The sequence below is a fragment of the Triticum aestivum genome, chromosome 4B (assembly GCF_018294505.1).
Source record: "Triticum aestivum cultivar Chinese Spring chromosome 4B, IWGSC CS RefSeq v2.1, whole genome shotgun sequence".
Classification (NCBI taxonomy): domain Eukaryota; kingdom Viridiplantae; phylum Streptophyta; class Magnoliopsida; order Poales; family Poaceae; genus Triticum; species Triticum aestivum.
In genome coordinates, this window is record NC_057804.1 from 587176141 (window position 1) to 587246796 (window position 70656).

Below are 70656 nucleotides of genomic sequence, written 5' to 3' on the forward strand. Positions count from 1 at the left end.
TCATCTAGTATTTGTGAATTGATCCTATGCAATCATGGTTCCGACCATATTTTCTCTTTGATCCTATTTCTCGGACAAGTTAATGCACTTGATTTTGCAAGTCAATACCCCAGTCCAACCTTAACTTTGATCTACCGTCGTGTATTACCCCCATGGTATCTCGAGGATATATCTTATGAATTTCTGATGAAGTAGTACCTTCCCTGTCATAGTGACTCCACGGGTTCTGGGTTGTCGTCAACCAAGAACATCCATAAGTGAATCGATTCCGTGCTCCGATACAATAACTCTAAGTAATTTTTGTTGCTTATGAGTTTAATAATCCTTGAAGTCATTCCTAGCCTAATTGGCTATATCATTATCGTAATGATTGTAATTGTGCTACCTGGTCCTTATTCTCGAAGCACAACTCTCGACGCTGAGCTAGGCTTACGTCTATCTTCCTCGTCTTATCGTTCACCTCGAGCATCAAGCTTGATTCTGAGTTGGTGTCGCATCTGTGGATCCAATAATCTTTTGTTGCAGCAGTCCTTTTGTTTGATGCAGTCGTTGTATGATTGCTTCGTCGTTGAGCCTCCCGACAAAATTTGTTGTGATCATCATCAACATTTTGACTCCTCCAGAATATCAATCAAATTTATGATGACAAGTACCATCCTTTCCCCTTGATGATTTGTGTTATCATCGACAACATTATTGCTTTCCCTTCAACACAAACTTGTTCATGTTTTGTGTTGTGCCTTGAGATCCTTGCTATCCAACTTATGATATGTTCTACCATGGAGTATTACCATCTTTTATGTCAAGAAGGTTGTGAGAATTTCACCGCCTCTTAAGAATTCTTCGTATAGTAATACTTCTCGCCATCTCTGTTCATATCTTGGTCCCCGTGTTGTTTCTAACCGGGATACCAGCCATTTAACTATGATGTGTAATTCCAAAACATCTAGCAATCCTATTTCTTGAAGTTAATGGTTGATAGCTTGATTCTTAGACTATTGGTTATCGAATCACCCTTCTAACATTGATCTTGCTACCTAAGCCCATATATCGGGTGCACCTTTCAATCAATGTTTAATTGTGTATGTTTTTTGTGAGCATACATCATCATATCACTGGATATGACAAATGTTATCTCCTTGTTCACATAATTGTGGAAATCCACCTTTTTGTAAATCTCAATGAATTGTCGCTGAGCCCATCAGCCACCTCCTCACCCTTCCCTTGATTTAAGGATGAACTCTTGCTTTGGAACTCGCTTCCATAGTACATTTCCCGAGAATCTTGCAATGTCATTTCGTCGATTTGTGTTGCACCTTTCCTTCTTAGGCATCATGAGTCTGAGGTATCATGACACCAATCGGATCTGAATCTCGGTCAGATATGATGGTTGGGACAACTTTCCAGGAGCTATGATGTTGGTCCTTTGATGACCCGGTAATATGGTGTCATGCCTAGCACCCCCTGGCTGGGGGACCTATCATTATAACTTCTTTAGCAAGGTTAGCCGTTTTTCCATGAGGAAATTGTAAGACTTGTTCTACAAGTTGTTCCTGATGGATCCTTTGTGTATCCAAAGTCCGACCTTGCTTGAAGACCATATAAATGCTATCTCGAAGCATGTCTGTGGTACTCCGATCTTCAATAAGAGCATTTGAAGCACAATGCAAAAATTTCCTTATCAATTATCCAAACACCGTTGTATGGATAATGTCATGAAATCTTCTCTCCCCTCATCTAAAGGGTTTTCTATTTATATCTTGACATGGATATCATGCTCTATTTGACCTTGGAAAGGATATACCCCTGAATTATGTGTTTAAACACCTTTTCCTTTCCATTGTTTTGTTTAATCTTCTTGTGATCTATATGATCTAAGCAGTAATAATTCACTTCTTATGCAAACACCTCATTGTGTCATTTTGTCACTAAGACCCTGTTACTATTGTTAATGACATTTCGGTAACCACCGATAGACGAGAACTTTGCCTATTGGTCCGCCTCGTTCAACGAGCAGGAAGATGGTTCTTTTTGTCCCTCACCCTTGGTACCGGCATTGTTGCCAACATAACCGACAGGCTATCCTCTGTCATGCCTTGCTATCATGACCGTGCAAGATGACAGCGCCCCTTATCTACTTTTGACCCACATGGTGGGCCCATAACCCACAGTCCCACAGGATCGAAACCTGACTCTCATGTACGCCCTTGTTCCAAAGTTATTCCTCATGCTTGGCTTCGTATGCAGATCATGAGCCACCTTCCTAGAGATCATCAATTCTGGTATACAATATGTAATCCATTGCTTTGAACCCCTTTCACGCCCTATTTCAGACATTGAACGATTGCCTCCTGCTCAAAACTTCCCATGATACCTCCATACTTTGCTCTCGATATTTTCTTAAGTTTCAATTCGAGAGTTATTTTCCGCCACCTTCCCGAGTTATGGACCCGATAATCAACCTTGCAGAGGTCCGTTCTTCCGGAATACACACCCTTTATTCTTTTGTAAGTACGATGGAGTTTCCAAAGAAAGGATGCCGACTTGATCAGGATAACCTGAAGTAGAGAAATGAAGACATCAACGTAATGGATTGATCTCTTCGAGAAGAGCAACCAAGACCAAGAACACTCGCTAGAATTTTGTGTCCCGAAGCTTACCCCTTTACTCCGCCTCTTAAATCTCGGGACAAGATTTCTTGAAGTAGAGGAGAATTGTGACGCACGGATAATCAAGCTATAGTAACCCTCTACTAACGATGCCACATCACCTCCATTACGGTTACTAATCTCGCGTTAGTTCGAAACCGATTCAAATCCAAATTCAAAATCAAACAAATAATAAAAGTTTTCCAATCTTAAAACTAAAATATTTGGAGTGAGCCAAATAATGCATAAGTAATATTGGTGAAGAAACCAACCTCTTTGAAAGTGTTTGATTCCTAAAGTAAATAAAATAGTAGCAAAACAATTAATCAAATGCTTTTTACAATTAATAAATTATTAAACTATTCTATCTAATTACCTAAACTTATGTGGCCGTAGTATAATTATTTAGATCAAATTAGGGACTACTTTTATAAGTCATAAATCTAAAATAAAAGTGAAACTAAAAGTAACAGAAAAATAAATAAAAGAATAAAAATAGAAGACAAAACAAATACAAAAAAAGGAGAAACCCCCCCTCCCACTGGGCTTCGGCCCAGCAGGCCACCAGCCCAACTGGGCAAAGGCCCAGCAGGCCACCCCACTCCCCATAACTCCCTGGCGACCGAAACCCTAACCCACTCGCTCCCACTCCCCCCCCCCACGTCGCCACTCCCTCTACCCCTCCTGATCCGATCTGGATCAGGGATGAAACCCCCACTCCCCTCGCTCCCCGCCCCCTCTGCCCGATCTGGATCCGGGCACGACCCCCATCCTCGTCGCCGATCCCTGACGCTCGGAGCGCCTCCACCTCAGCCACCACGCCGGCCCTCTCCCTCGTCCTCGTGCCCCCGTCCCCTCTCACTCGACGGCACCCCAAGCCGCAGCGACCGCGCCCTCGACGCCGCTAGACCACATCGCCCGGAACGCCGCCTTGACCATGCCTCCCCGCCGGACGGCCTCCTCCCCCTCAATGGACTGCCTCCCCGCCTCCGACGCGTCGTCCCCGTCCTCCTCCCCGCGCCCCACTGCCCCATCCCTACGAACACCTCGTGAGCTCCCCTCCTCTTGTCTCCCTCACGCAAGTGCTCACGGCCACGGCCACTTCCAACGCACGCACGCACGTGGCCGCTGCCGGCCGCTCGGCCTCCTTCTGTCGCTGCTGGCCGCACCTCTCCTAGTCACATCCCTTGCCGACCGCCGTTCCCATCACCGCCTCGCTGGCGCTGCTACGGCCTCGCTGGTCCATGCGCCCGCAACCCCTCCCTGCTCACGTGCGACGCCGCTGGGCGACGGTGCTCGTCCCGTGCACGTGTTCCACCATGCAGCCCCGCCTAGCCCTGCCGCGCCACTGCTCCGGTCACGACCAGGGCCGCCGTGCACCCGCCCCATCGCCCACGGGTCGCAGCTCCCCGATGGGCACGCTCCCGTTTGGGCGCCCGCTCCCATTCGGGCGCCCGCGCTCGTCACCGTTAACCCATCACCCGCATGGCCCCTCTGGGCCACTGACATAGGGGCCCCGCCACAGGACGTTTAAAAAATGAAATAAAAGAAATTAGAATAAATAAAAATGCTAATCAATTAATTAATTAATTAATTAAATTAATTGTATTTAATTAACCTAATAATTAATTAAGCTAATTAACTACTGTTAATTAATTAGACAGTCAATGACAGGTGGGTCCCGCACGTCAGTTTGACCTAGTCAACGCCCTGTTGACTGCTGACGTCATATTGACATTAGCATACACTATTCTGGATAATGTTAGAATTAAATAGATAATAATTTAGAAAATGATTTAAAAACTTAAAAATTAATAGAAAATAAACTGTAGCTCGGATGGAAAAACTTTGTACATGAAAGTTGCTCAAAACGACGAGACGAATCCAAATACACAGCCCATTCGTCCGCCACACATCCCTAGCATAGAGAACATGCAACCTTCCCCTCCGATTCATCTGTCCTAAAATGCAAAACACCGGGGATACTTTCCCGGATGTTTCCCCCCTTCGTCGGTATCACCTATCTCTGCGTTAGATCACCCCTGGCACCGCGTATTGCCTTGTTATATTTTGTGATGCTTTGTTTGCTTCATATTTACTATTTCTTCCCCCTCTTCTTCTTCGGTAGACCCCGAGATCGGCGTCGATCACACTGAGTACGACTACATCACCGATGACCCCTTCTTGCCAGAGCAATCAGGCAAGCCCCCCCCCCCCCTTGATCACCAGATATCGCCTATTCTCCTATATACTGCTTGCATTAGAGTAGTGTAGCATGTTACTGTTCGGTTACTCCTATTCTGTTGCATAGCATGTCATTGATGCTACAGTCATTGCTACCTTACCCACAATCCTAAATGCTTAGTATAGGATGCTAGTTTATCATCGTTGGCCCTACATTCTTGTCAGTCTGCCTTGCTATACTATCGGGCCGTGATCACTCGGGAGGTGATCACGGGTATATATTATACATACATATATTATACAAATGGTGACTAAAGTCGGGTCAGCTCGTTGAGTACCCGCAATGATTATTATGTGGGGGCTGGAAGGACATGTGGCTCCATCCTGGTAGAGGTGGGCCTGGGTTCCTGACGGCCCCCCACTGTTACTTTGTGGCGGAGCGATAGAGCTGGTTGAGGCCACCTAGGAGAGAGGTGGGCCTGGCCCTGGTCGGCGTTCGTGGTTGCTTCATAGTAACACACTTAATGAGATCTTGGTATTTGATCCGAGTCTGGCCACTGGCATATACGCACTAACCAACTACGCGGGAAAGATATGGGCACTCGACGTCGTGGTATCAGCCGAAGCCTTCTTGACGTCAGCGACTGAGCGGCGTGCGCCGGATTGAACCGTAAGCCTGCTCTTGTATTAAGGGGGCTAGGTCTGCTTTCGGATGCCCACGCAACATGCAGGTGCGCAATGGGCGATGGGCCCAGACCCCTGCGCGCTTAGGATTTAGACCGGCGTGCTGACCTCTCTATTAGGCCTAGGTGGGGCTGCGACGTGTTGATCTTCCGAGGTCGAGCATGAACCAGGAAAGTGTGTCCGGCCAAATGGGACCGAGCATGTTGGGTTATGTGGTGCACCCCTGCAGGGAAGTTAATCTATTCGAATAGCCGTGATCTTCGGTAACAGGACGACTTGGAGTTGTACCTTGACCTTTTGACAACTAGAACCGTATACTTAATAAAACACACCCAGACAAGTTCCAGAGACAACCCGGTGATCGCTTTCCCACAGGGCGACGAGGGGAGGATCGCCGGGTAGGATTATGCTATGCGATGCTACTTGGAGGACTTCAATCTACTCTCTTCTACATGCTGCAAGATAGAGGCTGCCAGAAGCGTAGTCTTCGGCAAGATTAGCTATCCCCCTCTTATTCTAGCATTCTGCAGTTCAGTCCACCGATATGGCCCTTTACACATATACCCATGCATATGTAGTGTAGCTCCTTGCTTGCGAGTACTTTGGATGAGTACTCGCGGTTGCTTTTCTCCCTCTTTTCCCCCTTTCCCTTCTACCTGGTTGTCGCAACCAGATGCCGGAGCCCAGGAGCCACACGTCACCGTCGATGACAACTTCTACTACACTGGAGATGCCTACTACTATGTGCAGGCCATTGATGACGACCAGGAGTAGTTAGGAGGATCCCATGCTGGAGGCCTGCGCCCCTTTCGATCTGTATCCCAGTTTGTGCTAGCCATCTTATGGCAGCTTGTTTAACTTATGTTTGTACTCAGACATTGTTGCTTCCGCTGACTCGTTTATGATCGAGCACTTGTATTCGAGCCCTCGAGGCCCCTGGCTTTTAATATGATGTTTGTATGGCTTATTTTACTTTTAGAGTTGTGTTGTGATATCTTCTCGTGAGTCCCTGATCTTGATCATACACGTTTGCGTGCATGATTAGTGTACGATTGAATCGGGGGTGTCACAATAGGATAAATTATACATGCCTCTAGAAGATTTAGTATTTCATTTCTTACCACTTCTTTCATCTTAGGATTTAACCTTTATTGATGATCAACAACTGGTTTAGCATCAGGCTCCAAATTAATTTTGTGCAGACATAGAGTGGGACTAATGCCCTTAAGGTCATCAAGAGTATATCCAATAGCGACATAGTGCTTCTTCAGAGTTTTCAATAGTTTCTTTTCTTCATGCTCTAAAAGGTTAGCACTAATAATAACAGGATATATCTTATTTTCATCAAGATAAGCATATTTCAAAGTATCAGGTAACTGTTTAAGCTCAAACACGTGGTCACCCTTGGGTGGAGAAGGATCCCCAAGGATTTCAACAGGCAAATTGTGTTTCAAAATAGGTCCTTGATTAAAGAATATTTCATCTATTTCCCTTCTTTCATTCATAAACATATCATTTTCATGGTCTAGCAAATATTGTTCTAAAGGATCAGTAGGAGGCACAACAATAGAAGCAAGACCAATAATTTCATCCTTACTAGGTAATTCTTTATCATGGGGTTGTCTACAAAATTTAGAGAAATTAAAATCATGAGACATATCCCCTAAACCATCAGTAACAATATCTTTCTCGCAGTCTATCTTAGCATTAATAGTGTTCAAGAAAGATCTACCAAATATAATGCGACAAAAATCATCTTGTGGGGAACCAATAACAAGAAAATCAGTAGGGTATTTAATTTTGCCACACAAGACTTCAACATCTCTAACAATCCCAATTGGTGATATAGTATCTCTATTGGCAAGCTTAATAGTAACATCAATATCTTCTATCTCAGCAGGTGCAATATCATTCATAATTTCTTCATATAGAGTATAAGGGATTGCACTCACACTAGCACCCACATCACATAAGCCATGATAACAATGATCTCCTACTTTAATAGAAACAACAGGCATGCCAACAACAAGTCTATGTTTATCTTCAGTATCGGGTTTAGCAATCCTAGCAGCTTCATCATAGAAATAAATAACATGCCCATCAATATTATCAACCAAGAGATCTTTAACCATAGCAACACTAGGTTCAACTTTAATTTTCTCAGGGGATGTAGGTGTTCTAGTATAACTCTTACGAACCACAGTTGAAGCTTTAGCATGATACTTTATTCTAACAGGAAAAGGTGGTTTCTTAATATAAGCATTAGGAACAATAGGATCAACATTATAAGTAACAGTTTCTTCTTCAACTTTGATAAATATACTACTTTAACTTCAATGGGAGGATGGTATTTAAACCACTTCTCCTTAGGGAGATCAACATGAGTAGCAAATGTTTCACAAAAATAAGCTACTATCTCAGAGTCAAGTCCATATTTAGTGCCAAAATCGCGAAAAGCATCGGTATCCATAAAATATTTAACAAAATCAAACTTAAGGTTTATACCTGACTCCTTACTTCGCCGAGTTCCCATTCTTCAGAGTTGCGTTTAATTCTTTCCAATAAATCCCATTTTAATTCAATTGTATTCATCATATAAGAACCAGTACAGGAAGTATCAAGCATGGAGCAATCATTATGAGAAAGTCGAGCATAAAAATTTTGAATAATAATTTCTCTTGAGAGCTCATGATTGGGGCATGAATATAACATTGACTTAAGCTTTCCCCAAGCTTGAGCAATACTTTCTCCTTCACGAGGCCAAAAATTATTTATTTATTTATTTATATATATATATATATATATAATTCCGATCACGATGAACTAGATGCATAGGATAAAACTTCTGATGAAATTCCAATTTCAATCGGTTGTAGTTCCATGATCCAATATCATCACATAGCCTATACCATGTCAATGCCTTTCCTTTCGAAGATAAAGGGAAGACCTTCTTCTTGACAACATCCTCGGGCATACCTCCAAGCTTAAATAATCCACAACTTCAACCACATAGATTAGGTACATATCGGGATGTAATGTTCCATCTCCTGCGTAAGGATTAGCTAGCAGTTTCTCTATCATACCGAAGGAATTTCATAATAAATATTTTCAGTAGGTGCAGTAGGTTGAGGAGCAACTCTTTGCTCTTCCGATCGATGTGAATATACCCCGAACAAGCCCCTCAAAGGATTATTTTCCATAGTAACAAGTGACAGTAAATTTTAGCACACTATATAAATGTTTCCTTACCAAATTCCACTTACCATAGGCGCTTCACTCCCCGACAATAGTGCCAGAAAAGAGTCTTGATGACCCACAAGTATAGGGGATCTATGGTAGTACTTTCGATGAGTAAGAGTGTCAAACCCAATGAGGAGCAGAAGGAAATGACAAGTGGTTTTCATCAAGGTACTCTCTGCAAGCACTGAAACTATCGGTAACATGTAGTTTTGTGATAAGATAATTCATAAAGGGTAACAAGTAAAAAGAGTAACTAAGGTGCAGCAAGGTGTCCCCATCCCTTTTGTAGCAAAGGACAAGCCTGGACGAACCCTTATGTAAAGCAAAGCGCTCCTGAGGACACATGGGAATTATTGTTAAGTTAGTTTTCATCATACTCATATGATTCAGGTTCGTTACTTTGATAATATGATATGTGGGTGGACCGGTGCTTGGTTGCTACCCTTCCTTGGACAAGCCTCCCACTTATGATTAAACCTTCTCGCAAGCATCCGCAACTACGAAAAAAGAATTAAGGTAAACCTAACCATAGCATGAAACATGTGGATCCAAATCAGCCGCTTACGAAGCAACGCATAAACTAGGGTCTAAGCTTTTGTCACTCTAGCAACCCATCATCGAATTATTACTTCCCAATGCCTTCCCCTAGGCCTAAATCATGGTGAAGTGTCATGTAGTCGATGTTCACATAACACCACTAGAGGAAAGACAACATACATCTCTTCAAAATATTGGACGAATACCAAATTCACATGATTGCTTATAACAAGACTTCTCCCATGTCCTCAGGAAAAAACATAAATACTCATAAAGCATATTCATGTTCATAATCATAGGAGTATTAATTATCATTAAGGATCTGAACACATGATCTTCCACCAAATAAACCAACTAGCATCAACTACAATGAGTAATCAACACTACTAGCAACCCACAGGTACCAATGTGAGGTTTTGAGACAAAGATCGGATACAAGAGATGAAGTAGGGTTTGAGAGGAGATGGTGCTGGTGAAGATGTTGATGGAGATTTACCCCCTCTCGATGAAAGGATCGATGGTGATGATGATGGCAATGATTTCCCCCTCCTAGAGGGATGTTTCCCTGGCAGAATAGCTCCACCGGAGCCCTAGATTGGTTCTGCCCAGGTTCCGCCTCGAGACGGTGGCGCTTTGTCCCGAAAACTTCCTTCTGATTTTTTCCTGGTCAAAACACACCATATAGAAGAAGATGGGTGTCGGGGGCCTGCCAGGGGGCCCACAAGACAGGAGGGTGCACCACGGGGGTAGGGCACGCCCTCCATCCGTGTGGATGGTAGGTGGCCCCCTCTGGTGCTTTCTTCGCCCAATATTTTTTATATTTTCCAAAAATGTTCTACGTGAAGTTTCAGTACTTTTGAAATTGTGCAGAATAGGTCTCTAATATTTTCTCCTTTTCCAATCCATAATTCCAATTGTCGGTGTTCTCCCTCTTCATGTAAACCTCATAAAATAGGGATTTTTACATCTGTGCCCCTGGTTCCTTAGCTCTACTCATTCATCCCCGCGCTCTTAACTTTTGCTTAATTTTCCCCACTTCCTTGCCAAGAACCCTCATAACTGGGCACAACGGGCGTTGACGTCGGGTCAAAGGCTTGACCGTTAACTCTGACTAGTGGGGCCACGCTGGACTGTGTCGTCTGTTCGACCTGACAAGTGGGGCCGCGTTGGGTGGTGTCGATATTCGACCGTTGGGCTGTGGTTTCGTTGGACCGTCCCTTGCATTAAACGTCTATGCGTGCCGCCAGGACAGAAGCCTGATATGCATGCACCTAGCAAAGCCTGCCTGCATGCGTCGATCGAGCCTGCATGCGCCGATGCCATGATCCCACGATGCGCCGACTAAGCCTGCATGCGCCGATGCGTCCACCATGATGCACTAGCCGAATAGCTTTCTTGCACGCCAGCCGCCATGGATGCAACGACGGTCACTGCCGCTGGTTCCTCTCTTCTAGCTAGGTGGCTACATATTTGTGGCTTGTGTAAAAGAGAGCCACTCCCTTGCTTAGCTCTACTCATTCATGCCTACTAACAAAGCTTGCTTGCATGCACTAGGTGGTTACTAACAATGGAACCTACTAACAAGTCGAGCTCTCCAAGAAAACAATCAACAAATATGTAGTCCCAATATGTAGATAGGGCCAACAAGCCCATAGCACGATCACATAGTTCAAACTAGGAAGAACTTAATAATAGAATAGATAGAAAACTTAAGCCAACAAGCCCATAGCAACTCCAACATAGTTCAATTACAACTTAACATAACATAGACTAAAAAATAGAGCGTTTAGAACCCTAGTCGTTGCCTTCTCCACCTCGCTCCTCCTCCAAGCGCCATTTTCACTGATCCTTCGAGGTGTTGTCGATGGGGTACGGGAGAGTGTGCATGAGCGTCACGGTGGGGAATATGTTGGTGTACTCCGTGAACCTGTTGTGGGTGGTGAAAGCGATGAACTCGGAGCCACACCAAAACACCCGGCCAAGGAGGTAGAAGGCGTCGAATGTGTTGGTGAAGTGGGCAAGGAGAGCAACCACCACCCGGTTTTGGATGACCTCCTCAACGCGGAACATCGTTGGAGATCCCCTTGGGAGGCGATGGTAGCCGGACGCGAGGAAGAACTCAGCGAAGTTCCTTGCGGTCCTCAGCCTTGATATGGCCCATACAGGTAGTGTGCGATCAACGTACATGTCGGTAGGGTAGAGCCTCTCCGGCACGGTGGGTGGGAAGCGGTAGGTTGGTTCGGTGTACTGCATGACTAAGGGATGTGCAGAAGAAGGAGAAGGGGTCAAAGAGCAAGAAGGGAAGATGGATGAGGGATGACAGAGGCAGAGGGTGGGAGATCGCAGAGGCAGAGTGTGGCTTAAATAGCCGTAGTGCTACGTGTTATTTGGCCGTGGCAATAATAGGGTCAAATTTGAAGTTAGTAGCCCGTTTGTCAAACCCACTACAGCATCGGGAGTGTACATGCGTGGGAAACGGTGGTTTGAAAAGAAGAAGAAAAACAAGCTAATTGCATGCGTGGGAATCCGTGGTCATATATATAATACATGAACAAAAAGAGACAATTTTTGAAGGGCTTGTGGCCATTTTGAATGATAAAAGTAAATTTAAAATTTTTGTCATTTTGCATGATAAAAAAAAGATAGAGGGCTTGTGGCCATTATACAAATGCAAAATGACCCATTTTTTAATAGTTTGTTGCCATTTTGCATGATAAAAATATATTTAGCCCTTATAAATTTGGTCATTTTGCATTTGTATAGAACAAAAGAACTAAATTTTCTATGCAATGTCAATTGTTGTCTAATTTCAAATGATGCAAAAAAATAGAGCCAACACGTTCACAAAAAACAGAGCCAGCATGTTCACAAAAAAAGACGCAATTCGACGGCCCAACCAGAGCTTGGTTTCCTTTTGGGCCCAATAACAATGTTTTTTTCGAGGAGTCAGTGGTGGGCGAGCAGCCGAGCACAACCAACAGGATTGCCTCTCACGGATCGCCCCACGATCCAACGATGCGGAGCCGTCCTTGTGATCCAACGGCCCGCAGCCTGCACGCAGCCTGCCCACCAAATTCCTTCTAGAAGACCACATCTGAGGGCTGTCGCTTGGCACCAGGGTATGATCGGACGGCTGACGATCGGAGCTAGGGTTAGGCAAAACCCCGCGGGGTTTAGAGGGGTTTTGAGCTGGTCAACGGGGTTACGAAAGCTTTGATTGAGCACAACTAATTTTAAAAAAATCGAAAAAATATGAAACCTCCGCCGTTCGTCGTTTTATAAGACACACTAACGAGGAAAAATAATAAACTTGGTCTATGGCTATTGTCATGAAAAAAACCTAGCTGGCACGATCGAGGTCAAATGAGCACCATTAATTTTAAAAAATCAAAAAATATGAAACCTGCGCACAATGTTGTCTTATGTGACATGTTACTAACCAAAAATCATAAACTTGGTCTATGGTCATTTTCATGTTTCATGAGAAAACCTTCACACATATGAGCTATCACCTACAAGATTTCATAGAGTTCAAGGAGATGAGGTAGGGTTACCTTCTGTTTTTGAAAAATTAAAAAAAATCACCAAAGCTTTATTTCAAAGTGAATAAGAAGGATCTGAACATAGTTTTCCATTTTCATATTTTAAACGTGTTTTTAATAGTTTGACCACGGATTACAAACATTTGGCTCATTTAGAGTAGGTCCAAAAAAAGTGAGACTTCGAATCTACACTATATAGATTGAATAGGTGTTAATAAAAACATTTGGCACATTTAGAGTAGGTCCAAAAAAACTTGATTACAAATGGGAGCTCATTCGGAGCACATTTCTCAAATTCAAATTTTGCAGACATGATCTCCTACACAAACATAGATAGTTTATCAAGGTTTTTTTGCATTTTTCTTGAATTTACACAAACATACATAGATAATTTGCTGGTGGGAAAAGCATGCATTTGATTTGATTAATAAACATGAGATCAATAACATGTGTGATCAATGAAGCAACACTGAAACAACATGTGTGGTTAGTGAAGCAACACTGAAGTGATTAGTGAAGCAACATTGAAACAACATGTTTGATCAGTGAAGCAACACTGAAACAACAGGTTTGATCATTGTAGCACCTAAACTCAGAGTTCACAACATCGAAACAGAACTAACCATACACCATAGGCAAATATAAGGACAGACAAATATAGATAGAATAATACATTACTAGCATCACCATAGATTAAGTTCACACCATAAACAACCACATTAAGTTTACCATAAGTAACCGGACCCTAAGTACACAAAAGATTAAGATTCAGTTCACGCATCACACCATCACATCACTTCACGCCGGAGTTAGGGCCTTCGAGAGCGCAGCATGCTGCCCCCTGATCATGTAGTCCTCCCCGCGGATCGCTACATCCTCTGCATGAGACAGAAGGTGATCGAAGCGGCCATCCTTGGGCTTTGGCTTGGTGGTCCAGTAGGGGCAGTGCCACCTCTTGAACTTGCGGTTGTAGAAGGAACCAACTCCCTTGGCCTTGATCTTCTCCACCTCCTTGGCTATGAAGGATGCGATGTTGGTTGTACACACCATCTCTAGAATCGTACTTCACACATGAATGAATTGCATTACTACATTATAGATTCATATACACCATGTCAAAGGAACTAAATGAACAAGGGATAGGCTTACCTCATATTCAAAATCGTCACTAAACGCCCCCTCATACGGGTCATAGTCGGCCAGCTTCCTCTCCCCCCCCCCCTCCAACCATCATCCTCCTGAATATACAATTACATCCATCACTAGTAGCCAATTGAAAACTTAGATATGCACACATGACACATTGATCATAGGGCTAATATACTCCCAATATTAGAAATGTTTTAGAAGTGGGGTTTTTTTATTTTTGTGCCCCTTAGCTCTATGCATTAAAAGACCACATCCATCACTAGTATATCAATATATTAGATTTGTACACGCATTGATCAAAAATCCCAATATGACATTCAAAGAACACATTGATCATTGGTCATGCACACACATTGAAGTAAACAGAGCTAATATAACTACATATTGTGGACAAATTTATATACTAATGAATCAAATAACTTCTTAATCAATGGATTCCATTTGGGCATTTGACATTCAAAATCCCAATCTGAGTAGCATTCAAAAACAAATCTAATAGGGACCCAATCTCCCAATCTAATAAGCATACATGTCTGTAGCATTAAAAACCCCAATTTATGAGCATTAAAAACAAATCTAATAAGCATACATCTGTGTAGCATTGAAGCACATCTAATAAACAGATATATCTAGCATTTCTGCAACAAATTTATCCAACAAACCCTAGTACAAAAAAACCCATCCCCCCAATACAAAAAACCTTGGACGATCCGTCAAACCAACTACTCTAACCATCTGAACTACGGTATGAATCAACAATCTAAAAAATCCAACTAATTCTACAAGCTAATATCCTAAAGCAAAGCAAGTTACCTCATGCTGCTCGCCAGGCTGCGCATGGGGTTATCGGGATTGACTGTGCCACTCGACGCCGTCACCTCCTGCAGCACTGAGGCAGAGCCCGCCACCTCCTTCTCCACATCCATAGTGAATGCGAGTTTCCCCGCACCGCCGTGGACGCTGCCAACATCCGTGGTCACCACGCCCTGTAGCTCGACCACATCTCAGGCTGCCGCGCCGTCATCGCCACAGGCTTTGGCCATCTCCGGGTGAAGGCAGTGAAGGTGAGGAAGAGGATGCGGTGGGGGAGAGCGAGATGGTGCGGTCGAGGTAGTGGAGGAGAGCGAGATGACGTCGCTGGGGGGAGAGGAAGACGATGCGGTAGGGAGGGGATTTGGGGGGAAATGGTAGGGGGCAATGGAGGTGGTTGCCCCTCTTTATACGATGGGACATTTCAGGCATGTCCCATGGACACGTGCTACCCCACGACCGCGGTCCGTTGCATGCGCCCACGTATATGAATACATGTACGGTCAGCATACAAAACAACCATACGGGTAACGGTCAAAGGTGTACTCGGCCCTACGCGGCCCCACTCATCAGAGTTAACGATCCAAGGCATTGCCCTGACGACAACGTCCGTTGTAACATGTTCTGAGGGTTTTGGGCAAGGGAGTGGGGGAAAGTGAGCAAAAGTTAACATGGTGGGGATGAATGAGTGATGTCTACTATGCAACCTTCTCCTTGTAGACGTTGTTGGGCCTCCAAGTGCAGAGGTTTGTAGGACAGTAGCAAATTTCCCTCAAGTGGATGACCTAAGGTTTATCAATCCATGGGAGGCGTAGGATGAAGATGGTCTCTCTCAAGCAACCCTGCAACCAAATAACAAAGAGTCTCTTGTGTCTCCAACACACCCAATACAATGGTGAATTGTATAGGTGCACTAGTTCGGGAAGAGATGGTGATACAAGTGCAATATGGATGGTAGATATAGGTTTTTGTAATCTGAAAATATAAAAACAGCAAGGTAGCAAGTGGTAAAAGTGAGCGTAAACGGTATTGCAATGCTAGGAAACAAGGCCTAGGGTTCATACTTTCACTAGTGCAAGTTCTCTCAACAATAATAACATAATTGGATCATATAACTATCCCTCAACATGCAACAAAGAGTCACTCCAAAGTCACTAATAGCGGAGAACAAACGAAGAGATTATTGTAGGGTACGAAACCACCTCAAAGTTATTCTATCCGATCAATCTATTCAAGAGTACGTAGTAAAATAACACGAAGCTATTCTTTCCGTTTGATCTATCATAGAGTCCGTACTAGAATAACACCTTAAGACACAAATCAACCAAAACCCTAATGTCACCTAGATACTCCAATGTCACCTCAAGTATCCGTGGGTATGATTATACGATATGCATCACACAATCTCAGATTCATCTATTCAACCAACACAAAGAACTTCAAAGAGTGCCCCAAAGTTTCTACTGGAGAGTCAAGACGAAAACGTGTGCCAACCCCTATGCATAAGTTCACGATGTTACGGAACTCGCAAGTTGATCACCAAAACATACATCAAGTGGATCACGTGAATATCCCATTGTCACCACAGATAAGCACATGCAAGACATACATCAAGTGTTCTCAAATCCTTAAAGACTCAATCCGATAAGATAACTTCAAAGGGAAAATTCAATCCATTACAAGAGAGTAGAGGGGGAGAAACATCATAAGATCCAACTATAATAGCAAAGCTCGCGGTACATCAACATCGTGCCAAATCAAGAACACGAGAGAGAGAGAGAGAGAGAGAGACCAAACACATAGCTACTGGTACATACCCTCAGCCCCGAGGGTGAACTACTTCCTCCTCGTCATGGAGAGCGCCGGGATGATGAATATGGCCACCGGTGATGGATCCCCCCTCCGGCAGTGTGCCGAAACAGGGTCTCGATTGGTTTTTGGTGGCTATAGAGGCTTGCGGCGGCGGAACTCCCGATCTAGGTTTCTTTCTGGGGGTTTCTGTATTTATAGGAATTTTTGGCGTTGGTTTCACATCAGGGGGGTCTCCGAGTCGTCCATGAGATAGGGGAGCATGCCCAGGGGGTAGGGCGCGCCCCCCACCCTCGTGGGCAGCCCGAGACTCTTCTGGCCCAACTCTTTTACTCCGGGGGCTTCTTTTGGTCCATAAAAAATCATCAAAAATTGGCACGTCAATTGGACTCCGTTTCGTATTCCTTTTCTGTAAAAATCAAAAACAAGGAAAAAATAGAAACTAGCATTGGGCTCTGGGTTAATAGGTTAGTCCCAAAAATCATATAAAATAGCATATAAATGCATATAAATGCATATAAAACATCCAAGATGGATAATATAATAGCATGAATACTTCATAAATTATAGATACGTTGGAGACGTATCAGCATCCCCAAGCTTAATTCCTACTCGTCCTCGAGTAGGTAAATGATAAAAGAAATAATTTATGAAGTGTGAATGCTAGCAGGTGCACAGGTTTGATCAATGATAATTTCAATCACCTTTTCTAGCATCATTATATGTCATCACAGTAGCTCATCTCATAAAACTTCTCATGATCAAGTAACAAACTATTCGCATGTTAAAGCATATACCATAAACTTTCTTGAAAACTAACAAACTATGTTCTCAGTCATCAAACAATTGCAATTCATCTTATTTTCAGGAAGGGTCTATGTAAGAGCTTTGATTTAGCAAATCCCACATACTCAACTATCATATAATCTTCCATGATTGCTACCACTCAAAGCATATTTTTAGAACAAATAGCATCCATCGAACACAGAGAAAGATAGGGGCTTAATGTTTCTCCTCTCGACTTATTTATCATATAGATAATTGTCAACAATAATAATTCATGATCAAATATATTTGAATGTCCATACATGCTTAGATCTTTCCCCATCACATGATGCTTGCCAACTAAAAAGTAGGTTGGAATGAGAAGGAAGCAGGAATTTGCAGAGGTGCCAGAGCTCGAAGCTTTAAAACAAAGATGAAAATAATTTTGAGAGGTAGGCTTTCATGATCAACACCAAGAGTTCCCAATATATTCCATACTAGATACATTATAGGGGGTTCCCAAACAGAAAGGTAAAGATTTTACCCCCCTCCACCAACAATCACACTCCACCGCTTGTCCAAAACAACGGGTCTCGTCCAACTATCGACAATCCTGGGGGAGTTTTGTTTAAATTATTTGCGATTTTGTCTTTGATCTTTTGATCATAGGACTGGGCATCCCAGTTACCAGCCATTTTCTCGTGAATGATGAGCGGAGTCCACTCATCGTGAGAATAGCCCACCTAACATGGAAGATACTGACAGCCCCTAGTCGCTACATGAGCGATTCGGGCATACAAAACAGATTATTATTTGAAGGTTTAGAGTTTGGCACATGCAATTTTACTTGGAACGGCAGGTAAATACCGCATATAGGTAGATATGGTGGACACTCATGGAAGAAACTTGCTTCAAGGAATTTGGATGCACAAGTAGTATCCCGCTTAGTACAGATATTTTGGCTAGCAAAGGATTCTAAATAGCAAGCACCACATGTTAGAGGATCCATAACAATATAACTTCTATACAAATATACCCAAGCATAACTCATTATTTTGTCTTCCTTGTCCAACTTCAACTAATTTGCTCAGGTTTGAAAATAGTTAATGGGGCTCATAATCAGAGAAGATGTCCAAGATAGTATATTTGTGAAATCTCTCTTCCTTCAATATTCTTTCATGAATTTCTCAAGTGACCAATACAATGTTTGCTAACCTTCAATAAATTTACCACCTTTACTTCTTATATGTGAAGTCATTACTCCCTATGGGATAAGCATATGAAACATATATAATTTCAGATTTATAATATTCAATTTGTTCAACCATTTACTCATAGGATATAAGTGAAGCATTAGAGATCAATAATTTCTATAAAATAATACCACCACCGTGCTCTAAAAAGATATAAGTGAAGCACTAGAGCAACTGACAAACTACTCCAAAAGATATAAGTGAAGATCAACGAGTAGTTAAACAATTATGTAGCTATGTGAAGACTCTCTCTCATTTAAGAATTTCAGATCTAATGTATTTTATTCAAGCAGCAATCAAAACAAAATAAAACAAAATGACGCTCCAAGCAAAACACATATCATGTGGTGAATAAAAATATAGCTCCAAGTAAAGTTACCGATGAATGAAGACGAAAGAGGGGATGCCTTCCGGGGCATCCCCAAGCCGCTTTTGGTTTTCCTTGAATTTTACCTTGGGGTGCCTTGGGAATCCCCAAGCTTAGGCTCTTGCCACTCCTTATTCCATAGTCCATCGAATCTTTACCCAAAACTTGAAAACTTCACAACACAAAACTTAACGGAAAACTCGTAAGCTCTGTTAGTATAAGAAAATAAATCACCACTTAGGTACTGTTGTGAACTCATTCTTTATTTATATTGGTGTAATATATACTGTATTCCAACTTTTCTATAGTTCATACCCTCCGATACTACTCATAGATTCATCAAAATAAGCAAACAACACACGAAAAATAGAATCTGTCAAAAACAGAACAGTCTGTAGTAATCTGTATCATCCAAATACTTCTGTAACTCCAAAAATTCTAAACTAAATTGGTGGACGTGAGGAATTTTTCTCTTAATCATATGCAAAAATAATCAACCTAAAAGCACTCTCCAGTAAAAAAAATGGCAGCTAATCTCGTGAGGGCGAAAGTTTTTGTTTTTTACACCAAGATCGCATAGACTTCACCCAAGTCTTCCCAAAGGTCCTACTTGGCACAAACACTAAATTAAACATGAAACCACATATAAACATAGGCTAGATGAATTATTTATTACTAAACAGGAGCAAAATCAAAGGACAAAAGTATAATTGGGTTGCCTCCCGACAAGCGCTAACGTTTAACGCCCCTAGCTAGGCATGATGATTTCAATGATGCTCGCATAAAAGATAAAAATTGAAACATAAAGAGAGCATCATGAAGAATATGACTAGCACATTTAAGTATAACCCACTTCCTATGCATAGGGATTTTGTGGGCAAACAACTTATGGGAACAATAATCAACTAGCATAGGAAGGAAAAACAAGCATAACTTTAAAACTTTAAGCACATAGAGAGGGAACTTGATATTATTGCAATTCCTACAAGCATATATTCCTCCCTCATAATAATTTTTAGTATCATCATGAATGAATTCAACAATATAACCATCACATAAAGCATTCTTTTCATGATCTACAAGCATAGAATTTTTATTACTCTCCACATAAGCAAATTTGTTATCACGAATAGTAGTGGGAGCAAACTCAACAAAATAACTATCATGTGAAGCATAATCCAATTGAAAACTAAAATCATGATGACAAGTTTCATGGTTATAATTATTATTTATAGCATACATGTCACCACAATAATCATCATAGATAGCAACTTTATTCTCATAATCAATTGGAACCTCTTCTGACATAGTGGGTTCACCACTAAATGAAGTCATGACCTCTCCAAATCCACTTTAATAATTATCACAATAAGATTCAACACCCTCCAAAATAGTGGGATCATTACTTCCTAAAGTTGACACTCTTCCAAACCCACTTTCATCAATATAATCATTATAAATAGGAGGCATCCTATCATCATAATAAATTTGCTCATCAAAACTTGGGGGACAAAATATATCATCTTCATCAAACATAGCATCCCCAAGCTTGTGGCTTTGCATACCATTAGCATCATGGGTATTCAAAGAATTCATACTAACAACATTGCAATCATGCTCATCATTCACATATTTTATGCCAAGCATTCTATGCAATTCTTCTTCTAGTACTTGAGCACAATTTTCCTTCCCATCATTTTCATGGAAGACATTAAAAAGATGAAGCATATGAGGCAACCTTAATTCCATTTTTTTGTAGTTTTCTTTTATAGACTAAACTAGTGATAAAACAAGAAACTAAAAGATTCGATTGCAAGATCTGAAGATATACCTTCAAGCACTAACCTCCCCGGCAATGGCGCCAGAAATTAGTTTGATGTCTACTACGCAACCTTCTCCTTGTAGACGTTGTTGGGCCTCCAAGTGCAGAGGTTTGTAGGACAGTAGCAAATTTCCCTCAAGTGGATGACCTAAGGTTTATCAATCCGTGGGAGGCGTAGGATGAAGATGGTCTCTCTCAAGCAACCCTGCAACCAAATAACAAAGAGTCTCTTGTGTCCCCAACACAACCAATACAATGGTGAATTGTATAGGTGCACTAGTTTGGCAAAGAGATGGTGATACAAGTGCAATATGGATGGTAGATATAGGTTTTTGTAATCTGAAAATATAAAAACAGCAAGGTAGCAAGTGTTAAAAGTGAGCGTAAATGGTATTGCAATGCTAGGAAACAAGGCCTAGGGTTCATACTTTCACTAGTGCAAGTTCTCTCAACAATAATAACATAATTGGATCATATAACTATCCCTCAACATGCAACAAAGAGTCACTTCAAAGTCACTAATAGCGGAGAACAAACAAAGAGATTATTGTAGGGTACGAAACCACCTCAAAGTTATTCTTTCCGATCAATCTATTCAAGAGTCCGTAGTAAAATAACACGAAGCTATTCTTTTCGTTCGATTTATCATAGAGTTCGTACTAGAATAACACCTTAAGACACAAATCAACCAAAACCCTAATGTCACCTAGATACTCCAATGTCACCTCAAGTATCCGTGGGTATGATTATACGATATGCATCACACAATCTCAGATTCATCTATTCAACCAACACAAAGAACTTCAAAGAGTGCCCCAAAGTTTCTACCAGAGAGTCAAGACGAAAACGTGTGCCAACCCCTATGCATAAGTTCACGAGGTTACGGAACTCGCAAGTTGATCACCAAAACATACATCAAGTGGATCACGTGAATATCCCATTGTCACCACAGATAAGCACATGCAAGACATACATCAAGTGTTCTCAAATCCTTAAAGACTCAATCCGATAAGATAACTTCAAAGGGAAAACTCAATCTGTTACAAGAGAGTAGAGGGGGAGGAACATCATAAGATCCAACTATAATAGCAAAGCTCACGGTACATCAAGATCGTGCCAAATCAAGAACACGAGAGAGAGAGAGATCAAACACATAGCTACTGGTACATACCCTCAGCCCCGAGGGTGAACTACTCCCTCCTCGTCATGGAGAGCATCGGGATGATGAATATGGCCATCGGTGATGGATCCCCCCTCCGGCAGGGTGCCGAAACAGGGTCCTGATTGGTTTTTGGTGGCTACAGAGGCTTGTGGCTGCGGAACTCCCGATCTAGGTTTCTTTCTGGGGGTTTCTGTATTTATAGGAATTTTTAGCATTGGTTTCACGTCAGGGGGGTCTCCGAGTCATCCACGAAATAGGGTGCGTGCCCCCCACCCTCGTGGGCAGCTTGGGACTCTTCTGGCCCAACTCTTTTACTCCGAGGGCTTCTTTTGGTCCATAAAAAATCATCAAAAATTGGTACTTCAATTGGACTCCATTTGGTATTCCTTTTCTGTAGAACTCAAAAACAAGGAAAAAATAGAAATTGGCATTGGGCTCTGGGTTAATAGGTTAGTCCCAAAAAATCATATAAAATAGCATATAAATGCATATAAAGCATCCAAGATGGATAATATAATAGCATGAATACTTCATAAATTATAGATACGTTAGAGACGTATCAATGAGTAGAGCTAAGGAACCAGGAGCACAGAAATAAAAATCCCTATAAAATAAGAGAGAAAAGACATAAGTATTGTGATATAGCGTGTAATAACAGCTCATAATGCAATAAATATCAATATAAAGCATGATGCAAAATGGTTGTATCATCAATCCCTTCACAGTTACTTGCAAAAGTGAGATCTCATAGAGATAGATAAACAAAAAGTAAAAAAATGTGTTTTTTTGGTTTATAGATCTGAAAGTAAAAGATTGCAAAATAGTGGATCGAAAACTTATATGATGGATAATAGACCCGGGGGCCATAGGGTTCACTAGTGGCTTCTCTCAAGATAGCAAATAATATGGTGGGTGAACAAATTACTGTCGAGCAATTGATAGAAAAAGCGTAAAGTTATGACGATATCTAAGGCAATGATTATGAACTATAGGCATGACATTCGTGTCCTACATATACTACTATTACTCCACACATCGACCGGCTCCTGCCTACATCTAGAGTATTAAGTTCATGAAGAATAGAGTAACGCATTAAGTAAGATGACATGATGTAGAGGAATAAACTCAAGCAATATGATGTAAACCCCATCTTTTTATCCTCGATGGCAACAATACAATACGTGCCTTGCTGCCCCTACAGTCACTAGGAAAGGACACCCCAAGATTGAACCCAAAGCTAAGCACTTCTCCCACTGCAAGAAAAACCAATCTAGTTGGCCAAACTAAACCGATAGTTCGAAGAGAATTACAAAGATATCAAATCATGCATATAAGAATTTAGAGAAGATTCAAATAATATTCATAGATAAGCTGATCATAAATCCACAATTCCTCTAATCTCGACAAACACACCGTAGAAGAAGATTACATCGGATAGATCTCCAAGAACATCGAGGAGAACATGGTATTGAGAAGCAAAGAGAGACAAGAAGCCATCTAGCTACTAGCTATGGACCCGTAGGTCTGAGGTAAAATACTCACGCTTCATCAGAAGGGCAATAGAGTGGATGTAGAAGCCCTTCGTGATCGAATCCCCCTCCAGCAGGATGCCGAAAAAGGCCCCTAGATGGGATCTCACGAGTATAGAAGGTTGCAACGGCGGAAAAGTGTTTTCGTGGATGCTTCTAGTGTTTTGGGGATATTTGGGAATATATAGGACGAAGAATTAGGTCAGGGGAGTCACGAGGGGCCCACAAGGCAGGGGGTGTGCCCTACCCCATGGGCGCGCCTCCCCCCTTGTCCCCGCCGCGTGTCTCTTCCACTTGATCTCCAAGTCTCCTGGGTGTCTTATGGTCCAAGAAAAATCATCGCGAAGGTTTCATTCCGGTTGGACTCCGTTTGGTATTCCTTTTCTGCAAAGCTCAAAAACAAGGAAAAAACAGAAACTGGCACTGGGCTCTAGGTTAATAGGTTGGTCCCAAAAATAATATAAAATAGCATATTAATGCATATAAAACATCCAAAACAGATAATATAATAGCATGGAACAATCAAAAATTATAGATATGTTGGAGACATATCACGCAACCATGAATCAATTCATGTAAGCTTAGGGTGGTTGTGTTCGTCACCAAAAAAGGACATAAATACCAAGTTCAAATGGATCTTCACTCACATCAACACAACAGAGGAATAGAAAAGAAAGAAGAACACTGTATAATAGATAAGGAAATTTTGTATATTTGTAGCATAGCAAAAGAGGGCTCAGTTTTGTCTTTGATCTTCAAGCCCAACACTCACATCTCTTGCTGTATAACATACCCATCGCAATGTAGACGAACTACCCTGGTTATCACTCGTTAGAATGACCATCCGAGGTGCAGAACATCCAACATCACCGATGAGTTGAACAGGCTGCCAGAGAGGTAAGGGTGGGCTCTAATTTGGTACCCACATGCTACGGTAGTCTTGATTTCTCAAGACATGCTTATTTATAGCCAGAGTCATCATTATTACCCCTCATTTTTTTACTGAAAAGGAGGTCGTACCCCGGGTATTTGCCCACCCAGCAACATGACACTGATATCCATACGTACATACTACATACATGTGTGCACACATCCATCCATCCATCAGCCTTAGGAGCATACCTGGCCTCGGCCAACCAAACCCGAGGATGCACCAAATAGCATCGTAAATGCATCTTTGTCCTTGTTATCACGGACGAGGGCGGGGAACCAGGAGAGGTCACACCCATCGCGCGTACCCAGACACCTCGTTGGTGCACCCGACACTACGGCGGCTGCCCGAGCCATGGCCTCCATGTCGGTGGCGTCGCGGCGTGGATGGGAGGCCTGGCCCCGCGAGACGGAAAGATCCAAGGGCCTAGACTCCTCATCGCCTCCCTCCCGTGTGCTCCTGAGATCCAAATCGAGAAGATTGGGGGATATGAGGCTGGAGGAGGTGGAGCTTGCGATGGGAGATGAAGAGGGCATGGGCACGGGTGGCATGCAGTGTATTTAGCAGAGAAAGAGGCGGCGGCGGAGCAGCAGGGAAGAGGCGGGGGTTGGAGAGAGAGAGAGAGAGAGAGAGAGAGAGAGAGAGAGAGAGAGAGGTCGCGTGTGTTGGAAACCTTTGTGGGGAAGGAAAGGAGAGATCTTTTCCTCTCCAGGCTCGATCCCAATTGGCCCCCCAAATAGTGCGCATGTGATGAGGTGTTCGTCACCAGTGATCGCCATTTGAATGACAGTTAATGGTTTTGATGTGCTGCTGAATACTGGAAAAATGATATATTCGGGATTACATCTCATCCATGGTATGTTCTGATGAATGCTAACTTATTTGTAGTATTGCTTCTAAAGATGGCATGCTTGCCTTAGAGGGAGGTTCTTGGGTTACATTTATATTCTCACGTTGGGTTATTTTCTAATGTAACTAGATGATGCCCTGCGCATTGTCGTGGTAACTTTGTTAAAAAAATAACTAAATCTAATTAGAAGAAAATGTAAGTTTGAAAATTGATAAAAGAAAGTGTCTAAAACAGAATAAGAACTTTTGATTTACTGTTAAAAATATCATTTCGAACAAAAATGTGAAGGATGAATAACACGCATGTATGTGGCGGTGTTACATTCATACACTACTACAGGATGCTGCTAACGCGACACACGATCAGAGACCCTTCGATGAAACTGTGTGCGATGCAATAAACGCAAACGGTGGTGTAAAAACCGTCAAAAAAGGTGCAAAACATTTGCGATGGAGGATGCATCAAACAGGGTTTAGATTTTAGTTACGTGTGTGATGTAGAGCATATGGTTCAGTTCAATGAACTGTTTGCGATGAGGAAGAAGAACAAAAACGGGCAGCCAGATGAAGGCATGTGCAATATACGGCATACAGTTCAATCGGATTAATTGTTTGTGATGAGGCGGAAAAACAGAAACAGACAGCTAGATAAAGGTGTGTGTGATTGAGGGCATACGCTTCAGAAGGATTAACTGTTTCCGATTAGGCAACAGAACTGAAACGGTCAGCCAGATCAAAGGTGTGTGCGATTGATGGCATACACTTCACACTGCTGGATTGTTTGTGATTAGCCACAACAAACAGAAACAGTTATACAGATCAACATGTGTGCGCTAGACGGGCACACATTCTAATTAAAAGAAGCGTGGGCGATGGTAATAACGTGCGCGCACGATTCTTGGAACAAGACGTGTGCTGACATTGCCTATTGCAGTGCACCCTATGGTGCAAATGCCACATATGCGGCCGAGAAAGCGTGCCCACGCTACGCCATCCTAGAATAGTGCCGACTTATAAATTATAGAACCGTCAATAAATTTTGAGCTTGCGTCCCATCAATTCCAAATTGCAAACCTGTTCATACCGATCAAAAGCTAAACGGTTTCCCACTTAGAAGCATATTAGTACTCGGTTATAAATACTACTACTCCAAGATGACTGCACATTCCTCCTCAATTCCTCATCCATAAAAACAAACAAGTCATTCATCATCGTTCCCTTGCGTCTGCCATGGTCAGCAAGAGTTCTGGGTTGAGAAATTGCCACCAAGGAGAAGCGAGCGCGGAAGCGGAAGCACGAGAGATGTCCCACCTCGCCGCGAAAGCAGCCGACATGTCCCGCCGTGCGACCGTAGCAGCACAGAGGTCCCGCCGTGCGGCCGTAGCAGCACAGAGGTCCCGCCGCGCCATCAATGTAGCAGACTGGTGCAGCCACGCCGCGGAAGCAGCAGAGATGTCCGGCCGCGCTGCAGAAGCAGCAGAGATGTCCTCCCACACCGTGGCGGCCTGGGAAAATTTCTCGCAGGTAGGCGAGGACTCTTACAAGTGCATGCATGTGATCGTCCATAGCCAGATGGATCCGATCTCTGGCTGGGTGAGGTTGCAGGACGACATGAAAGCCTTGTTTGAACAGGCTACCGGCACCATCCGGCAACTAATGGAGAGCAAAGAGAAGCTCCAGGCCGAGCGCGACCTGCTGTGGGCGAAGATCGTCGGAAGTGCGGAGCAGCAGGAGGAGACAACTGCCTTGTTGAAGAGGACCAGCGTCATCGTCGAGAAACTTATGGACGAGAATGTTGTGCTACGCATGAGGTGCAAAAGGCTGGTGGAGGAATCTGTGGATGCTCTCAAGCAACATATTAAGGATAGGAAAGATCTCATCGCCGCTTGCTGCAGAGACTAGTTCCCGCGGCCTGCAGCAACGCATCAAGAAGTAGAGATCAGCGAGCCAGATCATTGTCTTCCTTCTTCTTTTGCCTTTGTGTATTTCGGGAGTTGCCTCATGTGGCTTTTTCTAATTATGTTCCTAAATATGTAAGACAATTATTATCCACTATCATCGTCCTTATATTCATCATGCTTGCTATAAGTCGCAGTCGATGCTATATAGGTCCGTCGGATCTTACATCAAGATCCGTGCAAAACTTTCTTTTCAGATTTTCATTTTTCTCTCTTAAATCTCAGTCCAGTGAGACATAGCCACGTCGTGAAATAGGCCTCGGGTGCCATTAATGGAGACGTTGGGAGGGAGGTGCACGACGGATAGAGGTCAAAGGGCTCTCCTCCCGATTAGCACGCGCAGGGGTTTGATCGCATGCCTCCCATACTCAAATAGCTACCCCGCACGGTACCTCCTAGCCAATAAAAAAAAGGGACGCGTGGAGGCATGTAATTGATAAGTAGAACGCCCACGGTTTCAATAATAGTTGTGTTTCCGATTTGTAATGTGACTGCACTTGTTCCAAAATGACTTTGTTGATTGTTAATGTGTGCGTCTTTGCAAATTGGACAGAAAAATTACCACAGCATGTTGGTGCCATGTCATGACACCATGCCAAGTTTCATGATTTTCAGGCATGTTTTGGATTTACAGGAATTAAAAAACGAAGTTTCTTAATCTTTACGGCCGAGCCACGACGCCCAGATATTTGAATTTCATTCACATTTCTTGCATGGAACCTAGAAATTCACTCAAGGACCCACATGTGATTTTTCAACCAACTTTGGTGCACTGGAGCATGAGCTTGTATTTCAAATTTGATTTATGCACATTAAATGCCCAAAAAAATAATTAATGTATAAAAAGTCCAAACGAACCCGGAATAATTCCAAAATTTAGCACGATACTTCTATTTGGTTTAATCTGCCTGTGTAAAAAAAATTAAGGCGGGAGAAGGCAGTGTACGTATGTCGATTTGCACGCGGAGGTGGCACGTTCCCTCTCGAAACCATGAGCCTTCTTGAGAGAAGCTCTGGTTTGCAAGAAGCTTATAACAAAGCTTGTCCCAGTTCACCCAAAAAAATTACCACAACATGGTGCCAAGTCATGACACCATGCCAAGTTTCATGATTTTCAGACGTGTTTTGGATTTACATAAATTAAAAAACTAAGTTTCTCAATCTTTCCGGCCGAGCCATGACGCCCAGATGTTTGAATTTCATTCTCATTTCTTGAATGGGACCTAGAAATTCACCCAAGGACATACATGTGATTTTTCAACCAACTTTGGTGCATTGGAGCATGTGCTTGTAGTTCAAATTTGAATTATGCACATTAAATGCCCAGAAATTCAACTAATGTATAAAAAAGGCCAAACGAACCCGGAATAATTCCAAAATTTAGCATGATACTTCTATTTGGTCTAATCTACGTGTGTAAAATAATTAAGGCGGGAGAAGGCAGTGTACTTATGTCGTTTCGCACATGGAGGTGACACGTTCCCTCTCGGAACCACGAGCCTTCTTGAGAGAAGCTCCGATTTGCAAGAAGCTTATATCAAAACTTGTCCCAATTCGGCCAAAAATATTACCGCAACATGCTGGTGCCATGTCATGACACCATGCCAAGTTTCATGATTTTCATATGTGTTTTAGATTTACATGAATTAAAAAATCAAGTTTCTCAATCTTTCCGGCCGAGCCACAGCGCCCAGATGTTTGAATTTCATTCCCATTTCTTTTATGCGACCTAGAAATTCACCCAAGTACACACATGTGATTTTTTAACCAACTTTGGTGCACTAGAGCATGTGCTTGTAGATCAAATTTGAATTATGCACATTAAATGACTAGAAATTCAATTAATGTATAAAAAAGCCAAACGGACCCGGAATAATTCCAAAATTTGGCACGATACTTCTATTTGGTATAATATGCCTGTGTAGAAAAAATAAGATGGGACAAGGCAGTGTACGTATGTCGTTTCGCACACGGAGGTGACACGTTCCTCTCGAAACCACGATCCTTCTTGAGAAAAGCTCCGGTTTGCAAGAAGCTTATACCAAAGCTTTTCTCAATTCAGCCAAAAAAATTACCGCAACATGTTGGTGCCATTTCATGACACCATGCCAAGTTTCATGATTTTTAGGCGTGTTTTGGATTTACATGAATTAAAAAACCAAGTTTCTCATTTCTTGCATGGGACCTAGAAATTCACCTAGGGACACACATGTGATTTTTCAATCAACTTTGGTGCATTGGAGCATGTGCTTGCAATTCAAATTTGAATTATGCACATTAAATGACCAGAAATTCAATTAATGTATAAGAAAGTCCAAACGAACCCGGAATAATTCCAAATTTTAACACGGCACTCATATAGTTCTATGTTGCCTCCATAAAAAAACAAGGGGGGGAGGCAGTGTATATCATTTCGAACACAAAGGTGACATGTCCCCCCTCGGGAACCACGAGCCTTCTCGAGAGAAGCTCGAGTTTGCAAGAAGCTTATACCAAACACTTCTCCAAATGCGGCCAATTTTTTACGACAACATGTTGGTGCCATGAAATGACACCATGCCAAGTTTCATGATTTTCAGTCAAGTTTTGAATTTCCAAGAATTTAAAAACCAAGTTTCTCAATGTTCCCGACCGAGCCACGATGCCCAGATGTTTGAATTTCTTTCCATTTCTTGCATGGGACCTATAAATTCACCCAAAGACGCACATGTAATTTTTCAACAAATTTTGGTGCACTGGAGCATGTGCTTGTAGTTCAGATTTGAATTATGCACATTAAATGCCGAGAAACTCAATTAATCCATAAAAATGCTAAAACAAACCCGGAATAATTCCAAATTTAAACACGACACTCATTTAGTTGCATGTTCACTGTACATAAGTGTTCTAGCAATTCAAACACCATCCTTTGCCTCTGTAACACCATTTTATTTTTCAAAACATAATGAAAAAATCAGGTATACCACAAACAGTTTACTAGAAAGAATCGTGTGGGATGCGATATAAAATATCTTGGCGCACCATCTTCTCTGGCTTACGCAGGAAGCTTCTTCGTTTACAGTCCACCGCCCCCGCTTGAACAACACTTGCGCGCCAGTTTCTCGCGGCACCGAGCGAAATTTTTTTGCCATCGCGGAAATATCTATCTCCCCGCCCCCTCCCTCCCACCAAAAGCCACATTTCCATTGTTCCTCCTTGCTTTCCAAGTTCAAACCTTCACCTGTTGCTTACTGGCAGCTCAGCCTCCTCGTCGGCGACCCTTCTTCTTGCAGCGCCGCCTCCTCACTGGCAACCCTTCTTCTTGCAGCGTCGCCTCCTCGCTGTCAACCCTTCTTCTTGCAGCGTGCCTCCTCGCCGGTGACCCTATTTCTTGCAACGTCGCCTCCTCGCCAGCGACCCTTCTTCTTGCAGCGCCGCCTCCTCGCTGCCGACCCTTCTTCTTGCAGCGCCGCCTCCTCGCCGCTGACCCTTCTTCTTGCTGTGTGGTCTCGTTGATATGGTCAGGTAATCCACACCCTACCCACACCATCATCCTCCTTTCCCGTCCCACATTCCCCGACCGACAGCGCGACACCTTCCACCGAAATCACTGTCCCCCTCCTCCAATTAAGCGCCGCCCACAGCCATTTCGCACGTAGTATAACGTGGAGCTCAGTAGCATATGGCAGCCGAGAAGCAAATCGTGGCCGCACACGCGCACAAGGTCGCTATGGCTGCCATGCGTGCCAACCACCATATCTTGGACGAACACCTCGTCTTCGAGGCCACCTTCGACACCGCCACGCGGTTGTCTACTTTAAAATACAGTTCATGCTGTTTTCTCAAGGCCACCGCCAATGCCTTCTAGTGATTTGTCCTCTGTAATGTTAATATGCAATTTAATGTTCAGTTAATACTTTGGTCCTCTGAAATGTAATGTTCAGTTAATAGTTTGGTCCAACAATTGCTACATTTCGTAGTAGTGTTCTCAAGCATTCTTTGTTTTGTTAACCATCTTATCTTCTAGTACATGTTTCTATTCTGCAATGTCGTGATCAGTTAACTATTTTGGTTCATTTGGTTTGTTGTCCATTTAACTATTTGGTTTAGTTCTGCAATTTTATTTTCATTTGTTGTGGGTACAATTTTGTATTGTTGCGCATGTGAAATAAATCGAATTTGGTTGTACTCAATACATATTCTACTGATAGTATGACAACTCTCAGTTAACCTAATCAAGATCTTCCTTATGTGTGTTGCAGGGAAACAATGGGAGACACTGCGGTTTACCATCAAGGTTTGTTCAAGCATAGTCCTTTGGCTAATAGCACATTATTGTGCAGTTGCAGGAATCATTCTAATATTTAGGTTTCTTACACTTTGGTCTTGCATATGTACGTGTTGCTGTCAGAGGCTTAGACCCATTGTTCGACCCATTTTGCATATGGGGAAATGAGATGTCCATGAATATCAGTCAAGTTAAGAAACTCAGAAAGATTGTTAGGATGAAGAAACTTGCGACGAATAACATTAAGATCTTTGTTTGCACAATGAAGAAGACATCAGTCAACTATAGGATGGTACTAACTCTTTTACCTTGTTTTTACCCCTTGTGCCATTTCAAAATTTATAGCAGCGATTTATGCATATCTTTATTTTCAGTACTTTTCAGAGCAGTTCACCCATGATTACCTCTCAAACCACCTGCATGGTCAAGAGGCGAGGAAGGTATTCATTCAACACCCACGGTACAATATTGAAGTCTTGCTGAAGAGGACAAAGGTTGGGCGGGCAATTATCCATAGCCACTGGCCTAAAGTTGCAAGGACATTCAACATCACTGAAGGCTCAATATTTGCCTTCTGCTTATGCAGTTTCCCAAATGAGATTCATTTGTCTATTTACCGTGTATGGTGCTACTTTCCAAAGGTTTTTTATGTTGCATGTGAAACTTGGTGCTGTTGTGTAATGGCGGAACTGAGTGTCGAAGCTATCTTATTTATTCGATTATGAAGTCCTAGTTGTTGTGATACAGATATGAAATATTTGGTGTGTTTTTATAAGAAATATCAATTTGATTAGTACATGGATTATCAATAATAGGCTAATTACCCTGTTTATTGGGGTTTTCTATTGCAGAAGGTTACTTAGACAGCACCGTGGGCGATGAACTCAAACAACCCGCACGATTTCTAGAAAGTAGGCGTGTTCGATCAACTAACAATCACACACGGCTTCCGGCAAAGAACTGTTTGTGTTAGGCCACCTTGCATAAATGTTTCCATACAAAAAAACTGTGTGTGATATACATACGAACGAAAATGTTTTTCTGAGATTCACCGTGTGGGATGTACATACGAACTAAAACAATTGGGTTTGGATGTCCCGCCAGATCGCACAGGAGCTCATTTTGCCCCAGTATGTGTGCTAGGAGGGCCTATCCCCGACGGTTTCTGGGTCATGTGGGAAGGACCCCCCCCCCCCCCTATCGCCCACACTCACTTGGCGACGGTTCTAAATGTCATCGCGGAAAGGGGTTAAAAACAGTTTGTATAGCAGGTCTCTGCACCAGTGATACACTAATGCAAAAAATAATTGTAATTTATAAGTTTGTTTATGTGGCAGATTTTGCATGGCTTAGTGGAAGAGAAGAATTAAATGAATGACTTAATGAGGATGTTAAGGTAGACACTTTGCATGTTGAAAGAATTGGGATCAACTTTTTAAGAATGTAAGATTCATGCTTTATTACTTTCAATATCAGATATAATAAATGGAACCAATTTTCTGAATACAGCTCAACCGAACGGGGAAAAAGTACTACGAAAAAGCACAAGGAAGAGTATGTACTGTTTCTCACAGCCTATATACAAATATTCCCACCAACAGGAGTTTCTTCCTACGTATATTTACAATTCCAGAAAACCTCCATCCAGAAAAAGGCAGATAATAAAACGGCGGCAAGCGACTATGCACACTCAGAGTGAAGCAAGCGTTTGGACGATATAAATATTATACATTAACTGTATAAACTTCAATTTTAGAATTCAAAACACCAGTAATTTTTTGCGTTATTTACATTTTGACAATGCTGAAATTTGCAACACATGCAGGGCAACTTGTAGACATTCTTGATTGTATACCCCTCCTCGAGAACTCGCTGACTTTATACATGTGTAGTAGCCGTCTTTTTGGTTCATGAATATGGTTGTACATTCTTGCCCCTCTCAAGTTTTACCATGGGTCCTTCCTTGGATAATAATGGAAACTAGATTATGGCTAGACCCCCACGATCTCTTCCATAAGAGGAATGGTATGTGCACTCCCGAGAATGCAAGCACCGGTGCTCGAACAACACAAGGAGGACCATGCGATGGTTGTCGGAGTCCGATGTCTGACTCCTCTAAACCTTCACTATTTTTTCCGTTTTGCGAAATTTTGGACAGGCGGACCGGTCCAGAAAATTTTGACGACTGTCATTGAATTAGGACCAGACTTGTGAGGGAGTAGGTTGCCTAGCACTGCATTTATCAGAAGGCAGCAAATGTCCAGACCGCTTGGTCCGGACATCGGGACTTGGGCAACTTGGGTCTTCGGAGAACTTGCTGGCGATTTGATAATCCACTAGAGTTGCCCTAATTCCAATGACCATGCTCCTTCTTCCTCCTGCGGGTCGCGGTGGCGTGCGCCTCCGCCTGCTGGCGGCCCATTGCCCTGACTCGAGCAATGCTACACGTACGGGTAATTACGGGCAGAGATTAATTACGGGCTGAGTTGGCTTAACAGAATTGGATAGATGGAGAGTGAGGCGGCATCACCCTGGGTAGAAATCGGGGGGGGGGGGGGGGGGGGGGGGGGGGGGACGAAGAGATTTAAGGGAAGGCCCCGTAATTGCTTGTAAGAACCTGTACGTCTAGGATTATTGCCCTGACTCCAACCACCGTACGCCGCTGCTATATTTACATGTTGCCATGTCGGGGGCCACGTACCACGCCCGGACTAGCCGATCATGCACGGGGTTGATAAACACCAGCGTGCAATGTTGCTTTTTCTTCTTCTTCTTTTTAACACAATACACAGACGCTCATGTTCACACACATAACTCATCCTTTTTTTCTGGTAATACATGCCTCTACATGCCTCATTTATATCATATAAGAGTTATAGTATAAACCATGTACATACCGATCTGACAAAGTTGAAAAACTAGCAGGACGCTAGGCTTTGCATAAAGGAACACTAGCCAAGAAGTAAAATTACAAATAAGACCGAAGAAACCTCTGAACTTGACACTAATACCTGTCACCTGCCTTTGGCACCACCACAGCAGCTACCAAAGGGAAAATGACGGATACCTCTACACCCGAGCTCGACGCGGTCCATCATTGATATGTAGCTTTACGGACTTTCAAGGTGGCTCGCCAGAAGTGAAACCATTACCGTTGAACGAGTAAGACCGGGGCAATATCCCGGACACGCCATCGAATTTCAGATCTGATACCCCTACATGACTAGAATGTCGGAGGATCAAATCATACATGTCATTCACGTACCATGAACCCGCCGGCGTAGACACGAGGCCCCAAGAACGCTGCGTTGACCCCTTCAACCTTATACAGTACCGTTACTATATTTAAGCGGTGACCCTGCATGCATGAACCATGACTAGCCGTACGTCCTCGTCCCTGCGGTCGACCTCCGTTCGTGGTGCGGCTGGCTGGCTGGCTGTCTGTCCTCCGGCGACGGCGCGCGCGTCCAGACGTACCCATAAACATTTCCCTCCTCCCTTCCGGAGCCCCCTTTCCTGGCCTCTTCTCCTTGGGAGCCTCCCCTTCGCGGGTGCTCCATCCATCCAATCCTATTATGACATTACGATGCCACCCCCCATTGCCTTCCTCCTCCCCCTCTTCTTCCTCATCGCCGCCACCGTTCCCTCCTCCCGTGCCGCCGACGCCGACGCCGGCCCCGCCGTCCCGCAACCCAGAGGTACCAACGATCCAACAGCTTTGGATGAATTATCGGCATTGCATTGGTTGATCGATGCGTCCGCCGTGTGACAGGGTTCTACATAAACTGCGGGGCGGACAAGGAGGTGCAGGTGGGGAGCATCAAGTGGGTCCCGGACGCGGGCTTCATCGCCGTCGGCAACGCCTCCGCCGTCGACAAGCCCGCCATCCTGCCCGTCCTCGCCACGCTGCGCCACTTCCCGGACGCCACCGCGCGCAAGTACTGCTACACCGTCCCGGCCGTCAAGGGCTCGCGCTACCTCGTCCGCACCACCTACTTCTACGGCGGCTTCGACGGCGGCACCGAGCCCCCCGTGTTCGACCAGATCGTCGACGGCACCCTATGGAGCGCCGTGAACACCGCCGACAGCGCCCGCCGCGGCATGTCCACCTACTTCGAGATGGTGGCGCAGGCGCAGGGCAAGTCCATGAGCGTCTGCCTGGCGCGCCGCCCCGACACCAAGTCCAGCCCCTTCATCTCCGCCCTGGAGCTCGTCGACCTCGAGGACTCCATGTACAACACCACCGACTTCGACAAGTACGTCCTCAGCACCGTCACGCGCAGCGCCATGGGCGCCAAGGGCGAGATCATCAGGTACGCACGCACGCTGCACGTCCGTCGGCGCCGACCGATCGGCACCGGCCAGCGCATGCATGCATGGCATCCATCCATGGAGACCCTAACGTGACGTGCTGCTTGGCATTACCAATTCTAGCTATCCAGATGACCAGTACAACCGGTACTGGGCGCCGTTCACGGACGGCAACCCCACGACGGAGAGCCACTCACCGATCGCGCCGGCGGACTTCTGGAACCTGCCGCCGGCCAAGGCGCTCAAGGGCGCGATCACCACCAGCCGGGGGAAGAAGCTGACCGTGCAGTGGCCGCCCCTGGAGCTGCCCTTCGCCAGCTACTACGTGGCGCTCTACTTCCAGGACCCGCGCACGGCCAGCCCCTACAGCTGGCGCGTCTTCGACGTCTCCATGAACGGCAAGGACTTCTTCCTGGGGCTCAACGCCACGGCCGCCGGCGTCATGGTCTACTCCAACACGATTCAGCTGGCCGGGAAGACGGAGATCCTGCTCACGCCCAACGGGACCTGCCCCGTCGGCCCGCTCATCAACGCCGCCGAGATCTACCAGATCGTGCCCGTCGGCGGCAGAACCGCCACCAGAGATGGTATGTAGGTACCTTCAGGCTGTAAATTGTCATCATCTGTAGTCTGGAGTAGTAATCAGTGCATTTCACCCTACGTTTGTGGAATTAGTGATTGGGTGATAAAAAGGTTCAGGCTTCTTCTACATTGTGCAGTGGATGCAATGGAAGATCTCGCTAGGAGCTTGAAGAACCCGCCGCCGGACTGGGCCGGCGACCCCTGCCTGCCGCCGCAGAACTCGTGGACCGGGGTCGGTTGCTCCGACGACTCACCCGTGCGCGTCTTGTCACTGTAAGCATCCACACTATATGAACTCTTGTGCTCTTTATCCAGTTGCTAACAGTGCTCAAACTGAAATATTTTCGATTAAATTTGCCAGCTGGAATTTGTGATACAGTATTATGAAACTTAGATTCAGTAAACTGTGCTGACCATTTCTGCAATAATATGACCTCTGTTCTGTACTACAGGGATCTAAAAAACCGTGGTCTTTCAGGATGTCTTCCAGACAGCATTGGAAATTTGACAGGGATGAATACCATGTAAGCTGTACAATAATCAAATCTTGTGCGTCAAATAGACAAAATAAAAAAAGCACTCCTTCTAATCTTGCCTCCGATTTTTCACTCCCTGCAGTTCTCTCAGTGGCAACAAACTCTCAGGACCCATACCTGACTTCAGCAGTATGCAGACCTTAACTGCATTGTAAGCTCAATGCATATATTGAATTATTCATCCTAGGATTATTTTACTTCATGCTAACACTACAAAATTCAAAAAAAGGCATCTTGATGGCAACCAGTTCAGTGGAGCGATCAACCCGTCGCTGGCAAATCTCACCAATCTGAAGGAACTGTAAGCGCTCAGTTTCTCCTTCTCGAGGCGAAAATCATGTTCTGCTCCCGAGCTCATTTGAGCTCGGGATGAACAGTAAAATCAAAAAAAATGAAAAACATTTCAAAAAATTCTGAATTTTTTGGGTGGAAACAATGACAAAAATTCTCAATGCTTGCAAAATTTCATCCAAAAATGACATCCGTACAAGTCGAGGCAAAAAAAAACAAAATCAGTACTCCAAAATGTTTTTGGAAATAACATTTTTGGAGCATCAATTTTTTTTTCTGCGACTTCCATGAATGTTATTTTGTGATGAAATTTTGCAAGCTTGAGAACTTTTGTCAATGTTTCCACCCAAAAAATCAGAATTTTTTGAATTATTTTTAAATTGTTTTTGGGGGTTACTGTTCACCCAAGCTCGGGCCCTTCTCAAGGTTCTTTCACCGGCTTTCTTCCCCTGATACATTTGCTCTGCCCAATGGCAGGTTCCTGAACGACAACAATCTCTCCGGACTGATACCACCAAGCCTGAAAACCAAGCCTGGACTTGTCATGAGGTATGCCGATTGACGAGTAACGAATCGCTCCGCTTACGTTGTGTACTTTTGCCTCATGAGGTTTGCATAAATAACTTCTGATAGGACTGAGGGGAACAAACTTCAATGAGGCTGGCAAGGAGGAAATATCGTGATGCTAATTTGTTAATCTAATGGTACACTTATGTATACAAGAGATACAATTTGAAGAAGGGAGAAGAGTGAAAGGCTTGAGAAAGTGTAGGATGATGATATACTGATGTACCATGTGTATTTATGTGAGCTGAAGATTGATGTGATATTTGGCATCCTTTTGAGCCACTGTGTCCTTCTCCTAGTTTAGGACTTTAGGTACATACTCCCTCCGTTCGGAATTACTTGTCTCGGAAATGGATGTATCTAGATGTATTTTAGTTCTAGATACATCCATTTCGGAGACAAGTAATTCCGAATGGAGGGAGTACAATTTTTAGGCCAAAGAATCATTTCCTGGTCTATCTAAGGCAAAATGTGTATTATGTTACTCCCTCCGTCCGGAAATACTTGTCGGAGAAATGGATGAAAATGGATGTATCTAAAACTAAATTGCGTCTAGATACATCCATTCCTCCGACAAGTATTTTGGGACGGAGGGAGTACATTAGAGACTTCATTTAGGAAGAGCAATATGTAGATACATCTCTTTTTGTCCATTTTGATGACAAGTATTTCCGGACGGATAGCAGACAGACACACAATTAGCTGATTACTTGCCATCTGATCTCATTATCAGTATTGGTGGACATGGGAACATATTAGTACATAGCTGCGCGGGTAATCCTGATACACAAAAGCCTACACCACGCCCCAAATCCTACTTGCCATCTTGTAAGCCACTGGTGGACATACCAACAAAATGCATAACCGCACCAGCGATCCAGATAGATAAAGCTTAAACCATACCCAACTCCTAACTAGTCCATCTACCACTGATAGGTTAGTTCTTAGCAGTGAAGCTGCACGGTGTGCTCACTCCATTTCCTCGTTGTCATCATCACCAACAGCAGCTCGGATGATATGCACCTGAAAAGAAGTTCAGTCATTCACATTATTCGAGAATAAACCATCTTGAGTTCGCAGCTGCATATCATTCAGATATTAGTGTCCAGTAGGTTTTCAAACCTTGAAGGTTGTAGGCTTGATCAGCTGAAAGACCGTCGAGTCTCCATCCCGAATCACATGATCCAGAGCAAAACCAGCCCAGCCACCACTTAGCCCCTTCTTGTAGGCAAGGTATTTGGACTCGAACTCTTCATCTTTCTCATCCACCAAAGTGATAGTGCAGTCATTCTTTGGCAGGTACGTGTCACAGAAATGGCTTGGGAGACCCTTTTGATCATGTCATACAAACAAAGTTAGGACGCAGGAGCTTACAGATCGATGAGCTATGAACTTACTAGGAAGGCAAGTAATAGTATTGCAATACTCACCAACCAGAACCCTCGCACCACATGTGAATGTAGCATCCGCTTCATGAAGGATGGAAATTCAGGGTCAAGTTGTGATTCTAACTCCTCTGCTTTGCTTGCTGCCTCCATCCTAGCTTTCATGGAAATTGGTCCACCTCCACCTCCTGCTAAGTAGATGCTGCCACTTCGTCTTCTAGGAGACCACCTGCAGAAGAAATGGATAGATACCATTTAGTTATTTCACACGATGGAAGAGGTTGAGCTCCTATGATAATAATAGCACATATTCACAAACCTTCCCGCTCTCTCACTATCTTCTCCCACCTGTCAATTGAAAACAAACCTTAATTGTCAGAGAAGCAAATATGGAATTCAGCTGATTACAGTAGGGACAATACTACAATGGCTCAATGCCTGAAGCTCTTTCTCTTAGGATACGAGATTTTACAGAAAAGACTACAAGCTGCCTCTGCACAGAAGCAGTTGGCAGGAAAATTTAGAATACCATACACTTGTTTTTATTCTTACCACTCCCTCCGTCTCATAATATAAGAGTGTTTATTACACTAGTGCAGTGTCAAAAACGCTCTTATATCTGGGACAGTTCAACAGATGAAAATGTGAAGTAAAATCGTCTCCAGTTCTGAAACAGGCTGCACTTGCAATTACAGTATGAGCAGCACTCGGCAGTAAAACAGCGAGTAAAAAGCAAATTAATTGCTATCTCACAGCAAAAGATGGATAAATCAGTTGCCATCTCACAGCAAAAGGCAAATTAGCTATGCAAGGGACAAAATAGAATACGTATTTAAAGATCACAATACAATGGCTCAACGCCTGAAGCCTTTTCTTTTAGGAAAGGAGATTTTACAGAAAAGATTACAAGATGCCTCCGAACAGAAGCAGAGCAGGTCTAGAGCACCTATGTTCATGCTGCCCATACACTTGATTTAACTCTTACTAGTTCATTCTAAATTTACATAATCTGGGACAGTTCAACAGAGAAAACGTGAAGCAAATAGCATCTTCAGTTCAGCAACAGGTTGTAGATATAGTATGAGCAGCACTAGACAGTAAAAACAGTGAGGAAAAATCAAAATAGTTGCTTTTAACTCTTACTAGTTGGTAATAAATTGACATAATCTGGGACAGATCAACAGATAAAAATGTGAAGTAAGCATCATCTTTCAGTTCAACAGGATTTACTACTTGCAGTTACGGTATGAGCAGCACAGTAAAAAAACGGCGAGCAGGAGGCAAAATCAGTTGCTGTCTCGCATCAAAAGATAGAAAAAATCAGTTGCCATCTCACAGCAAAAGGCAAATTAGCCACGCAAGAGACGGAACAGGACACGTATGTACGCAAAAATCACAAGAAACATGTCCATTTATTCATTATAAGCATTTCCCCCAAAAGCTTGGTACAGATCAGGCAAGGGAGCAAGAAAAGATGGGTGGATGGGTGGATGGATGGATACCTCCGCGCAGGCGTCGGCGTACTTGACCTCGGGGAGGTGGGCGAGCCGGCGGGACCTCCTGGGCGGCGACGGGACGGGGGTCGCCGCCTCGATGATCCTGCGCCTCTTGTGCTTCTGCTCAGACGCAAACAAGAACGGAAAATGCACGATTAATGGCAGCGAGCGACCGATTGGGCGAACGGGGCGGCGGCAGAAGCAGGGAGAGAAGGCGGCGAGGAGGCACCATGGGGGAGGGGGTCTTGGGGGCGTAGGTGGCGACGGCGGCGGAGAGGTGGCGCAGGTTGAGCGCCTCCATCTTGCGCTTGTTCTCCTCCACCGTCCTCTCCCGCTCCGCCTCGTACGCCGACATCCCCTTCTTCTCGATCGCCATCGCCGCCGCGCGCCTCGATCCCGGAGCAGCCGCAGCAGGTGGGAATGGGATTGGGTTTCTTGGACGCAGTCGGAGGCGGGGGGAGGAAGGGAAGGCGTGGGTTTAAGCCGGGGATTTCGGGGAGTGGAGGGAGGGGGTTGGGGTTTTTCAATGCGCCTCCTCGGGGGCGTAGCGCGGTGGAAATCGACCGTTGGAGGCTTCCAGAAGAACGTGCGGGCCGGGCCGGGCCGGGCTGGCGACGGACGAAGACATTTCTCTGGACCGGCCCACGAGCTCGCTCAGTGAGAGAGTCGTCGTGGACTCGTGGGCGGGGCGTGGTGGGTGGTTCGCACGAGTTGACCTGGCAGTGGTTGGATCGGCTTCCGAGGCAGCAGCGGCGTGTCGGCGGCGACCGACCGGCCGACATGAGGGTGGTGGTGACGGGCGCGACGGGGTACCTGGGCGGGCGCCTGTGCGCGGCGCTGGCGGGGGCGGGGCACGACGTGCGGGCCTTCGTGCGGCGCACCGGCGACGCGTCCGCCCTGCCGGACGCCGTCGAGCTCGCCTACGGCGACGTCGGCGACGCGGACTCCCTCGCCGCGGCCTTCGACGGGCGGGACGCCGTCTTCCACGCCGCCGCCTCCGTCGAGCCATGGCTCCCCGACCCCTCCGTCTTCACCGCCGTACGTGCACACTCTATAGTAGAGTACTTGCTGAATCAAGCTGTTCTGCTTTCAGTTTTTCCTTCCATGGGCACAAGTTGCTGTTCAAAATTGGGTGATCAGGTTCGTGGATTGGTAGTGGCCACTGCTCCCAGGTCGACCGTGAATCGTGATGCATTTCGTGCTTGGTTGTTTGATTCTGTTGTAGCATGACCGTCATAAATCTTTTGTCAACTAATAATATTTATGCTGCCGCTTAAATAAGAACTATGACCAACTATTTATAACTATGAATGCACCAAGCTGGACGGGATTAGCAACACGGCAAGTGAAATTGTATTACTAAACATGTGTGTTTCGTGCTGCCATTATCAGGTCAATGTGAGAGGGCTTGAGAATGTGTTAGAGGCGGCCAAGAGAATGCCGACAGTAAAGAAGATCATATACACGTCCTCGTTCTTCGCACTTGGCCCAACAGATGGTTATGTCGCAGATGAGACACAGGTGAAATTGTAGTATTATAGAACTGTATTAGCTTTGTCGTTTTTCATCTTGCTAATTTCTGTGAAATAAATGATGGTACTCCCTCTGGTTTGGTTTATCGGGCACGGATTTTTAGGTCTTCAAATGTAGTTTCTAACCGTATAATTTTTTGTGGCATATTATACATATTTTATTAATCAAATCAAAAACCTAAAAACCTGTGCCCGACTAATATACTGACCCGGAGGGAGTATGTCCTTATGGATGATTTTTGAGCAACAGCTTGGTTGTTAGTTCTGTTCTAGGCTAGCAGCCTAGCACGTTGGTTTGCACAAGAGCATACAGATATTTACTTGGTCTATATACTTGATTCCGTCAAATTGCAAGGGTAGATAGATATTCTACCATGGTCAAATCTGGAAACCTAACTGTTCTGGTCACTGGTGCTATTTCCAATGACAATTCTGCTTGTACAGTAACACCCAGCTGACTAGCAGACTGCTACTCTGCTATTAAAATTGGGGTATTGAACGATTTGGGTTGTCTATATTTAGGCAGAGCTTTTTGCACAAACTGCGCAAACTGTGATACAACTAAGTTGTTCTAAATTGCAGATGCACAAAGGGAAAACATTTTGCACGGAGTATGAGAAATCAAAGGTTCTTGCAGATAGAATCGCATTGCAGGCAGCAGCAGAGGGGGTGCCAATAACCATTGTCTATCCAGGAGTCATCTATGGTCCTGGAAAACTTACAACTGGAAACCTTGTTTCCCGCATTGTATGAGAACCTTCTTGCCCATGAATAAATCATGTATAGTTATTTATAACACATTTGTGCGTGATGCATAAAACACAGCGCCTTGACAAAACCAGAAACTGAACCTCTGTGACTTTTTGCAGCTAATTGAAAGGTTTAATGGCCGTCTACCTGGCTACATTGGAGATGGGTATGATAGAGAATCATTTTGCCACGTCGACGATGTTGTTAGTGGGCACATAGCAGCTATGGAGAAGGGCAGAGTGGGAGAAAGATATCTGCTCACCGGCGAAAATTTGTCATTCATGCATATTTTCAGTATGGCTGCTAATATCACAAACACAAAGGCCCCGTACTTCCACGTACCGCTCTGGTTGATTGAAATATATGGCTGGATTTCAGTTTTCATTTCCCGCATCACTGGAAAGCTCCCTCTTATCAGTTACCCTGTATGTCCCAGTACTTATTTAAAAATTATATTCTAAGCATTTAACTTGTTGTTTGCATACAGTCCATCCTTTTGTGTTTAATAGTGTCTCCATACTGTGGATTGCAGACAGTGCGTGTTATTAGACATCAATGGGCGTATTCATGTGAGAAAGCAAAAAGGGAACTAGGCTACAATCCAAGAAACTTGACAGAAGGTCTGGCTGAGATGCTTTTATGGCTCAAGAACGAGAAACTGATCAAATTTTAGTGTTCTACTCTGTTATTACTTCCATTACATTTCTCATTTCATGTAGACCGTCATGTTTTATGTACCAAATCATTGACATGTATATACTGCACTATGCCACACTGTCTTGTTGTATCAAGTTGAGATGAAATAATGTAATACTGAGTCCATATTCAGATAAAGGAAGAAACAGTATTATTTTTCTGATACTGTTTGATTCTATGCATGATGCAATTGCATGAGTAGTTGCTTTTGGAGTATTGAAAGAAAGACAACTTCAAAAGTTGAGAACAAATGCACCCAAAAATATGAAAAAAATTGTGTCAGACGAATACTTTGGAACAATCCATGCTTTGATCAAGATAACAAACATGGTCTTCGGAATACAGTTCCCTATTGAAATTTCGCAATGCCATATTGAAACTCACAACAAAAATGCTGAGACAAAGAAAGATAATAACACGAGTAACATGCAACGTTCGGCCATCTCATAAATAAGTGCTGGATAATCGATGTACAACAGAATGGAATACTCAACTGAGTTATTTTCATGGTAACACTACATGTAGCAGATAAATCCTCTCCTTTGGAAGAGTTTTGCTGAATCAAATAATCAACCAAAAAGGTAAACAGTCAGGATATCAGGCCAATTCTTGCAGCAATTTCCCCAGCGCATCAGGAACAAGGGGGATGTGGAGGCAATCTTGGCCATCAGAGTGCTTTTTGATCTTTATAAGATCATGATCTTTAAACTCTGTCAGGTGGGAGTTCAATGTCACTTGACTGCTCACCAGGAAACGCTCACGGCATTTGGTATACAAGCTGCTGACAGGCATACCTGACAATCATTGCAGATGTGATTTAGTGTACAAAATATGGAAAGTCTTACAGGGAAAATAAGTTCAATAAAACAGGCTCCCCTGTGCTTCTCAAGAAAAAACAGCACATTACTTACCTTCCTCTTTTTCATTTGCTAACTGATATTCAGCAAGAACTCTAAAGACACTTTGTGCATTTGGTGTCAGACTCTGAAGAACAACAAGGGCAGTTTTTGTGGTCTGTGCATGACCGCCGCTAGCAAGTATCAATGGGTAGAACACGCATTCAACTTTGTAAGGTGCAAATGTTGGGACATGGTACCAACTCCACTTGAACTGTGTGTGCACCATCTTCTTGTCCCATACTACAGTAAGTCAGTGATTGCCAGTTTAGGATACCTTCAATGAACGCATTAGAAAAGCAGGAAGCTAAGGGTGCCGGGAACTTACATAAAGGTGCATTGACATGATCAACTGATGCAACAATGTGGATTTGTGGACAGCAAGAAACTTGTGCTAGACACTGCTGTGATTCAGCATCACGCAGTGCAGGTCCATCAATATTGTGAATAAGAAGGCACACGCCATCAACCCCATCTTCTGATGTCTGGTTGTTTAAAAACGAGATAATATCATCCATTGTTTGGGTTGCAAAATTTTGTGATTGTTGGGACCTTGTTCCTGAGTGACGTTTTCGCTTAAGTTTTTTCTGTTCCCAAAACATTTCAGCTATTGTTGCCAATACCTGAAAAAGAAGAGATTAAGAGAGGCAGGACTGATACTTCAAATTGCGTTGATGTTACAAATCTAGCAATCAAATGCATCTGCATTTCCTTTACTTAAGGCATCAAATTTGACAATCTGGGTGTGCAAACCAAGATCACATGGAAACTTCCTCTAGGTGTTCCATTACTTAGATCTCCCCCTCGGTAAAAGTCTACCTGTTTCGGAGGATTATGGATGGAGCGAGGGATGGCTCCTTTCACTCCCTTCGGAAGCAGAGTTGACAAAGAACCAGGGGGAGATGGCCTCGTTTCTTCTCTTTTTCTTTCTGTTTCTAGTTTGTAAGACGTGATTTCTATTAATGGAAATCGGAGAGGAAACTCTCTTTTATCAAAAAAAAAAAAGGTGTTCCATACAATACAACTATAAGACCAATTTTTTCATAGCAATTAAAGTGGTAGATTTTAATATGCAAAAGTTCACCCCCTGTTTCATGTGGTTGTTTCATCTACTTTTAATTCCCAAACCTGTTAGCTAACAGAGGTTAAAGCCAATTGATCGCTCGGAGCGTTGGTTGATAGAAACCAGGCTTTAAATTAATCTTGTACACTAAACTGATCTCTCCAGTGTTTATTTGTTTGTCCATAAAGACAGAAAGTTCAAGATAGCTACAGTAACACATGTGCAACAGTTCTCTAAGCATTTAAAAGAGAGTACAGAAACAAGCAATTATACAGTCAAGAGGCCAATATTAGGCAGAATGCTATACCTGCTTCAAGTTGATGGACGGAAGGTAACCATTGACCACGATGACAGTGAAATCAGTCAAGGTCGTGGAGGCAAAATCCTCCAGCAACAGCTTCTTAGACCCGAAGCCATACATCAACAGGCCAAAACCGCACCTACAACAGCACAGCGCGACCATTCATTTCGATCGACATTGTCAGTAGTCCAAGCAGAAATGAAATGATTAATGGTGCCGTCGCGCTTATTGGCATCGGAGCAAGAGCAGACCTCAGCTCGAAAAGCCAGTTGCGGTACTGGTCCTTGTAGCTTCTCGTGAGGGCCTCCACCTCCTTCTCGTGCTTCGGGGGGATCTCGGCGAGGGATGCTCGCAACACCTGCGCAGATCCCAAATCAGCAAATCGCAGCAAAATGAATAGGGGCGCGAGAAGCGAAGGGGTGGTCGGAGGGTTCCGAGGAGAGTTGGTATACCTGCTCGTCGACGAGGTTGAGGTCGGAGAGCTTGCCGGCGGCGGCGGCGCGGGCCCGCTTCTTGGCCGAGGAGGGCTCCTTCTCCTTGGCGAGGAAATAGCTCCTGGAGAAGCCCGCCTCCGCCTCCTCCTCCTCGTCCTCGGAGCCGGAGCTCGCCGCCGCGTGACCGCCTCTCGGGGCCATAGGAACTCGCTTCCTCTTCCCCCGCCGCCGCCGCCGCCGCCGCCGCAAGGATGGAGGACCGGAAGGGGGCACACGGGCGGTTAATGCTCGGTGTCAATTGCCTTTCCCGCGCTTCGTTGCCTGTTATCGCGGGAAATGGCCTGGCTTTGTGGGCCGGGCTGGCGAGACGGTTTCGTTCGGCCTCACCGGTAACCCGCCGGCTGGACTTGGTATACCGGTTTTAGAAGCTTCAGCGTGGGTTTTTATCGAATTTTTTATATTGCGTTTTCTGTGTTTTTATTGGTTTTACGGACTTGTTTTACTTAAATATTTTATACATGTCTAATTTTTTCAATATACATTTTACATTTTTCATATACACCTGGAACAAATCTTTGATACATGTTGAACATTTTTAAAAACATTATATATATTTTCAAATACATTTTTTTGAATATATGTTAAATATTTTTCAAATACACGTTGAACATTTCTTTGAATGGTGCATAATGCTTGTTTGAAATTCTGCGAACATTTTTTTTACATTATAGTATTAAATTTTCTTAAAATGTCATGAACATATTTTTGAAACGAGTGAACATTTTTTTGAAACGAGTGAACATTTTTCAAAATGTGTGAACATTGTGTTACATTGTATTAGCATTTTGTTAAAATGTCACTAGACGCCCTTGCGTGGATTTGTCTGGTGGCGCTAGCAGGGTGGAAGCCCTGGACGTTCGGTGATTGACAGTTGTGGCTTCGACGCTAAAGACGTGTCGGAGGTCCAGCGGGCAGTCGGGTGGCAGATCTTCTTGCGCCTCTCGTGCCCGATGTCCTCCGACGGGTTTGGTGGATCAGTTTGTGAACCCGTGGCTAAGATTTTGAGTTCTTGATCTTCATTGTATATTATATTGATTATATTAATTTTCAGATATTTACTTGAGTATAGGTGTGTTAACTTTTGGTCCTAAAAATTGACAAAAATAGTTTTAAGGTACCCAAGTAGAATTGTATACGATATCCACAAAAAAAGTTCAAAGAGTTAACCCCTTGCTATGAATAGCCATGCATGTAATTTTGACCTCATTTAAAAAATCAAAGAAACTGGAGAGGAAAAAACCAAAAATTGCAATCCTTTGCATGTAGTCATTTTCTGTGTACTCCTTGCAAGGAAAAACGATAAACTAGGAACACGATGATTTTTTTTTTTGAGCCAAGCATCACAAATAGGATTGAAATTTTGATTTTTGCTATTTTCACATAAAGTAGACCGTATTAGAGGCATACCGCCAAAAGATTTTGAGTCTTTGAGCTTCTTTGCTATATTCCAATGATTATATGAAATTTTAGACATTTACTGGAAGTAATTAAAAAGTGAACTACGAATGCGTTATAGTTTGGTACTAAAAATCGGCAAAAAAATCAGTTTAAGATGCTCAAGTAGGATTGTATAGTATCCAAAAAAGTTGAAAAACTCAATACCTTACTATGAATAGCCACGCCTAAAATTTTGACCTCATTTAAAAAAAGGTGAAAAGATTGCAATCCTTTCACATAAAAAAGTTGAAAAACTCAATGCCTTACTATGTACGGGTTGCTAGTAAAATGATAAACTAGGAACATGATTTCTTAAAAAGGTGTTCACAAAATGGACTATCATGTATGAAGATTCATGCCTTTCAAGCCAAATGACTAAACTCATGGCCATATCCATGGCATAGTACTCATGACCATATCCATGGCATAGTTAATGACAAGGTAACCATATTTGGCACACACATGTGGGTTGGCATGCCAAACAAGAATATCAAAAGGAGTTTCCAACTTTTTATGGGAAAACATTGATTTTCCATTTTTGAAGTTCTAAAAATGGGGGGTTTTAGGAATCAAGTACTACAAATAAGATTGAAATTTTGACTTCTGCTGTTTTTCACACAAATTAGACCATATTGGAGGTCTGTTGTCAAAAGATTTTGTGTCTTTGAGATTATTTGCTATATTCGATTTATTATATATTCTAGACATTTACGAAAAGTGTTACAAAATTGAACTAGAACTGTTTTATAGTTTGATCCTAAAATTGGCAAAAAACTATTTTAAGGTACTTAAGTAGAATTGTATGCAAATGACCAAAGTGCACCATAAATAAATTCAAATGCATTTGAAATGATGGTTGAACAAGCCTCAAAATAACTAATTAAAGTGGCAAAACCATGAATTTCCTTCAATGTATCCAAAGTACCTAATGTGTGGAACCCTAATTGACGATCTTCCCCCAATTGGAGGGGGGAACCTCGAAGAACACGAAGAACATGGGGAAGAGCGGGGAGAAATCACAAGAGGAACACTCAGGAGCAAGTCCAATCACACATTCACTAGACTAACAAACACATAAGATCACAAGGTACATGAACAAACAAGGGAAATCGGTAAAAGATAGACTTCATCCCAAATCCAAGAGGAGATGAGGTCTTGATGATCGAGATAGATACTTTCCATGAACGGGTCTTGATATTCACTTGGGGGATATTCTCCGAAGAGGTCTTGAATCCGCTCATGGATCTTCTCCTATGAGGAATCTCACAAGGGGAGGTACATGGGCTAAGCTCATTTGTCTATTCTTAGCTAACCCTAGAAATGAGGAAGGGGAGAGGTATTTATAGTCCAACCACGAAGTGGGGAGGTGGGAGAGAGAGATACATGGACCTCTGGCCCGACTCTGCGTGCAGGCAGGCGCCTGATGTCTGGCCTGGATCTGGCCAATCTTCTATTGCGTTCGGGGTTCCTCTCTGCCGGATTTCCAGGGGGGTGTCCGGGCGATGGTGTGACACCGGATGTCCGACCCCTGATGTTTTTCGGCCGCCAGTTGATGCCGCCCTTCTCGTCTGCGCCAGCGCTGAATGCCCACCCTTGGCCCGGATGTCCGCTCGCTATAGCTTCAGTAGCACCGTCTTCTTCCATCGTCGCTTCCATGCTTCCCTCGCGGATGGTGTAGTCGTTCCTTGGCGCTTGCACTCCTCCTCATCGTCCTTGAAGCTCCGGCAATACCTATGTATGCACACGAGAGGAGTATCAAGTAATATACCATTCTCGAAGGGGTCAAGTGAGCACGTATAAAGGAGATGATTCACCTTTATGTATGGAAAGCAGATGTCACACGTGCCACTTGCCGAACGAACTCTTGACATGGTGATGTCCGTAGGATGCTCTGCATCATCCCCTCCTCTTTAGGAAATATTCGTCCTTGGATCGAAAATAGAATCACCATGGGAAAGAGATGTTGTCGCCCGTATAGAAGTGGATGATCACCAAACATTCATCATCTTGAAGCTCGAAATGGACACTCTCCAATGTTGCACCATCTTGGGATTCCTTCAAAAAGAATAAGGACAAAAAACACTTGGAAAAACAAATGTGGTTAGTGTTAGTGCAGAACCAAATATTCGAGTGGGGATTCACCCAACAAGTGTCGTCATCATGCATAGCATACAGTGTGATAAAAAATTGTGGAATTTCAGGTAAGCATATGGATTGAGCGTTGTCGGTGTCAAAACCGGCGGATCTCGGGTAGGGGGTCCCGATCTGTGTGTCTAAGGCTAATGGTAACAAGAGGCAAGGGACACAATGTTTTACCCAGGTTCGGGCCCTCTTGATGGAGGTAAAACCCTACTTCCTACTTGATTGATCTTGATGATATGAGTATTACAAGAGTTGATCTACCACGAGATCGTAGAGGCTAAACCCTAGAAGCTAGCCTATAATGATTATGATTGTTGCGATTGTCCCTATACGGACCAAACCCTCCGGTTTATATAGACACTAGAGGGGGCTAGGGTTTACACAGAGTCGGTTACAAAAAAGGAAATCTAATATCCGGATCGCCAAGCTTGTCTTCCACACAAAGGAGAGTCCCATCCGGACACGGGATGAAGTCTTGAGTCTTGTATCTTCACGGTCCAACAGTCCGGCCAAAGTATATATTTCGGCTGTCCGGACACCCCTAATCCAGGACTTGCTTAGTAGCCCCTGAACCAGGCTTCAATGATGATGAGTCCGGCGCACAGTTTGTCTTCGGCATTGCAAGGCGGGTTCCATCTCCGAATACTCCAAAGTAGGTTTAAGGATTGTGTTCGGCTCTGCGAGATAACTCCCACATACCATCATAGAGGGGCTACCCCTCACAAAACTGATGTGCTAATAATTTTTGTATGGCGTGCTCCTGCATCGTGGCCTGACCTCATATGAACCGGTTTTTCCTGACCTGCCTCGATACGCGTTGTGAGGCGGTTTTATTGGCGCATCTTGCCAAAGCAGAGATCGTGTTCCCCTTATCGCGGGATCTTCCATCAATACGGGCGCGTGCAACCCCACGACGCACGTTAGTATGACTCCGTGTTTTTAGGCAAGTCCCAAGCAGTTGCGCTGAGGACGCTTGATATTCGCCCCTTTTATAAAGGAGCCAAGGCCTATCCCTCTTTTCCACCACTCTTGCGCCTTTTCGCATCTCGAGTTCTAACACCCGAAGCCCGAGCTCAAGCACTTCGGATCCTCAATCATGTCCGGATCCAACCTTCAAGGCCGGTGGATGGCCTCCTCGGTCACAGAAGAGGACATTGTGAAGCTTAGGGAGGTCGGATATCTGACTGCCGACATCAAGCACAGGCTTCCCGCTCCAGGGCAGGTCAGCCCTACTCCTGAGCCCAACGAGAGCGTTGTATTTGTTTCTCACTTCCTCCGCGGCTTAGGCTTCTCCCTTGATCCCTTTGTGAGAGGGCTCATGTTCTACTATGGGCTAGATTTTCATGGTCTAGCTCCGGACGCCATCCTTCACATCTCGTCGTTCATTGTTGCGTGCGAAGCTTTTCTCCACGTCACTCCGCACTTCGGCTTATGGCTCAAGACCTTTAATGTGAAGCCGAAGGTGATTGAGGGGCGACACGCGGAGTGCGGAGGTGCTGTAATAAGCAGGAACGCCGACACTCCATGGCCAAAGGCTCCTTCCGAGAGGTGTCCGATCTATGGCAGCGGAGGTGGTTTTACATCACGGCTCCCAGAGGCACAAAGTGGGTGGCTGCCCCCGACTTCCGTTCAGGCCCTCCTCCTCAACTGGCGTCATGGACCAATGTAGGACGGGATTGAGGGCCTGCTAATGATGTACCAACACTGCGGAGCCGTATCCGGGAGCTTCTTGAGAGGAACATTAGCCTTGTCAGCATAATTCAGGTAATGCTAGTCCGACAGATGTTGCCGTGCAAACGCCGGCCTCTCCGGATGTGGGAGTTCGATCCGGAAGGTCCGCGGACTATTCGGAACTTCTTTGGCCTGACGCTCAAAGGGATGTGTAAGTTATTCTTCGGACCACAAGTAAAGTGTCCGGACACCATCGAGGATGCGGGCCTGAGCTGCAATCGCCCAGATACCCAAGTAAGTAACCCAGAAGCTGAACACTTCATTTATATTTATCATAACATTATTCTGAAAATCCTCCGCGGCCAAGAATGGCTCAGCAAGGTGGAGAGAATCAGGTGTCCGGCGCCACTTCCCGAAGGCTCGCCTAGTCCCGCCGTAGCCAAGATGCTTGATCGTGTGCTAAGTAAAGTGCCCTCGGGGAAAGGCGAAGGGGAGAACAAAGAAGCAGAACTTCACACATTGCACATCCAAACTGGGGGAATTGCTACCTCCCCAAAGAAGGATAGTTGGGGAGGGGAATCTAAGTTTCCTCCCCTCGCGGGAAGAAGAGGGCTGCCTCCGAAGACCCGGAGACGGAGGTGCCCCGAGGAGGGAGGAAAACTTCACCAGGGGGCCCTGCCCCGAAGGGCGTCTTCACCATGCCATGCCCGCAAAACGGGCCAGCCCTCAGCCGAGCTGTAAGTTAATCGTAAATACAAAGGTAGTGCCTCCTCCTCCGAGAACAGTAACGAGGATCCTTTTTTTTGTAGTCCGGCTAGCAGCTCTTCTCAACAGAGTTCATCATCGGGGGATCTCCTTCCGAAGATGATGGAGAGTGAAACCCCACCAATCTCTCCGCCCCATGGGGCGGGCGACCATGAGGTGTCGTCACGGAAAAGTCCAGATTTGTCGAGGCCGGAAGCTAGCACTTCGGCCGCCCTGAGCCCGGAGCGTTTGGCTCCCACGGGGGCGGTAAGAGAGGTCCGGCACAGTTTGGAGGCCGGCCGAATACGCTGACAGGCCTTCTGGAGCGAGCTGCTCTCTCAGAGGATCACCGTTCATTAATGAGCATGGTGCTTGCGAAGATTTCATCCGCCACAAGCGGGTTGAATGAAGCTTTTAAGAGTCTGCTCAGAGGCTTTGAGGTATGTAACGAAACATGTAATTCTTGGTTGTGGCGCACATGCTAGGTGTGCTCCATATGGATAGTAGCCCCTGAGACTCTGGGTGCCAGCCCAAGGCGGCAAACAGAGGGTCACATCATTGAGTAATGATCATACTGTGTTTATGCACAGGTAGCAAAGGATTTGGCAGCCGGCGGGTCCATTGAAGTCGTCGAACTGAGGTGACAAATTGGAGTTATTGATGCCGGTATCACACTTGTGAACGAGTGGCTTAACGAGTCACAAGGTATGTGCTCTGCTTTCCTTATATGTTATAGGAAGAAGCAAGAGGAGCATGATGTTAATGTTATATGCTTGGACTGTAGACGGAGCTGCTGCCGTGGAAGCCCTGAGGGTGGAACTTGCCCTGGCCAAGGAACAGGCCCAGGCTAGCGATGTGGTTGCCCTAAAGGCGGCCGAAGAGTTGAGAGCCGAACAGGCTGCTCATCGCCGAAGCGAAGACAAAGTAGCCGAGATGGCTGTGGAGCTGAAAAATGTTGCCGACCGGTATGAGCTTCTTGAAAAAGATAATAAGGCTATTTCGGATGACCTGAAGAAGGCACTTGATGCGGCCAAGGATACGCAGTCCAAAATTAGGGATGCGCGGGAGGAGCTTCGACAGGCCGGAGAAATCGCGGCTGGAAACCCCTACTTGTTGCGGATGAAGTTTTTAGATCCGAAGTACGCTCCTCTGGATCGTCGCTGGAGTCCGACAGACGCGTATGCGGATTTGGCGAAGAGTACGGTTGATGCGGCCAAGTTTTTCGAGGATCAAAAAGGTAATGAAGTGGAAAAGCTGTTTTGGTCGCAATTCAGTGCTCCAACGCGCATATTGCCGTTGAGTGAGAGGATGGCTGCTGTGGCCGAGCTCCATAGGTTGTCCGGTCTTGCAATGTGGTCTGTAATAGACCATCTGTGGCCGAAGGGGCCTAAGCCGGACAGTTATTTTGGTTTAGTGCAACAATTTCTTGGTGCCGTGTCGCAGATTGATGCCATGAAGAGGTCGGTGTGCATAGAGGGTGCACGGATGGCTCTTGCCCGCATTAAAGCATATTGGACAGATATGAAGGCCACCATCATTGCAACCCAGAATCCGGCAGGAGGCCAAGATCCGGCCGAGCACTACTTGGATCAGGTAGTAGAAGGTGCTCGCTTGATAGAGGCTCAGTGCTCGGAGAATGTCATGTTCGAGTAACAAATCGTTCCATTGTAAAAACAATGTTATTTTACTTATGGAGGCTATGTTTATACTTTTCACCCGAAAGTGTTATTGTGCCTCATGTGCGGCCGTTTTATGTATATATGCAATTTTGAAATTTAGCAGTCGTTGGCTTCAACCCCCACACATATAATGCGGGGGTGTTCACGAAAATATGCGTAATCACACTTGATCCAACGTCTTGGTCCATTAAGGAGGTGATCGCACGTCGAACTAGGCAACCGGACTATATAGCTTTAACACTTTCACTTAGCCATAGGAGTTTGACGGTGGGGCTACTATGTAGCCCCTGGTACTTTTGCATGCATCCGAATATGGGCGTGTGTACATGACCGAGAAACGGTCCTTCATTAATGCTGGGGAATCCTAAAGATTCCGAGAAGTCTTTGAGTGGTTGAACAGTCTCTCGCTACATCATGACAGTCAGTTTTCGGCTTTCTCTACTGAGGTGCTCATCCGGAATAGCAAGGGCACAATTGTAGTAGTTCTCCTTTGGCCGCCTTAGCCGATAAGAACGGAATATAAGGCAGCAAACCCAGGAGCCAGGCAAACCCAACATTTGACCCAAGACATGATTCGGAGCTAATGCATATAAGGCCAAACTCGCGATGCTGAACACTCTCGAAGGTATTCGGACTTTATAACATATACTGGGCTGAGTAACGCCCTTTATTATGAACCCTGTATTTCGAGGTACGTGCATTAGTCTGTCATGGCAAAATGCCAATAACGGCAGTATCCTCTGTGGGTGTAATGCCCATGGGATGTGTAAGCAACAAGAGACAATAAATAAGGTTTACACAGGGGCTTAATCTGAAGAGAAACCTTTGAGCAGGGCCCTGCTGCACGTCTGCGCCTTTGTCTCTATTGTGCCGTGTCCTGGGAGGGTGTCGCACAGATGGTGCCTGCAAAAGAGGAAAACTCGTGTAGAAGAGTATGACGTAAGCATGCGAAGAGTTGGCTATCACCAATGGATAGTAAAGGTGTAAGAAATTGGCCTATTGATAAGGTCAATCCGAGAGTTGGGCTTTATTAAAAATTTATAGCCCTTGGTGTTCTCTATGGGATTACATGTGAGGCGCCCGGATCAGATTTATCTGGGCTGCCGGGCTCGTCTAACCGTGTCCGTGGTCTGAATGACCAATCATGCTTTCTGGTATTAGAGGTCGCTTAGAGTCCGACTGCTGGAGCCGTCACGTGCTCTTCCATGCATAAGGAACGCTCTGTGTTTCTGTTAATGGTGATAACGCCACGTGGATCGGGCATCTTGAGTTTAAGGTAGGCGTAGTGCGGCATTGCGTTGAAGCGGGCGAAGGTCGTTCTCCCAAGCAATGCCTGATAACCGCTTTGGAGGGGGGCGATGGTGAAGAGTAGTTCTTCGCTTCGGGAGTTGCCTGGGGAGCCAAATGTTACCTCTAGTACGAGGGAGCCCCTGTAGTGGGCTTCAACGCCTGGTATCACCCCTTCAAAGGTGGTGTTACTTTGGCTGATTCTGGATGGGTCTATCCCCATCCTGCGGACAGTGTCTTGGTATATTAGATTAAGACTACTACCGCCGTCCATGAGGACCCTAGTGAGATGGTATCCGTTGATTATTGGGTCGAGCACCAAGGCAGTTGATCCTCCGTGCCGCATACTAGTCGGGTAGTCCCTGTGATCGAAGGTGGTCGGGCAGGCCAACCAGTGGTTAAGTTTGGGGGCCACGAGTTCTATAGCATACGCGTCTCTGAGCGTGCGTTCGCGCCTTCTTGTGTGTATGTGAGTCGCGTGGATCATGTTTACTGTTTTTACCTCTGGTGGGAATTTTTTTTGTCCCCCAGTGTTCGGCTGGCGAGGCTCATCCTCGTCTTCACTTGGTGTTTCCCCTCCCCTGTGTTCGGCGTTTAATTTGCCGGCCTGCTTAAAGACCCATCATTCTCTATGAGTGTGGTTCGCAGGTTTTTCGGGGGTGCCATGGATTTGGCACAGTCTGTCAAGGACTTTGTTCAGGCCGGACGGTCCTTCTTTGCTACCTTTAAGTGGCTTCTTTTGCTGACCGGGTCGAGAGCCCCTGAATCCGGCGTTGACCATTGTGTTGTCCAGACTTTCCTCCTTGTTTCGATGTTTGTTTTCATTGCGCCATGGCTTCCCGTTGCCGTCCCTGATTTCGGATGTACTTGGGTCGTTGGTGCTTCTGTGGGCCAACCAGCTGTCTTCGCCCGCGCAAAAGCGGGTCATAAGGCTTGTTAGGGCTGCCATTGTCCTCGGCTTTTCTTGGCTGAGGTGTATGGCGAGCCACTCGTCCCGGATACTATGCTTGAAGGCCGCTAGGGCTTCGGCATCTGGACAGTTGACAATTTGATTCTTCTTAGTGAGGAATCTCCAGGCTGTTGAATTATGTGACTTAGATCGTCCGCGTCCGGAGGTCGGACATAGGTCCCTTGAAAATTGGCCCTGAAAGCATCCTCGAGTTCCTCCCAACTTCCGATTGAATTGTCCGGGAGGCTTTTCAACCAGTGCCGAGCTGGTCCTTTCAACTTGAGGGGAAGATATTTGATGGCGTGGAGGTCGTCCCCACGAGCCATATGGATATGCAGGATAAAATCCTCAATCCAGATCCTGGGGTCTGCCGTTCCATCATATGCCTATATGTTCACAGGTTTAAAACCCTGTGGAAATTTGTGGTCCAGTACTTCTTCGGTGAAGCATAGAGGGTTAGCAGCCCCTCTGTATATGAACGTGTTGTGGCATGCCGTCGGCTGTTGTTGTGTCCGATGCTGATTCTGAATTGGTATCCGATCAGTCTGCTCATTTTTATGACCATAGTCCCGCACCGGGGCGCGTCCTCTAGATCCATAGATGGACCTGGTCGCGCCGGCCTTTTTGTCCAGGAGCTCACGTAAATCGTGTGCAGCGTCAGTAGCTGCTCTATTGCGGTTACGAAGTGGTTGGTTCGGCCTACTGGCCGTATTGTTTTTTGGTGGAACGGCCTCGTCGTCGAATTCTGGTAGCAGCTTGCGCTTTGGATAGCTCTTTGTTTGGCGATCGTCGCCATACTTTTCTTCAGTGTCTAGTACTTTATTCCATCTGCGATTGAGCGTTTCCTGTGCGGCTTTAAGATTTTGCTTCTGCTTCTTTAGACTTCTCGCAGTGGCCATAAGCCTTCTGTGGAGGTTATCTCATTCCAAGCGTGTTTCCAGGATGATGAATGCGTCATCGTCCGGGCTGTGCTCCTGTCCCGGGGTAGTTTGATGAGTTCGTCCCTCAAGATCACTGTGATCGGGCGTCTGCTCCGGGCTGTGTTCGGCGTGACCTGGCTCATCCTGCTCCGTTGCTGGGTCCATATGGTCGTTGTTGCCTTCGGGGTTGACTGGGGTGTCGATCTTTCTAGCGCTATTGTCGCTATTTTTACTATGATTGGACATAGAGCGGCGTCTGCGCCATCGCTTTGGCTTTTGTCCGGGGGTTTTATCCTCCGCTCTTTCACCATCGTCCTCCTTAGGCGTATCCACCATGTATATATCATATGATGAGGTGGCAGTCCAGCGCCCCGTGAGTGGTTCTGAATCATCTCCTGCGCTGACATCCATACTGTCGGTGTCAGCAGAGTCGAAGTCAAGCATGTCTATTACGTCGTCGATAGTGGCTATGAAGTGGGTGGTGGGTGGGCAACGAATTTCTTCGTCGCCTTCTTCCCCCTTGAGCCGGACATAGTTCGGCCAAGAGTCTCCTGACAAGGAGAGAGACTTTAATGAGTTCAGCATGTCGCCAAAGGGCGAGTGCTGGAAGACATCCGCAGCGGCAAATTCCATTACTGGAGCCCAGCCAAAATCGGCGGGCTTGGGGGCGTGCGGTCTGGGACCTACAGCCAGACACAAGTCCAGGGGTCCGGAGACATAGGCTTCCTTGGGGATGAAGTCCATGTTCGGCTCTACCGCCGATGAGTGTGCGGCCTCTGGGGCGGGGTCCATCCACCCGTCCTCGGACGACGCAATCTGCCCCGGATTTAGGTCCGGGGCTCCTGCAGGCGCGATATCCCGAGTATTGCCCGACAATAGGTCTAAGCCGTGCTCATCGTGACTGTTCGGCGTTCCTGGCGTAGGCCTGAATCCGCCGAAGATCAAGTCTCCGTGGACATCGGTCGTGTAATTCAAGTTTCCGAACCTGACCTGATGGCCAGGGGCATATCTGTCGATCTGCTCCAGATGGCCGAGCAAATTGGCCCGCAGTGTGAAGCTGCCGAACATGAAGATCTGTCTGGGGAGAAAAGTCTCACCCTGAACCGTGTTGTTGATGATTGAAGGAGCCATTGGGCCTTGCAGTGACGACACAGAGGAATTCTCAATGAAATCACCAATGTCGGTGTCAAAACCGGCGGATCTTGGGTAGGGGGTCCCGATCTGTGTGTCTAAGGCTAATGGTAACAGGAGGCAAGGGACACAATGTTTTACCCAGGTTCGGGCCCTCTCGATGGAGGTAAAACCCTACTTCCTACTTGATTGATCTTGATGATATGAGTATTACAAGAGTTGATCTACCACGAGATCGTAGAGGCTAAACCCTAGAAGCTAGCCTATAATGATTATGATTGTTGTGATTGTCCCTATACGGACCAAACCCTCCAGTTTATATAGACACCGGAGGGGGCTATGTTTTACACAGAGTCGGTTACAAAGAAGGAAATATAATATCCGGATCGCCAAGCTTGTCTTCCACGCAAAAGAGAGTCCCATCCGGACACGGGACGAAGTCTTGAGTCTTGTATCTTCATGGTCCAACAGTCCAGCCAAAGTATATAGTCCGGCTGTCCGGATACCCCCTAATCCAGGACTCCCTCAAGCGTAATGGAATGTATTATGGAAACAAGCATGCAAATGAGAGGTATATATATGTTAATACGTGTGACAAGAGAACACGCATCTACCTCAAGATCATGGCAAGCATGCACAAAAAAAGCTCGACAAAATGGTCGATGGTATGCATAAGAATCATTTACAACACCAAAGAAAATGAGATGTCTAAATACATGGGGCAATCCAAAGTGAAAGACAATTCAAGCATAATATCCATAGGGCATAGTGAAGATAGTGTGGCACTCAACACAGTAGAAAGAGCAATTGTTCAACATGTGTAAGGCAATCAAGTCAAGCATGTAGCAATCAATGGGACATGGCATGTGTGAAGTGATGGCAATGTTGCAACCAAGCATATGATAGGGGGAAATAATGATCAAGTAGAATGCAACACACAAGGCATAAGTGTCATGAGGCATGGAAAAGTGGCTATGACAAGTCGAAGAAAGATCTCTAACATGTGTGCAATGTGTGATGGTGCAAGCAACACATGAAGTATGATCCACAATATCCATGCTCAAGCAGGATGTCAGTTGGAAAGTGTGTCCTTGTGTGTCTTTCACAATGTCGAAGCACAAGCAAGTACGAAGTAGAAGCAGTCGAAGGTGTGCTTGGCTCTCTCTCAAGAGCTCGATGGTCAACTCACGTGAATTGGAAGCTGACACGAAGTTGAATGATCCTACACATGCAAAGAACGTATGTGCATGATAGATAAACACATCATCCATCATGATGGTTCTTTTCTCTTGCACATAACCATTAGAAGCACAAGTGCATGAATAATATGATGCAATAATATTTATGTTCATGGCACTAGGCATATGGCGCAAAGAAGGAAGACAAGCACGCTTCACATAATTATGTCAAAAACTCCAAAAACATATGGGAGAAAGCTATGGGGGCTATCTCATTAGCAAGACTAAAAGCATTATTGCACTCAACACATAGAAAATAGCAAGCAACCATGTGAGAGGCAGCCTATGGAGAAATTGCACAACATTTAACAACAATCATTTGCAAAGCATGGAAATTGTTGTCATCAAACGCATGCAATGAGCAAGTATGAATCATTGGTGATGCAACATAGACAAGCATAGCAATCATGTCGTGTAAACTAGTAGTGCGAAGATGTAATATACTAAAGGAAATCATGGTAATTATGTCATGTGAGCAAATAATAGGCATAGGCAATGCACATGACATGTCACAAGTATGAACACAAAGCAAGATCAAAGTGTCATCGTAGGCATGGGGTACAAAGCAAACATGGCAATAACAAGCAATATCTCCACCAAGCTTGTAAATACACATACAAGTGCTAGAATCAAAGATCATGTGAAATGCAAATCATGGGTCATAAGTGCATGCTAAAAGCATAGGAATGAGCATATCATGCAAAGTGAACATGGTAATACGGGTAAAGGATATATAATGGACAATAACCCATAACCATGTGAGGGCCATGCAGAAGAAATGTGTGAAGTCCTTGTGCAGAGTGGGTGGGTGGAGGGTAAGTACTCCATGGTGGCGCATATCTTAATTGCTCTCTAGAGCTCGTTTCATCAACTCCTGCGCTTGCGAGGTTGACGAGTAAGTATGGGGACCGACACAAGAAAGACACAAACAAAAATAATGTGTGCGTGGTAAATGTACACATCATTCATCATGATGTGTATGTGCACATGTGAGTTAGCACAAGATAAACAATGCTCAAAGAAATTTGAGGTACGATAGAGAGATGTCATCCATCATGAAAGAAGAGTTGTTATTCATAAAACGATGGGGACATAAATTGAGCATGCAAGTATATGACACAACAATAGCATTGTTATTCATGGGAAGCATATTGTGCACATAATTATTGGGATCATGCAATAGATGGGGTGGATCAAAATCTCCTAACATGAATGAGGAAACTATGAGGGTCTCCTCATTAGCAATAGCAGAAGCATCATATGGAGAAATTTGATAACATGACAAACAATGCATGTCGGAAGCTAGGTGGTCATGGCATGGCATATGAGATGAATTGCACAAATATTGAAAAGGAAGCATGTCAGTATCATCACAAGAAAAACAAATGACAATGACCATGGGCTTGTCATCTATGCCAGATGTGCAAATTAGGTTTATTTTAATAGCATATGCATAGTTACTACGGTGAGACTGCAAAGGTGTGATATGGTTGATCTCATGCATATCACATAACAAGTCAAGCGGATTATCAAATATGATGTGACCGAGAGAATTATCACAAGAAATAGTATGAAACATAGCATCACAACTAATAGACTCCACATGAGAATCATCAAACTCATCATAAATGGGCAATTCATCACATGAGGTAATCGAACTAGCATGAAGCATGGCATTTGGGAGATCATCATATGCAAACAATTAATGTCCACTAGCGGGACATGAGTATCACCTTCACCTATGTTACCCTTTTCATTCCACTCATGTGGTATAGGTGAGGTGGTAAAGATCAACTCGTGGTAATCTTCATTGTGATGGAACCATGTGAGGGTGCATCATGTTCCAGCATAGCCATCGTCTTGTCCAAAGGAGAGACGAAGTCATCGAGGATCGAGGCATCATCATATATGAAACTTAGCACCAAATGAGAACACACATAGAGGTAGAGTTTAATTCGTTAGAGTTAAAAATGACCTCACAAGACCTATCAACTTCCTTTCTCAACTCTTGTGGTGGCTCACTCACTCCCTCGGAGTAGGTGCACTCAAAGTGACATATGTTAGATGTAGCTCTTTCCACGAGTGCCGTCCGAGTTGATTCATAAATGAGCTCCTACTGCGACAATGGTAGCTTTTCTTGGTAAGACGACCTCCAGTCTAATCTTTGATCTCTAATTCTCTATACATGGAGGAGGGTTGGATGCAACTCCTTCCGCGGGAGTCGTTCCGGCTGATTCATAGATGAGTTTCTATTGCGGCACTGGTAGTTTTTTGGGCAAACCGACCTCCACTTTGACCTCTGATCTCTAATTATCTATACGATATCCCCAGTTCATGGCTCCTGTGGGTACTCTCATTCCGATGATATCATGTGCAACCATCATTGTAACCGTCAATACCGGGAGTTCAACAAGAAACCTTCCCTTGCAGTGGCGTCAGAAACAATGATCGACAAACATGTGGATTTACGAGGCGAGGTTGTTGGAGGATAGGCGGCTACACACATTCCTTCTCGTATAGGCGGGGTGGTTCTTTCACGGTTGCCATTGCCTCCCCTCCCTCCCCTCCTGCATGTTGATTAAATAATTTTTTAGCAAGCCTATCTGTGTCAATTGAAGAGTATTTTTCCCCCTTATGGCAGCATGTACGTAGACTACAAGATGTGAGGTGAGAAAATACATCGGTGATCTCGGGTGCGAGCGCACCCTATATGCAAAAAAAAAATTATTCAAAAAAAGTTCAAAATTTTTCAAATCTTTTTTGGAATCAAATATGAACAAGTATTGTACTTGTATAAAATGTTTTATTAGAGAATGACTTTCGTTGCATCCTGAGTCGAAGAGTCGGAGAAAAACACTATATACTGTACACGCTATTATCGTCATAAACTTGTCCTTTTTTGCACCAAACTCAATAAGAATCATTTTTTGTCAAAACTTTTTATACGAGCCTAGCACCTGATCGTGTTTGATTCAAAAAAAAGGATTCATAATTTTTGGCACATATTGGATGCGTTTCGAACAAAGTCTCCGCCCAATCGCTTGCTTAACCCGACCGTCCCGGCGGAGATTCGTCGGTCGCGTTCATGCGCCATTTGTCGATGGCAACTTGCCACCGCGATTCTGTCCGTGCTCACTCATGTCGTGTGTCGCGCACTCGGCAGATAATCTATGCCGGAAACGCCGAGTCCGTCCCTCCAAGTTGCAAAGCGCCATATATACTTTACTTTACTTACCTTTTTTTTGGAAATTCACCTTTTTTTTTGGAAATTCTTTACTTTACTTATATTATTATACTACTATTGGAGTATAAGACGCAGAGACCGTCGAGACGAGGCTGCGTGAGCCGCGCCAGGTTTCGGAAGCATCGTGACGACGACGTCCGTCACTCCTCGTCTCGGCACTTGGACACGCCACGCGAGCGAAGCCGAGCCTCACGCAAAACTGGTTCCTCTTCCTCCGTGCGTGCGCCCGCGGTTTTCTTCCCAGCGAAAGCCTCCTCAAGCAACCGCTCCCCCCGATCCACCTCCACCAAACCCCGCGCTCCTCACCAGACCAGGGCGCTTCAGTCGTGGAGGGGATGCTGCTGATGGCCGCGCCCGCCGCCGCCGACCAGCACCAGAGGCGCCGCCGGGGACGGCCGCCGTGCGCCGATCTGCTCCTCAACTGCGACCTGCCCCCTCCCTCCAAGCTCTTCGGCCCGTTCCCGGCCCTGCACCCGCAGAGGTAAGGCGCGCTCGCCTCGACGAATTTGCGTTGCTCACACTGAGCGGCCCCGCCTCGTTTCGCGCAGGGAAAGGCTGGAGAGCGCGGGCGGGACCGACGAGAAGGGCGGCGGCGGCGGCAAGGACGTCCTGCTGCAGGCGCTGCGCCTGTCGCAGTCGCGGGCGCGGGAGGCGGAGGAGAAGCTGGCCGCCGCGGCCGCCAGCAGCGGAGGCCTCGCGGCGCTGCTCGTGCGGGACTCCGTGGCGCTCTCGGCGCACCGCCGGTGGGTGATGATGCTGGAGGCCGAGAACTCCGCGCTCAGGGCAGGAGGAGGAGGAGGAGGAGCCGCCGGCACGGAGCCCGACGAGGAGGATGGCGCGGGGGCCGCCCGGCACCCGGTGGCCGCCGCGTGGTGGGTCGCGCTGGCGGTGTGCGTCGGCCTCGCGCTCGGCAACCTCCTGCTCTCAAACTGATCGTCCTTGATTTGATTCGGTTTTTGTCAATCACCCGACGATCCAGTGCAGTGCTCCAGCGCTTGTTTGTGTGAAAATGTTACTAACATCTACTCCTGTCGATGCTTAGCATGGGAAACCTCGTGCTGTTGTAGATAAGATAAACGGACGAAATCAAGAGGGGAAACCTCGGGGGATTGGTAGATTGAACATGACGCTGCCGTGTCCGTCTCTGCACGCTATCACCAGATTCGTGCCAGTGACTTGTATGTTAGTGAGTTGTGTAATTTAGCCTGGTCTGGATGTCTGGGATGCCTTCAAGTCGTGTTCAATATGGGAGCTGGTCTGGTCCTGGGCACCTGGCACAACGCTCCACCAGCGATGTCCGCGGCATTTCAGGTGGATTTTTTTGTCCAAAAGGACCACCTACCAAGTTGAATTGTCAAAAAAGACTACCTCTGAAACACATTGACAAAAAAGACCACCTGCAGCGTGGCGGCAGGTGCGCCAGCCAACACGTGGCGCCTGCCGCCACAGACGCCGGCGGCAGCCCCTGCCGCCACGAGCACAGGCGGCAGCCCGGGCTTAACCGGTTTTCTCGCGTCAATTCCAACGGAACGGACCGCCACGCAGCAAGGCTGCAGCTACTGCTGCTGCGCGGGCGCCGAGACAGACCAGGTGGGCCACGCCGCCACTGCCAAAGGCGGCAGCCACTGCATACTGTAGCTAGTCCCTGCGGTAAATGGATAGAGCTATTTTCTTCCGGCCCGCCTTGCGGTAAATGGATATACCAACTTGGAGAAACTAGCACTTGGGTAAATGGATAGAGCTATTTTCTTTCGGCCGGCCGTTTGTATGACTCGAGTCAATCCGCCGTGCGTACGCGGCTACACTGAACAATAGCCCAGTTCGTCAAAAAAGAAAAAAAAATAGCCCAGCCCGACGGTATCTCTGCCCTGCGCTTGCGCTAGTGGCGTCGATTAAACAAAGTGGCATGACCACCGCGCACAGGGCGCCGCTGCCACGCAACGGATGCCGCCTCGGGCCGTGGCGGCAGGGCCCATCTAGCTTGTCGCGGTGCGCGCAGCCTCAATATCTGTCGCCTTGCTGTGTGGCGGCATGGCTCACCGCTCCGGTCCGTCCCGTTGCAGCTGACTCGCGGACGGCAAAACCTGTTAAGCCTAGGCTGCCGCCTGCGCCCGTGGCAGCAGGTGCTGCCGCCGGCGTCTGTGGCGGCAGGCGCCACGTGTCGGCTGGCGCACCTGCCGCCACGCTGCAGCTGGTCCTTTTTGTCAATCTGTTTTAAAGGTGGTCTTTTTTGGCAATTCAACTATGCAGGTAGTCTTTTTGGACAAAAATTCTTTCAGGTGACCGCGCCGGCTAGTTTTTGGACGACGCAAGAGCAACTCCAGCCGCTCCCTCAAGGCTCTTTTTTTATGCGCCGGTGCTAAAAAACGGCTCAGCCGCGCTTCCAGAAGCCTAATTTTCGCCGGTTCGACCTGAAATTGACGTCGGCGGACCCAGGCCGAACCCGGCGTCGGGGGAAGCGTTTTTGGCGCGAAAACCCGGTGGGACCGCCGAGTCAGCGACACGGCACATCGTTGTCCTTCCTCATCGCCTCGTTTTCCCGCGGTGAATCAATGTCAAGGCTGTCGCCGGTCAGCTTTCCGCAGATTCCCCACAGGCGGCGCAAAGTAATGCCCCGGCGAATCGTCGTCCCCTCTTCCCACCACGCGTACACACACGCCTGCCCCCTGGCTATAAAAAGCCACTCTCCTCGCTGGTGGACGCACACTCCGTCACGCGCTCTCTCTCTCTCGTCGTCGGCGCCCTTCTCGTCTCTCTCTCTCTCCGCCCGTCACCAACCTCCGATGGGTGAACGGTTCCCCGGCGACGCTGCGGCGGCCAACGGCTTCGGGCGCCGCACTCTGCACGAGTGGGAGGCGCACCTACTCCACGAGGCCAACTACCCGGCGCCGCCGGACATGCGCGCGCTAGGAAGGTGGAGGCTCAGCGCCGGTGGCGTCCCAGTCCCCCCTTGGCCCGACCCCGAGCACCCGGGCCACTTCCACGACAAGATGGAGCGCGTCCGGGCCTCCCTGTCGGAGGGGGTGTGCGGCCGCCCAGAGTATGCCGCCGACAACCACGCGAGCTGGGCGGCGTACTTCCAACGCCGCCACGACCAGCAGCTCGCGTCCGGCAACAACGCGCCGGTGAGGGGGCGCCACAATGCTGACGGCCGCCACCTGCGGTGGGGCATCCCCAGGCGGACGCTCCATTACATGTTGTCGCACTTCGAGGGCGGCAACGAGCCGCCGCTCAAGTACCCGGTGGCCACGGCGCCTGCCCCCCGCTGGAGCGGCGGCATTTGGCTGTCGCGACATATGGCGGGTTCGTCGTCCTACTCCTCCCTCTCCTCCTCCTCGCCGGCGCTCGCCAGCGTGAAGGCCGAGCCCGTGGGACGCCGCTCTGGCGGCGCACCTGCAACATCGTCATCAACGAGGGCGGCGACAGTTCCTCCTCCTCCCTCGTCGTCAAGCCCAAGATGGAGACGGGCCTCGTCACCGTCAAGAACGAGTACGACGACCTGGCCGCCGCCGACGAGGTCGCCCTGAAGTGGGCGCGCGAGGACTACACGAAGCTAGAGATAGAGCGCCAGTGTCGCGCCCCTCAAGAAGAGCGCTGCCCGGCGCCACGGTCGCGACAAGGGCGGCGTCATCGTCCTCGAGGACAGTGATGAGGATGCGCCACATCTGCCACTGAAGCCCGTCCGCCACGCAGGGCAGGAGAGCACGGACAGCGGCGGCGTCAAGAAGGAGGAGGCCAACGACGACACCGATGGCGACGACTATAGCGCCTTCGGCGCGTTCTTCAGCCTGTAGGGCGGGCGGGGGCTGCGGTGCATGTTTTAGTATTTTACTATGTTTTTAAGACTGTAATGTACAAACATTAATGAAAAATCGCTTATTTTGCCCGAGCTGTTTCGTGTTTGGCCGACTTCTTAATTCAAAAACCCACGTCTGGGTTCGGCTTGGGTCGGCGGTTGGGAAACCGACCGTCCTCACGCCCATATTTTCGGGCGCCCCCTAGGCGGCGCTTTTTCAAGCCCCTGGGGGGGCAAACGGCTGGAGTTGCTCTAAGCGTTCGGCCGCTGATCTTTTGAAAAAAATCTGTTCGGTTGCAAGCCGTTGGATCCATAACAGGATGCTCTTGATGAGGTTTGCCACATGACTATGTCATGTTGAGTCCAATCCACTTGACGATGTTTGCAACATGGTTCATGTTATGCTCGGAGCTTTGCATGAAGAGTGTTCTGCAACATGGCTGATGTTGCGGTTGTCGTTGATGTCGATCCTCGTGTGCTTCAGCAGAGATTGCAACATGGTTGATGTTAGGATGGTAGATGACAACTGACGGTGTCCTAGACTAGGGGGTCTCGGCCTAGCCGGCCTAGTCCATGGGTCGGGCTGACGATCCCCTAAAGAGGAGGAACTCTAGAGGCCTCTAATATGTGGTGTGAGTGTATCGGACTTCACCGTGGACTTGGCATGTACTCCAAGTATGTCTATTTAGGTTTGGCATGTAACCCCTGAATCGCAACCGACCATGTGTAGCCTTAGATACCCCTGGTGCCTATATAAGCTGGAGGGTTTAGTCCGTAGAGGCGGTCATTCATTCATTCATCATTATCGCCATTACCCCTAGGGTTTAGACCAAAGTTTATGATCTCAAGGTAGATCAACTCTATACTTTGGTACATCCATAATATAAGCAAGAGCAGGACGTAGGGTTTTACCTACTTAAAGAGGGGTCGAACTTGGGTAAAAGCATCGCGTCTCTTGTCTATTTTTACCCATCGATCTGATCTCACAGCTCGCCCCCCTACCCGAGGTTTGCCGGTTTTAACCCCGACATTGGTGCTTTCATTGAGAGCTGGTCGTGTGGTCGCCTTGGGATGATGGCTTCACCAATTGGCAATCCGAGTCCCCTCGGTACCTCTGGTGTATCAAAAATTCTCACCAACAGGCCATATGAGGGCCCGACGGATCCCAATTCACACTCCCCCTTCGAGGTGACAGAGCGCAATCGGGAACTCTATTCGAAGCTTTATGCTCCTCTTATTAGCTCGGCTGACGAAATCCAACTTGAGTAAACCTTAGACCTGAGCCCTCATTCGATGGACGAGTACGAGATCGATCGGCCAGAAAAGGTGTGCATTTCGGATGTTAAGCCGAAACCGGATCTCTCTCCCTCCATGCACTTTTCCCACGAGGAATACATGGACACGTTGGAGCCCCCCCCCCCCGCACGCGATCGGATTGAATTTTTTTATCCCATCCACCCCCATGGCGAGTATTGCCCAGGTAATTCGGGGCCTCTCGACGCCTGGGACCTAACGATTATAAAACAACGAGCCGGGGAGACAGTCTGCCGATTTTGGTCGAGATTCTTGTTCATCAAGAATAGTATAACCAACTGCCCCGACGCAAAAGTGATACGTCTCCGTCGTATCTATAATTATTGATTGTTTCATGCCAATATTATACAACTTTCACATATTTTTGGTAACTTTTTACATGATTTATTGGACTAACCTATTGATCCAGTGCCCAGTGCCAGTTCCTGTTTGTTGCATGTTTTTTGTTTGGCAGAAAATCCATATCAAACAAAGTACAAACGCGATAAAAATTTAATGAGAATTATTTTGGAATATTTATGATTTTTGGGAGGTGGTATCAACACAAACGGGGGCCCACAGTAAGCACAACCCACCAGGGCGTGCTGGGCACCCCCTAGCGCTGAGGTATCTTATGCCCTCCTCGAAGGTCGGTTGGGGCCCTTCTTCTGGCACAAGAAAGATAATTTATGAAAAAAAATCGTGTAAAAATTTCAGTGCAATCGGAGCTACGGATCTCCGGGAATTTAAGAAACCGTGAATGGCCAGATCTGCGAGACGCGAAACAGAAGAGAATAGAGAGGGAGATCCAATATCGAAGGGTCTCCCACCCCTCCGCCGCCATGGAGGCCATGGACCAGAGGGGGAACTCTCCTCCCATCTAGGGGGAGGCCAATGAAGAGGAAGAAGGAGGGGGCTCTCTCCCCCTCTCTCCCAGTGGCACTGTAGTGCCGCCGGGGCAAGGATCGTGACGGTGATCTACATCAACAATCTTGCTATCGTCAACACCAACTCTCTCCCCCTCTATGCAGCGGTGTAACACCCCTTCTCTCCGCTGTAATCTCTACTTAAACATGGTGCTCAACTCCATATATTATTTCCCAATGATCTATGGTTATCCTGTGATGTTTGAGTAGATCTGTTTTGTCTTGTGGGTTAATCATGACCTTGGTTGGTATGATTGTATACTTTATTTATGGTGTTGTCCTACGTTGCCCTCGCGCAAACGTGAGGGCCCCCGCTGTAGGATGTTGCAATACGTTCATGGTTTGCTTATTGTTAGTGTTTGATACGTCTCCAACGTATCTACTTTTCCTAATGCTTTTCCTCTTGTTTTGGACTCTAATTTGCATGATTTGAATGAAACTAACCCCGGACGGACGCTGTTTTCAGCAGAACTACCATGGTGTTGTTTTTGTGCAGAAATAAAAGTTCTCGGAATGGAACGAAACTTTGCGCCGTTTTTTATATCAATAAAGAGAATTTCTGGAGCCAAGAGCCACCTGAGGGGGCACCTGGGTGGGCACAAACCACCAGGGCGCGCCTGCCCCCCAGGCGCACCCGGTGAGTTGTTCCCACATGGTGGCCCCGCTGACCCTGAAACCAACGCTATAAAATCACATTATTCCAGAAAAAATCAGGGAGAAAGAATTATCGTATTTCACGAGACAGAGTGATGCCGTCTCCTGTTCTTCATCGAAGGCCAAATCTGGAGTCCGTTTGGGGCTCCGGAGATGGGGATCTTCGATCTTCGTTATCACCGACACATCTCCATCGCCAATTCCATGATGCTCCCTACCGAGAGTGAGTAATTCCTTCGTAGGCTCGCTGGTCGGTGAGGAGTTGGATGAGATTCATCATCTAATCGAGTTAGTTTTGTTAGGGCCTGATCCCTAGTATCCACTATGTTCTGAGATTTATGTTGCTATGACTTTGCCATTGTTAATGCTTGTCACTTTCGGCCCGGGTGCCATGATTTTAGATCTGGATCGTTTATGTTATCACCATTATATCCATGTTCTAGATCCGATCTTGCAAGTTATAGTCACCTACTACGTGTTATGATCCGGCAACCCCGGAGTGACAACAGTCAGGACCACTCCCGGTGATGACCGTAGTTTGAGGAGTTCATGTATTCATCATGTGCTAATGCTTTGTTCCGGTTCTCTATTAAAAGGAGGCCTTAATATCCCTTAGTTTCCAATAGGACCCCGCTGCCACAGGAGGGTAGGACAAAAGATGTCATGCAATTTCTTTCCATAAGCACGTATGACTATTTACGGAATACATGCTTACATAATATATATGAACTGGAGCTAGTGTCGTATCGCCCTAGGTTATGACTGCCTCATGATGAATATCATCCAATGAGTCACCAATCCAATGCCTACGAATTTATCTTGTATTGTTCTTGCTAAGTTACTACTGTTGCTACTCCTATCGTTACTGCTACAATATCACCGCTGTCACTGTTACCATTACTGTTGCTACTGCTGCTATCATCAAAACTATCATATTACTATGCTACTAATCACTTTGTTGTAGATAATTAATCTCCAGGGTGGCTGAATTGACAACTCAGCTGCTAATACCTTCAAATATTCTTTGGCTCCCCTTGTGTCGAATCTATAAATTTAGATTGAATACTCTACCCTCGAAAACTGTTGCGATCCCCTATACTTGTGGGTTATCAAGATCTTTTCTGGCGCCGTTTCCAAGG

The 70656-nt window shown here is 45.7% G+C and overlaps 5 protein-coding genes across 5 annotated transcripts; 3 read left to right on the forward strand and 2 right to left on the reverse strand.

Annotated features, from left to right (window-relative positions):
- The first annotated feature begins 34955 nt into the window (after positions 1-34955).
- Positions 34956-38068, forward strand: LOC123093422 (probable leucine-rich repeat receptor-like protein kinase At2g28990). Its single transcript, XM_044515393.1, has 9 exons — positions 34956-35204; positions 35279-35819; positions 35941-36404; positions 36537-36672; positions 36852-36923; positions 37018-37086; positions 37165-37236; positions 37704-37775; positions 37860-38068. The coding sequence occupies exons 1-9, from the start codon at positions 35093-35095 to the stop codon at positions 37882-37884; spliced, it is 1563 nt and encodes a 520-aa protein (XP_044371328.1). The 5' UTR covers positions 34956-35092; the 3' UTR covers positions 37885-38068.
- A 428-nt stretch (positions 38069-38496) lies between these two features.
- On the reverse strand, positions 38497-41177 carry LOC123093425 (B3 domain-containing protein Os03g0184500). The gene is made up of 6 exons (XM_044515396.1): positions 40904-41177; positions 40681-40794; positions 39498-39526; positions 39224-39407; positions 38916-39122; positions 38497-38816 (listed from the first exon to the last, which is right to left on the reverse strand). Exons 1-6 carry the CDS (start codon positions 41048-41050, stop codon positions 38763-38765), a joined length of 735 nt encoding a protein of 244 aa, XP_044371331.1. The 5' UTR covers positions 41051-41177; the 3' UTR covers positions 38497-38762.
- Positions 41178-41356: 179 nt separating this feature from the next.
- LOC123093424 (putative dihydroflavonol 4-reductase) lies at positions 41357-43815 on the forward strand. Its single transcript, XM_044515395.1, has 5 exons — positions 41357-41712; positions 42067-42195; positions 42789-42953; positions 43076-43381; positions 43489-43815. Exons 1-5 carry the CDS (start codon positions 41455-41457, stop codon positions 43627-43629), a joined length of 999 nt encoding a protein of 332 aa, XP_044371330.1. The 5' UTR covers positions 41357-41454; the 3' UTR covers positions 43630-43815.
- Positions 43816-44074: 259 nt separating this feature from the next.
- Positions 44075-46650, reverse strand: LOC123093423 (origin of replication complex subunit 2). Its single transcript, XM_044515394.1, has 6 exons — positions 46365-46650; positions 46164-46270; positions 45919-46051; positions 44877-45171; positions 44564-44791; positions 44075-44446 (listed from the first exon to the last, which is right to left on the reverse strand). The coding sequence occupies exons 1-6, from the start codon at positions 46545-46547 to the stop codon at positions 44250-44252; spliced, it is 1143 nt and encodes a 380-aa protein (XP_044371329.1). The 5' UTR covers positions 46548-46650; the 3' UTR covers positions 44075-44249.
- Positions 46651-62931: 16281 nt separating this feature from the next.
- Positions 62932-64092, forward strand: LOC123089293 (uncharacterized). Its single transcript, XM_044511008.1, has 2 exons — positions 62932-63329; positions 63397-64092. Exons 1-2 carry the CDS (start codon positions 63184-63186, stop codon positions 63779-63781), a joined length of 531 nt encoding a protein of 176 aa, XP_044366943.1. The 5' UTR covers positions 62932-63183; the 3' UTR covers positions 63782-64092.
- The last annotated feature ends 6564 nt before the right edge of the window (positions 64093-70656 follow it).

What these genes read in the sequence shown, in the direction of transcription:
- LOC123093425 (XM_044515396.1), bottom strand. Translation starts at nt 41,050, where the DNA reads ATGGCGATCGAGAAGAAGGGGATGTCGGCGTACGAGGCGGAGCGGGAG. An exon ending in CCAAGACCCCCTCCCCCATG is followed by an intron (nt 40,795 to 40,903) that starts GTGCCTCCTCGC and finishes GCGTCTGAGCAG; the next exon opens with AAGCACAAGAGGCGCAGGAT. An exon ending in TCAAGCCTACAACCTTCAAG is followed by an intron (nt 38,817 to 38,915) that starts GTTTGAAAACCT and finishes ACTTCTTTTCAG; the next exon opens with GTGCATATCATCCGAGCTGC.
- LOC123093422 (XM_044515393.1), top strand. Translation starts at nt 35,093, where the DNA reads ATGCCACCCCCCATTGCCTTCCTCCTCCCCCTCTTCTTCCTCATCGCC. An exon ending in CCCGTGCGCGTCTTGTCACT is followed by an intron (nt 36,673 to 36,851) that starts GTAAGCATCCAC and finishes TCTGTACTACAG; the next exon opens with GGATCTAAAAAACCGTGGTC. An exon ending in ATGCAGACCTTAACTGCATT is followed by an intron (nt 37,087 to 37,164) that starts GTAAGCTCAATG and finishes ATTCAAAAAAAG; the next exon opens with GCATCTTGATGGCAACCAGT.
- LOC123093423 (XM_044515394.1), bottom strand. Translation starts at nt 46,547, where the DNA reads ATGGCCCCGAGAGGCGGTCACGCGGCGGCGAGCTCCGGCTCCGAGGAC. An exon ending in AACTGGCTTTTCGAGCTGAG is followed by an intron (nt 46,052 to 46,163) that starts GTCTGCTCTTGC and finishes GTGCTGTTGTAG; the next exon opens with GTGCGGTTTTGGCCTGTTGA. An exon ending in TCATGTCAATGCACCTTTAT is followed by an intron (nt 44,792 to 44,876) that starts GTAAGTTCCCGG and finishes GACTTACTGTAG; the next exon opens with TATGGGACAAGAAGATGGTG.
- LOC123093424 (XM_044515395.1), top strand. Translation starts at nt 41,455, where the DNA reads ATGAGGGTGGTGGTGACGGGCGCGACGGGGTACCTGGGCGGGCGCCTG. An exon ending in GAAACCTTGTTTCCCGCATT is followed by an intron (nt 42,954 to 43,075) that starts GTATGAGAACCT and finishes GACTTTTTGCAG; the next exon opens with CTAATTGAAAGGTTTAATGG. An exon ending in TCCCTCTTATCAGTTACCCT is followed by an intron (nt 43,382 to 43,488) that starts GTATGTCCCAGT and finishes TGTGGATTGCAG; the next exon opens with ACAGTGCGTGTTATTAGACA.
- LOC123089293 (XM_044511008.1), top strand. Translation starts at nt 63,184, where the DNA reads ATGCTGCTGATGGCCGCGCCCGCCGCCGCCGACCAGCACCAGAGGCGC. An exon ending in CCGGCCCTGCACCCGCAGAG is followed by an intron (nt 63,330 to 63,396) that starts GTAAGGCGCGCT and finishes CGTTTCGCGCAG; the next exon opens with GGAAAGGCTGGAGAGCGCGG.